General features: G+C 44.0%; 1 long non-coding RNA gene across 1 annotated transcript; it reads right to left on the bottom strand.

Annotated features, from left to right (window-relative positions):
• Positions 1-27,432: 27,432 nt before the first annotated feature.
• LOC308069558 lies at positions 27,433-49,519 on the bottom strand. Its single transcript, XR_013930458.1, has 2 exons — positions 47,576-49,519; positions 27,433-43,499 (listed from the first exon to the last, which is right to left on the bottom strand). It is a non-coding gene; the product is annotated as an uncharacterized lncRNA (long non-coding RNA).
• Positions 49,520-72,089: the final 22,570 nt, after the last annotated feature.

Genomic DNA, 72,089 nt, shown 5'->3' with positions numbered 1-72,089 from the left:
TTTGCTGAAGTAGGAAACAACATCTTTTCCTCAGTAAAAAGGAGTGTGGTTGCCTTTTACAAACTACAAATATGGATCAAATATTGGTTTGTTTTCTAGTGGTTCTCCATTGTCCCATCAGTAAACCACAATTATTTAACAGTAAGGGTGACCTGGAGTAAGAACAATCAGCAAAGGGAATTGGTGGGATCTTGCTGTCTTCTGGTTAAGACAGGAGCAGATCTGGAAGTTCTGCTTTGTTGAAGACATGATCTGCTGGACTCCAATAAGGGGTAATCATAGAAATCCTGTGGTCGATGTTATAAATATCTTAAACGTCAGTTTTGAACTTAAAATCTCACTTGACACCTGTTGTGTTAGCTTGCAAGTTGAACTCATGCTCAAGCTCAAGTCCTAGACCTTTGATTCACATGATGTCTCTAATCTGAAACATGCCAAGTATCTCACCTGAAGCTCACACAAACAGATGAAAGGAATTGGCTTGAACTGAATTTGCCCCCTAACTGGGGTACATGGACAGTACAGAGGATTCAGGTATCATGTTGAAGATAATAGCTTAAGAAACCAAGCAGGTAGGAAAATGTTTGCAAAAAATCTCAGTGCCTGTGCTTTACGATCAGCTCTGCTAAATAAACTGATCAGCTCTAAATAGTCTGTATTGCTAATTTCTATTCTTTATCTCCCATATTAAAGATTTCTATCACCTCACTGAGGAGCAGACTCACTGTCCTATGGGCTAGCTGGCCAGTCACACCCCATAAGTTACAACTGAGACAAAGAATCATAGAATCATTTAGGTTGGAAAAGACCTTTAAGATCATCAAGTCCAACTGTTAACCCAGCACTGCCAAATGCACCAGTAAACCATGTCCCTGGACACCACAGCTATGCATTTTTTAAGTACTTCCAGGGATGGTGATTCCACCACCTCCCTGGGCAGCCTGTTCCAGTGCTTGACCACCCTTTCAGTGAAGAAATTTTTCCTAATATCCAATCTAAACCTCCCCTGGTGTAACCTCCCCTGTTTCCTCTTGTCCTGTTGCTTATTATCTGGGAGAAGAGACCGACCCCCACCTGCCTGCAGCCTCCTGTCAGGGAGCTGTAGAGAGCCACTATTAGCCACCACTATTTCATATTTATTTCTACATTATTATATAATTACATGCAGTGAACAGACATGGAAAACAATCACAGCCTGAGCACGGAGACTTTCTGTACAGACAAAATGACTGCATTTACAAAGTATATTATTACTAGCACCTAATTTAGCCTGTAGAGTAGCACTATGAGGGACTAATTAAAGCAAAAGCAGAACAAATGCTTGCACTCAAGAAAGACACCAGGGAAAATGTAGACAGATTTTACCAATCTGCACATATCTCATGCCTGTCAATGTGAAGTGTTTCTGAGGTGGTACATTTTACCTGTTTAAAAGCAGTCTGTTCCACTAAGATAGCTCTCAATTTCAAGAGTGGATCACTGGCACTCACTAATTGCCCAGATTTGCTTCCTTTACCAAGCTTAAGACTCTGAATTTTGAGCCTCCAGCCACATTTTTTAAGTTTTCTTCTGCTTTTCATGGTCCCAGAAATCTATATTCTAAATATGATGAATCTCCCATGACAAGAAACAAACAAATCAACAAACAACAGGACAGATGAGGAGAAGGAGAAGAAAGAGAGATAGCATGGTATTCTCAGCACAACTGTTGGACCAACTCACTGTCATTTGCTTGCATAAAGTAAGCAAAAACTACCAAGATATTTTGCAGGGGATTGAATTAATCCAGTGTAGGGCTTGGGCAAAGGGAGAGAGGATCCTCTCTGTATTTGCCACTATGAATGTCCTTTTGTAGACACTCTTCATAGTGTCTCTCTTGTCCTTATCCACACACCCCTGTACCACCACCCAGCCTCCATCTCTCAGTGGTGGTGGAGACAGCAGCCAGCCCACAGCACTTCTGCCACACTTCACCTTACTGAGCAAAAGCCCAGCAGCCCCTTCATAGAAGCAGTCTTGTATGCAAGGAAGAGGGTACAAGAATTTGAGTACAAAATTACTCAAGAAGCAAAAATGAGTATTTTTCATGCACTTTTGAGCCCTGCACAAATGTTAATTTTTATCACATGTTCTGGCAGGACAAACGTGGGTCTTAACTGTATTGGTCAGGCCACGCTGATGGGCATACAATGCGGAAAAGTACTTCTGCTGCACATCAAGCAGGAAGATTTCTGTGTTGCTGAGGTTGTTATATGTCAAGCACTGGGTATTGCAGCAAATTAAGATCTTTCTCACCAGAGGCCATTATTCTGAGGATGCCCTGAAAAGGCCTGTTTTAAAACTCACTGAAGCTACAGGATTTCAAGACCACTAGTTACAGAGGGAGTTCATCTAGTAACTGGGCTTCTGTCCACAAATGCATTTCTGATCATCGTCATGCTCATCCTCATCATTTCTGGCTGAAGCCAGGTACTCTTGAATACCTGTTTAGTGTTTGGAGTACATATTCTGAGAATGAGAATTTGCAATTACATATTCTCAGTACCTAAAATTACCTCACTTTTGCTATTAGCAGTTGGGATGTAGAATCTACAAGGCCTTGAAGAAGACATGCTTCTGCTTTATGCTTCTGAGGTTCAGCCAGGCAACAAGCCCGGGAGACAGGACACAAAGCTGCGCATCCCAAAATCTATCACTTTGCTACTGTAGCGTTTTCCATTGAATGGTATTTTCCACAAACACATATACATGCATATTTATAGTATGCCTGCAGAGATCATATTTTTCCTATACTCCCAAATTCTAACTCTTCTTCAGCTCTACTGCATTCTTTCTCATCTGTTCTGTCTGTAGGTTAAAATATATTATCTTTTAAAAGTGTGTCTACTAGATAAAGCAAAAGCATATAAATCTAATGAATCAACCACAAGTCAGCTATGTGATGACATTTGGTGGCAGTTCCCAGCATAGGTTTTGGCCACAGAGTGGTGCAGCGGTGGTGATAGCTCCAGATGAGAAGAGCAGCTGGACTAAGCTTCAGAAGGGATGGCTCCATCCTCTCCTGTGGGCAGACCACTTGAAAATAGGGTGTAGTGTTTCAAGTCAGGGCAATGACAAAGAGGTTTAGTGTTCGCACAGGAAGACTTTCAGAACTGAGGTATGAAAGACATTTCAAAACAGAGAGCTAGGAGCTTAAAGAAGATGGTCACTCCAATGCCAGTTTTCTTTCTCATCTAAGCTGCAGAATATCTTTCAAAGTCCATCCCTTTCAAACAGTTCCTGAAGGCCCACCTGTTTTCTTAAGCAAGGCAAATCTGGTCCCCTCTATTGTTTCATTCACAGAGTCGTTCATAATAATATTATTCCCTGGGCAGTTACTAGATCACATTCTTCCCCCTTGTTTTGTGCTAGAGATGCTCGTAGCAGCCTCTTTGGACAGCTCGATCCATTGCCTAGACCCCAACAACATTGCAGGGGTTGTCCTAAATGAGATTATCTTCCTCGTTCAGAAAGGCAATTCAGTGAAATCAGCCAGCTGTTATAGTAGTCAACAGTCTTGGAAAGGTGCTGCAGCCACTCAGCTGCTCATCAGCTACATGGGCTCTGTAAGAACTGGCCATGCCTTCCTGGTGCAGTTGTCTCAGTGCAGCCCATCTGTACCCAAACCCAATTGACTCCCCTCCCTTCTGGCTCCAAGTCAATGGGGAGAAGAAACTTCTTTAAACCTGGGAAAAACAGAACAGGCTGAGGTGAACGTACATACATTCAATTTTGCCACTGGTTCTGGTGTCTTGGGGGCTTTTGATCCCCTGGGCCTTTCATTTTCAACATGACATGCTGTCAAAGTCTGAAAATGTGGCAAATGACCCAAGCAGTTGGGGAGGTCCCTGGAGGTCGGTACAAGAGGTGGGTATACAGCATATGCATCCAGGCAACATGCCTTTGCTTTCTACAATAACATCCCAGCCTGAAGGGGCAGTGGATGTTTTCCGAACAGTCCAGTTTTTATTCATCTTAGGATTGGTTGTCAGAGAGACAGGAGCTCAGCTGTCTTAGAAAAATAGTCAGAGGTTGGCGTACAATTACACTGTATTACCCTCCCTCAGTCAGATAAATCACTTTTGGGGGAAGAGGTTCATAACAATTCCAGACATGCCTAATAGTTCCACTGTGAGTCTCTGGACAAAGCCTGGGACTGAAAACAAAATGAAATCATTATATAAAATTATTTATATATAGTGCTTGAGAGTCCCAGCTGAAATGAGACCTTCCTTTCTAGTGGGTGCTGTGCAGAGCCAGCCAGAGGCAGCTCCTGCCTGAAGTATTTGCCATCTCAACAGAAAGGAGGGCAGAGAGGCACCTGCTCCTTCTCTTCCCACAGGCATGGGGCTGGAGGAGGTCTGGGGCCGGCCAAGGCTGGTGTGCATGGCAGCAGAGAGCAGAGGTTTTGCAACATTGCATAAACCAGGTAGTCTGCTGAGCCTTATTTTTATTGTTGTTATTATTAAATACATTACCAGAGCCTCCTGAAGCCACATAAACCAAGATAATTTCCTCAAGCTGTGCTCCAAGAGGCATATTACACCCCCCACCAAACTTATTAAGTGAAGTATGCATATTATCTTTGCTTATGGTTTTTAAGGCTCGTCAATGCTATTGTAATTGTGTTTATAACACAGATCAATAAGTACAGTTAAAACAGGCCCTGCCTGCCTCAGGGGAAAGGCATTAAAAGTAGCTGGGTAACAGCTTTTTCAAGAGATCTTTCTGCCCACCAAACAAAGGGAACTCACTTTAAACTCTCATCTTCTCAGGAAAAGATCTTATTTGCAACTCAATCTTTGAATTGGTTTTGAAACAGAAGATGGCAACAGCTTTCACTTGGAATTAAGGAATCAAGTTAACTGGGCAGAGTTTTTTTAAAAAAAGTTCTAAATCTTAAAGCATTTTAAATTAATCCACATTGAAAAGCACACATTCACACCCCATCAGCACTGGCAGGTGTCAGCCGCCACTTGGGTGTAATCAGAGATCAACAAAGATCACGCAGGTAAAGTTTGTGTCCACTTCACTAGTGGACAACATGAAATACAAAAGATACCAAAAGCCAATAAAATAAATGAAAAATACGTTCACTTCTTGCCATGTTGAAGAAATCTTTGAGTGTGTTTGTTACTTGCTCCAAAATGAAATATGCCTTGCTATTTATGCAGCAAAATAGCATATTTCCGAAGACATAAATATATCAAAGGTGAAACACTGAGGAGTTTATTAGCTTAGTTATTAAGAGCTCTTTACACTTAACAACCTAAAGCATACACAGAGCAATTTGTAATCAGCATTTTCTAAGCTCTGAATAATCCATTCCTTAAGCAAGTTTTGCTGCTTCCTTGAAAACAACTTTCATGTCTTCAAACCTTCACTGAAGAAAGCCAAATTCATTAAAGCAACTTCTTAGTTATGCCTTTCTCCCCCTAATTCCATCGTATCTCCCATTCTCAACTGAGTTAATTTGTAATCAGAGCTACAGAGCCTCCTGCCAGGGCAGGGTTCAGCCCTGGGAGAACATCTCGTGGACAGGATTCCAGCTGGGTAAGGGACCAGCACAGTCCAGGGATATGACCACCGGCAGAGCTGTTAGCTGGAGCCTGAGACCTTTCCCCCCCCTTTTCCTGGTCACACCATCTCCTTGAAGCACAGATCTCCTCCCTCCACAGGCATCTCCTCTCCCATCTAGACTGCATTCCATCATTGCTCTATTCCTCCCTGATACACAAACTCCCATCTTCTCCCATCTCCTTCAGCTCTGCCAATCACTGCAGTACTTGAGTACTCCCTCCCTTCACTAGTCACTTTTTTCTTTCATCTTCCTTTTCTCTTTTCCCCTTTTCCTTGTTGGTTTACTCTCTTTTCAACATAATCTGTATTGAAAAAATATTTCTGCTGCTAACTAGCATTTCTGTTGTGCTTATCCAAGCCTTACACACATTACCCAGTTTAGATTAATGTATTCTCTTAATCACATTGCTGCCTAGCTGCAATACATCATCTTAAGCCAAACTAGCAATATGCAGTGTACCTAAAGAGATCTCCGAGGGAGTAAACAAACCTACAGTTTCTTGCAATGACCATGCAAGTGAGACACCTTCTGGCAAGGGTAACATGAAACAGACAGTATCTTAACAAGTAACACCCTTTTTTTTAAGTAATCCTTTAAAACATTCCCAAGACAGAGATGAGTAGGATCAGAGAAGCAAAATTCATGTTCAGACATAAATCCTGAAAATCTGTGCCATTTTTACAGACTTACCTTACACCTGAGAATCATGGCATAGGCACTTCAGCTTCTTGTACCAACCATCCATTTAAACGACACTCCTCTCTTTCTCTGAACTGGAAGGCTTTAGGGATCATCTCATAGCAGTTCTTAAAATTGTCCTCAAAATCAAAAGATGAAGAATATGTAAGTGTCTGTAACACCCACCTGGTAGCTTTCAGTATGGCCACACCACTATCTGGCACAACAAGATGCTCTGTGACCATCCCTGTAGTCTTCACATTCACTTGCTCTTGGTGTTTTTACCATTAATCTCAAATGAATAATATTAGACTGACAGAATATGGTGAATCTAAGAACATTATACGGTCAGTCACTTCAATCACAGTCAGTAGGAGAAGGGGTGGCTTTGCAAGAGGACAATTAAGGAGGGAATCAGTAAATGAATGACAATATTAAGTCTAGCTACCATGGGCCAGGCTAAGGGTCTGTCTCCTACTAACAAGCATAATGCTCTGGGCAGCACCTTTTTTGTCATGGCACAGCAACGTAACATCAACAAGTCATGCTGTAACACACAGTTATTTTGATTGTTTTTCAAACCTATATACTTTCCAGTATTTTACAAACACACATTCTGAGTAAGGGGAAGACAGAGACAGGAGCTTTATTCTGAAACAATACAGTATTTCCCAAATCTGAAATGAGTAAAAATATTTTCGTGAACTAACTTATATACTGAAAGGAAGGTCTTTAAAATATAAAATAATTCCAATTCAAATACCGTAGTAAGGTGCTAATGCAAAAGCTCAGCTCTAAAAGTGGTATCAGTGTAAACTAAAAGGACCGCTAAAACAGGTTCTCATTCTTACATTTCTGTTGCTAACACTGAGATTAAATAGGATCATGCTGGCAGCAACGTAGAGAAAAATAAATTGTTATAAAAAATCCAATCTTAAACAGCTAAAATACAGGATACATTATTCCAATAGAAGCTGACACATACACAGCGGCATCATCAGAATGATTTTATTTTATTTGACAACATCGTGAATTATTAGGAAGAGCTAGTTCAGTGGATAGGAAATTCCAAAACACACATCGGCTTCCTAACCTCTCATAACCTCCTCTGAACCTAATGAACATACTAGACATATATACAAGAAGAGTCTATTCAACAGATTCTAAATAGGAAAAGAACAAATTCTGGCACTGCTCTGTTTCCCGTTTATGGACGTGATTGAAAACAAAACCTCCCTTGCACTGTATTTGGATGATTGAGTCATATAGTCCTTGTTTGTATTCTCAGGGTCTTGGAGACCATTGATTCGGAATGCAGAAAATAATTTTTTCTTTGTTCAGATTCATTGTAATTTAGTGCAGAGGGAAGGACAACATTTACCTTTTTCTGCAGTATGGGACATACTTTCACAAGGATTTTACACCCTTCTTTTCCTCCCACAGTAGTTTTAAAGCATTCTTAGCTTTGATGGCATCTTTTGTCCTAGCTGGTGGTGTCTGCTGGAGATTAATGCCTAGTTAATAGAAGACTACACAAAACCATCAGCAAGCAAATTAAAATGATCTAAGAGCCCTTTCTGGCTTTACACTTTTTGAAACCATTAAAAAGAGAGACAAGCATACCTGTGCCATTGTAAGGAAAAAAAAACCCACTGTAATATTTAATCTGCTCACAGTTTCTGGGAACCTGTCCAATGATGTATGACTGCCAAGGGAAAACTATTGTCTCCCTGGGGGCTCCACTGGAGCAGGGCTCCCTGGTACTTCATCATCCTCCATTGCACAAAGCCCTTCTACCTAAGGTGGCTTCCCTTAAAGGTGATTGCACTGAAGGGCGTTATTTGCAGTCTTAAACTTAGGCAGAGACTTAGGTGTTTTGCAGGAGCAGGAGGAAAGCATAGAGCACTACAGAAGGGAGCAAATATAACCACTATTTTATAAAAGAAAAAGGTGGCTATTTAAACCTTTTCTCCTTTCTTCTTCTCCACTAGCCATTTTTTCCTTTTGTAGCAATGATCACACAGGTCAAAATAAAAAACGTGGGGTGGAACAGACCATTGTGGCTCTAATATTGCCTGAAGGAAGGATGCCTGCATTTCTGGTCTTCAGAGTTTTAGCCTTCAGACAGTTCAACCAAAGATTGGGCTTTTTTCCCTTTACTTTTGAAAAAAAGTAGCTATTTTCCACAGGAAAAAAAAAAAAAAAGAATGGGATTTTTGTAAGAAAAACAATTTTTTATGGGTTTTTTTTTTTCCTTTGGCTGAAATAAGTTCTCAGTGCTTGGGTTTCTGCAAGAAGTCACAATATTGTCTGGAAAATCAACCAATTAATAACAGGTAACACCACGGGAACCGCTCCAGAGTAAATCCTTCCTCCTCCTGGTGTACAGCTCTTCAGAAGTTGTGCAGAATATATTTCCTCCTTCCACAGGCGAGAGGGACTTGGACCATTTCATTCCTCCCATTCTGGCCTTCTAGAAACACCCACAAGCTGAAAACTCCTAAGGGGAGGGGGGAACCCTAAGCCACTCATTTTTCACCCTCCTTGGTCTGGTGAAAGGAAAAGCCTGCTCTCCTGGCTGGCCTGCAGCCCTGCAAACAACACAAGAGGGCTCTGTGGCTGCACACAGCCAGCCCCACCGCATGCCGCACCGCTCGGCCATGGAGTTTTCCTCACCTGGTCCTTCTGGACCGGCCACCACCGCTGAGCGCGGGCTGGTGGCATCCCTCTCCCCAGGCCCAGCGTAGAGAATGAGATGTCCCTTCCCCTGCCCTCCAGCTGCCCCCACCGCTTCACCGGCTTGGCCGGGGGGCTGGGATGCCTCTGGGCAGCGGCGGTGGCGATGTGACCTGGCGTGGGGCAGCAGAGCAGGCGGCAGGCCTGCCCCGGGCGCCATGTGCGGGCAGTCGTGCTGTGCTGGAAGTGCCTGCCCTCCGCTCTGAGTCATATTTATCGCTCTCCAAAGAACTTCAGAGCAGGCAAAGCTCTTAGTTTCATTTTAGCTCTTTCTCTTCTGAGATCATTAACACTTTGGCTGCAGGCAGAGCTGGCCATGTGGCTGGTGTCTGCAGTGTGTGAGCGGGAACAGCTCCCTCTTGGGCCTGAGCCCCATCTCCATCCCCATCTCCCATTCCTGGGGTTTCTCCCAGGTGCCAGTCACTGCTCCTGCCCCAGGAGCCATAGCCTGAGGCTATGAGGTGGATCTTCATCTTTACCCTTTTGCTACTATGGCCCAGCTCGTTTTTCTCAGGAGATATTTCCAGAGAATTTCTCCACCTGTCTCACAAATCTGTGGGATTTGTTCCAGTGAGAAAATCCACCCCTTCTTACTGACAAGCTGTGACATTTGCTGAGGGCCCTACCCAGCCCCAGGAATTTCAGGTGGCTGCTGGCTCCGTCACAGCTTTCACATTGATCGGTTTCTCCCTGTTTCTGCAAAAGCAGACAGATACCCAACACCCTTGTTGTGAACACCCTCCTCAGAAAATTCCCCCGTACCACACAGCCATGTTGTCTCTTATCTTGCTAACTGATCTTGCTGTTGCCAGCTACAATGTGATCAGAATTCATGTATGGCATTTTTTCCAAACTTTCTCCTTTGTTCTTTTGAAACTGACTCCAAAGAAAATATCAACCTACTGGAAAAAAAGACAAACAAACAAAAAAAAACCCCACAAAACCCAAAAAAACAAAACCACCAAACCAAGTAGAAGCCAAAAGTCCCTGGAGTCTCCTCTTGGAGTATGGAGAGTACTATTACAGTAACCGTCCCAGTTTGTCAAACGTTCCTGGCCTACCCAGTGTGAACCTTTCAACTGCCCCATGTCAATGATAGGGTAACCTAAGCACATGCAGCACTACCTGGATTCAGACTACACACATGCATCCATCCATGCACACAGGAGCAGCAGGAGCCTGCAGCAAAGAGCTTTACAACATTCACCCGCATTTGCTTAAAGGACAGATAGGCTGTAACTACATTTCAGTGCAGGACCCTAACCCTTACCCAGAGCTCCCCTGAGCATGTGGCTGAGGCCTGGCTGTCCAAACTCCTACATCTCCCCCTGGTCTCATCTGCACGCAACATACCCAAAGGAAGACCTAAACACCTCTTCTGCAACAGGTTCTCCAAGGACAACAGTTACTCAGTAAAACTGCTTGATGCTATCAGCCTTCTCCCCTAGAAGGGCGGTACATTGCATATAAACATCTCCAGCTGGATGTTCATAACCAAGTTACTAAATGTCGTAGTTGGGGTAGGGCAGGGGATCAGAGCACGCCTGAGCCTTGCCTGCCCACCACCCCATCCTACCCATGCACAAGCCGTTTTCCTGCTTTGCTTCTATGAACACTCTTGAACCTCTGCACTGCAGGTTTTGCAAGATGACTGGAGCCTGCTGCACTGCTAGGACTTGAGCATCCTCTTTACAAATTCCATTACATGCACCAACAGTGTCCAGCAGGTCCCAAAAGACTGGGTCAAGGGGTACTTTTGCCCCCTGCCAGCAGGATGACAAGTGCAGAGACAGCCACAGCCAGGGGGAGCAAAGATCTAGCCTGTTTGCAAACACATATTCCCTGTCAGCCAAGTCTCCAGGTGGCAGATCAGAGGAGCCAGCTGCTCTGATGTAAATTAGACCTGTTTTCTCCCTCTTGCACACAAATACAAGGCACAGATGAAAGAAGTCATGCTGGAAGCTGCTGTTTATGAGGAGCAGTTTAACAGATGACTTACAGAGCAAATGGAAACTAAGGCTCAGACTGAGATCCCAGATAAGAGAGGCAGGGGGAGAGTCGGTGATTTCTAGACATATATCTCAAGGCATAATGATGGTTAAAATGTGGAGGCCAGCTCAGGGCTCCCAGGAGCAGAGGCAGTATGCAGTGCCCGCTGTGGCTGGAGGCAGTCTGCTGTGGAGGCATCAAGGAGAGACATGGGACTGTGATGGGACACTGGGAAGGACAGAATAGGCAGTCTCCTGTGGTGAACCTGACACCAAGAAGTCAAACATTTTTCCAGTGCCTAAACTCCAGCCTAGCCAAGATCCTTATAAATATTTCTAGACTACAGGAACACAGATAGCATCCTTAAACCTGAGGGAAAGAGCCTGGGGGAGGGTGGAGATTTGTTCAAAGCCAAAGAGGCAAAGCAAAGCAAAGCAAAGCAAAGGGAGATCCATCCTCATGAACAGAGTCACTGCTCTGAGCCCATAAGCTGCTCAGTGCCCAGTCCCTGCCACCCCAGACGCAGCAGGGCTCCTCAGGCATGGAGAGGTTTGGAGAGCCAAAGCCTGGAAGAAGCAGCAGTTCCTTGAACATGTTTGGAGAAGAGCAATAAAGTTCCCTTTCCAGAATGACGACACATGGAAAATCAGTGTCCCAGCTAGCTCAGAGCCCCACACCTGCCCTCCTCCTCTCCCAGCCATTCTTGCTCATGCTACTCCGTGTCCGCGACTGAGCTCTGCCTGCAAGAGACAATTCCATTTCAGTGCAACAGATTCAAACTCTAATTAAGTTTTCCCATTTAAATCAAGGCAGGAACAGCTCTGCCAGCCTGCCGTCATGAGAGCTATTTTTGAAGAGAATTGTCAAACTAGCCAGGAAGTCAAACATGACATTTTATACCATTTTTAAGTGTGTGTGTGTGTGTATGCACTCATGCACATGTGTGCATTTCCTTCTGCAAGCAAGAAACAATTGCTCCCTGTGCATGAGAGGAGCTCAGGCTGCTTTAATTGTGTGGCTGCTGAGATGGCTTCTTTGTGGCAGTTGAAAGAGAAGGGAAAAAGTCTTCAGTTTATGTGTGTATTCCTGCTTTACGTGACTCACTACAATGGAAAAACCCATATTGCTTCGTCTCTTCTTTTAGCCCCGACTCATCCCAGACACCATCTATCTTCATGCTACTCCACAGCTCCTTATGCAGTGGTGTTCACTCCTTTATGTTCCTTAATTCAAGTGCACAGTGCAAAGGTTATTTGGAATATAGCTTATCCCCTGCTCTGTATAGCATGAGGAAAGACTGTTTTATGATGAAGACATCAGATTAGGACTCACATCCAGCTTTCATATTCAATACTGATTCAAACTTCTGGTGTAACTCAGTTATTCACCTTCTATTAGTCAAAAGTGCAATAAAACTTTGTTTATCATCCTATTCTCTCTCCAAGCGAAGTCCAAGGCATTTTCTCTCTAGCAGGATTTAATACAATGAGCACCCATTACACTTTCATCACAAATTACATTGTAAACTTGTATTTTCTACCAGTTTCTTATATTCTCTTCTAAGTATGGTATGCTTTTACAGAGCTAAGTGAACTCCTTGGTAGATGCTTTGATCTCTGTTTTAATAGGCCTTTACAGTTAAATCGGTGTTAGGAATGAAAGTCAATACATTCATACTGAGGTAGTTTCAATTTCATTGATTTTTTAGTAAGGAAATAGTCATGAGAGTGATTTTCTAGTTTTACCATCTCACAGATAGAATGATTGGCATGTTTTGAAGGTTCAAATGCTTTAATGAAGATGTTTCTCCTAGGATAAAAACATTTGTAAAAAAGCCTGCATTTTGTTGGAGAACAATCAACATGTGCCCATCACAATTTTGTGTTATAAACACATACTTTCAGTTACAGTGAAGTCTTGCTTTGAATTTCTCTCAAAGTAGTATTCAGGATTTATCAGTTCCTAGCAGCTTTGATGATACCTGACATTATAACACATACTGTTCTCTTCAACATGTCTGGCAAAAATCCTTTGTATACTCCAATCAAAGCATCACAGAGTAGGTGAGGTGGGCAGGCACTTCTGGAAAGCGTCTAGATCCCTACTCAGAGTAGGGTCAGCTGCAGCAGTTTGCTCAGGGCTGTGTCCAGTTGAGTTTTGAACAGTTTTAGGAATAGAGCCTCCACAGCCTTTCCAGGCAGCCTGTGCCAGTGTTCAACCAGCCTCAGTAGAATAATTTTTCTCATGCTTAAATGGAATTTTCTGTATCTCAGTTTCTGCCCTTTGCTTCTCATCTTGTCAATGGACATCACTGAGAAGAGTCCAGCTCCATCTTCTGTAGTTCCCCCCGCCATACACATGGATAGGATCCCCCTCAGCCTTCTCACCTCCAAGCTGAACACCACCAGGTCTCTCAGCCTCTCCTCATATGACAGATGCTCCTGTCCCCTAGTCACCTTCATGGCCCTTTGCTGGACTTGACCCAGTACGTCTTTTGTACTGGGGAGTCCAGAAATGGATCCAGCACTCCATATGTGTCTCATCAGTGTTGAATAAAGGAGAAGGATCACTTCCCTTGACCTGTTGGAAACACACTGTCTAATACAGCCCAGGGCGTTATTGGCCTTATCCGCCTCAAGAGCACTTTGCTGGCTTCATGTTAAACTTGGTGTCAACCAGGACCACCACAGCCTTTTCTGCAGAGCTGATTTCCAGCCAGTCATACCCCAGCCTGTGCTGGTGCATGCAGTTATTCCTCCTGGGGCTCAGGACATTCCCTTTTCCTTTATTGAACTTCATGAGATAGCTGTTGGCTCATTTCTCCACCCATTTCTTCAGTCCCTCTGAACAGCAGCACACTCATCTGGCATATACACTCCTGTCAGTTTTGTGTCATTTGCAAACTTGCCAAGGTTACACTTCGTCCCATCACCTAGGCAATTCATGACATGGTATAGGACCTGGTGTCAACCCCTAGAACACACTACTAGTGCTAACCTCCAGCTGGACTTTGAACTGCCGGTCTCACTCCTCTGGGTCCAGCCATTCAGCCAGTTTCACCTTATGTCATTCCATTTATTGGCCCCATATTCATCAGCTTGTCTCTGAGGACCTAACGGAGAACAGTGTTGAAACTCACTTCATAAAGTTAAGATAAACATCCACTGCTCTCCTCTTATCCACTAAGCCAGTCATCTTGTTGTAGAGGCTATTATCATCCCTCTGTCCAGTGAGGAAGGTCTGAAATCCAAAGTCATGGCCCTGAAAGGCAGCTTCGTTTTCCCACTGCTTGGAATTGTTATTCCTGGGATGAGTCAGTTCTGGCATGAGGAAGGTAGATGTGATTACTTCATTTCTGTTTTCCATTGGTTCACATTGGATCTTGTTTAACCAAGATTTCAGGTATTTAAATGCATTGCAGTATTTTGGGTTTAAAATTGTGCTTTGACCTTTAGAAGAGAAAAGGATCCTGAGGCTAAAATATCAGTTGTGCCATTCCAAAGACAGCTCATTTCCCCATATAGAGCTTTCTGTGTTGCTGACAAGGAGCCTGGTTTTTATGCTGTTCTTCATGAAAACAGAAGCTCATCCTTGGAGTCATCTCTCCTTGAAGTAGCCAAGATGCGAAATTGGCCCATGTTTTATGCCAAGTGCAGTTGATAGCTTAGTTGAAAATTGGATTTTCTTTAGAACAGAAAGCAAAGCAGACAAAAGTCAATGGAAATATTCTTTTTGGCAACCTTGGGCCTTGGAGCAGCTCTTTGAAGATGGGTTTTCGTGAGGAGAGATGCAATGCTGAACTAGGCACTGAAATTACTTCCCTAGTCTAAACTCTTAAATATTTTACAGTCACTTTAAAGAGGAAGACTCTCCCTGCCACACTTAGCCCTTCAAAGCCCGTTCTCTGCAGAGATGTGAAAGAGCAGAGAACAGAGAATATCGATACACACTTACTCAGAGATCTGGGGGAAAAGTACATATGTTTCTGGATCTAGCCAACATTGCTCAGAGCTCGGACGTACCTGGGTGTGTCACCTGAGCTGCAGTAAAAGTCCACGCTCACAGCTGCATGTCTGTGGTACTCACAAGATGTGACATGGTTCACTGACATCTCGGGAAGGGCCCAGCCGAAGGCCATCAGCATGGCTGGGGGGCTGGAGCATACACAGCATGCAGAGAGGCTGAAAACACAGGGGATGTTCAGTCTGGGGGTGAGAGGCTTAAGGAGGAATTTGGTTGCTGTCTTCCACTACCTGAAAGGAGATTATAAAAAAAGAACCAGGCTCCTCTCATAGAAACACAGGGAAAGGGTGAGGGACAATGATCACAAGGACATAAAGAAAAAAATCTTCACTGTGAAAGACATTAACCACTGAAACACAGGACCAGTGAGTCTATGGACTCTCCACCTTTAGCCCAAAGCCCTGAGCAACACGCCCTGCCCTTGCAGCTGGTCCTGCTTTGAGCTGGAGGTTGGGTTGGACAACCTCCAGAGGTCCCTTCCAGCCTGAACCATTCCTTGAGTCAGTGACTTACGAGTGCGTTAGCATAACTCACATTACCTTGGCCTAAAACCAGGTATCCAAACCCTTACCAAGGTTTAGAGATTCACAGGAACATACTAAGCTCAGTAGGAGCCCTTCCCATATCAGAAAAGATACTGAAAAATGTGGCTAAATATCCTTGCAGCAGGTATTGAAGTTTCAGTAACTTTCCTGAATTAACTCCAGAGCTGTTACTAATATATGGGAGTATTCAGATCCTACAAGGATTTTCAAACAAGCAGAAAACTGCAAAATTATGTCTGCTCTTAACTTAGTTTCTCTGACAGCAAAGCTGTTCTTCCTAAATATGCAGAACTTCATTCACAGAAGTGTAGTCTGGATACACTAATATATTTTTCTCTTCAGAGACGTTTTTGACAGATGTGCATACTGGTTATGGATATACTTTGAGAGGAAATGTTAATTTTTTGCAGTAGTTTGTGATATCACATGAAGTATCAAATGCTAGACAGGCATTGATTTATTTCTGATAACAGAATATTAAAAGTATATATATCTGTGATATTGCAAGGATATCTGTTTGAAAAGCCTCTCAGATACAGAGCACTCTTCCTTTGCATCTGCTGCTGCTTTGTCAATAATTTATCTGTAATTAATTATTGAGATACTTTTTTAAAAAATGTAAGTAAAAACTTGATAGCACAAAATACAGAATCAAGAATTCAGTGTTGAACTGCTCTCTACACTTTGCAGAAAGGAAGAAGAATTCTTATTAGCATACAAATAGATGAGATAATGGAAAAGGGAATATATTGCTCAGGAAGCACTTTTACAAATGTTATTTTTCAAATGTTCTACAGGATGGAAGTCCCCATTTAATAACGGCATTTTAAAATTGTCATTAAGGCCTTAAGCCTTTAATGTGCTACATGTGGGTGGCTGCTGTCCAGATGTCGAGTGAGGCTGGGGAGGAGGTGGGCTTCATGAGAAGTGGGAGTTCTTCAGCTAAGCATCACATTGTCCTACAGGCTTACAGATCCTTCCTGCACCAACCCCCAGAGACCCAGAGAAAGTTTTCAGCAAAGTGCAACATGAGGAATTAAAAAAACTGAATGGGGAAAAAACATCTGAAGTGCTGAAATGCATTCCTTTCAGCAACAAACTCAGATTTCCAAGGTTTCTGGATCACTGGTTAGCAAAGGTAGGGTCACAGGTCACAAGCAATCAACAACCCTTTTTTATATTAACATATATCAAATTTTTACTGATACTAATACATATTTAAAGAGCTTACCTACCCTTAGCTGAACTGCAGAAATTGAAAGCTACTGTGCTTCCAACATCTTGCAAAGCAAAATGAAATGGATTATTTTAAACAACCTTTTTCTGGAAATGGTCCGCACAAATGTATGCAAGAAGTTACCTCTTCTCACCTGAGAGATAATAATTTCATTGCTTGCAACTATCTGACCATAATTTTAAGGAATTCTTTGTGGACCGCAAAAAAAAAAGCTTGCATTGCACTTTTATGCCAAGGCAGTGGATAGAATTTGAACAAGGAAAATCCTCATTAAAATACTCATTAGAAGGAAAAGGCTGCAAATGCCACCTAATATCCTATATCCTTGGCCCAGTCTAATCAGTGTGGCCAGTATCTTAATCTCAGGGAATTATAGAGATGTCTGTGGGTGAATGTCACATTGGCAATCACACAAAAGAGCTAACCACTTTGCAAGATATTAGGATAACTTTTGTCTCCACATACAGACTAAGCACTGTAAGTCAAGCCATTGAAATCCTCGTAATGGAGTTCCACAAGCTTTGTTTCAGGCACAGAAAGGTTCAATTATAGCAACTTCCCTTAACAATAGGAAAAAAAAAATAATAAAAAAGCATACCTCAAGGACCTACACTCTTTATAACCTTTGAAGCAGCAAATTTTTGACAACACTTCACACTTCACAGAGTGAGTACTATAAGACAAACAGCTGTCCCAGTACAAGTTATCAGTTAAATTGTCAGATTCCAGCTGACACAAAATTCAAGTCAAGCAAATAACACGAACTTCCAAGAAAAGCCATATGAGTTTCATCCTGAAAGTCACTTAGTCTGATTCGCTCATGGAAGCCCTGATGCCTGATAACTACTTTTCCCAAAAAGAAAGTATTTGTAGCTAGGGTGTTCATTGCTCAGGTTTCTATTAGAAGATTAAAAGAAAATTAGGACTAACGGAAGGCTCAGCAAAATAAACATCACATGTCACTGACCTACATATTTACAGCTGCCCTGTATCTTTGATCTAGTGGGTAAAGCACAGAGAGTCTCAGGAGTCCTTGATCCTACCTCTGATTTTATTAGCACCTTTGTTACAGTCGTCTGGCCACTGCAACCTAGACATGTATGTACCAACAGATGAAATTATTGGTGCTATTTTACATGTCAATATAAGAAATGAAATTTGGTGTAAATAGGCCAAACCACATTAAGAGTGACAGAGGAAGGGGAACTGGGAACCTGCTGAGAACCTGAGGGAGCAGAGGTTCTTTCTGTGTTGCTGGACAATATGATAGCATACAAAGGCATCTCTCCTTGTGATAGAAATTGGGTATTCTAGTTATCTGTGCTCCCTCTGTTGTCAATGGAGAGACATCCTTAGTACCTCTCCCCATGGCAGTTCAGTGGTAAACTGGCAACACAATACTGAAATAATCCATTATCCACAAATGTTCGCCCACATCAGAGGTGTCAGGGGCTGTGCAGTGAACAGATTTGGGGGCTGTAACAAATGAGGCCCCCAGGTACACAGCCCTGATGTCCTGCAAAACATCAATGCTATAAGATGTCCACCATAACCACCTGAAACCAGTGCTGAAAAAGATTAAATGGGAGAAAGTAACAAGGGAAGCAAATGAAAAAGGAAACTAAAAAACAAAAGGAAAGGAACGGAGAAAGAGAAAAGGAACTCAGCAGAAGAACTTCTGAGCAGTCTGAGTCAGACTTTTAATAAAACTTTCTGTAAAGTTCAAAAAACCAACTGCATTTTATCTGTGAGCCTGAAAAGATGAAAGGAGCAAGGAGCAGAAGGTTGTAACTTTCATGTTTATACACAAATACTTCGAAAGAAGCTGCCTCTGCCTAACACCTTCATTCAGCACTTGGAAGTGCAAACACAAATTAAGCAAAGGCTTTGAAGTCCTCAGCTATGCAGAAGCCACAGCAGAACAAGGAGTTCTGAGCTGCAGCAGCAGAAGAAAGGTGCATACAATGTTGGAGGAGTATGAGTGCAAGGAGGCATAGACACTTTAGAGACGTGTACTTCAATCCTCTGAATTTTGCTTGTACCAAGAGTTGCATAGTCTAAATTCCATAGGGGGAATTTGGCTTGGAATGCCAGGAAAGTCCCTATCCTGGCTTGGCAGCATTGTCAGAAGCCTGTCAGCCACTGTTGGCCTCATGCAGCACAAAGGGAGACATCAGGCAGAAGAGGCTCTGCTCTTCCCTGTGCTGCTATGCACAGGAGGAAATGTGGCTGCAACTGAAATATCAGAGGTAGCAGTTTCTCAGCTGGAGGTATCAGACACCCTCCACATCAGCTCTTGCTGAGCAAGGTGCCAGGCACCAGCAACCCTCCACACCTTTAGCAACAGGGACCCATAGCGCCCCCGGAGAGCCCCCCAAGCAACAAAGCTCAAAATACATGGGATTCAATGCACTTTCTCCAGCCTGGACTGTCTCCATGGCCCACCTCCATCCCATCCTCACTTCAGCCCCTCTGACCATATTGCTTTGTCTTCTTCAATTAGATGACTCTACTCTAGCAAATACACAGCAACACTGTTCTAGTCCTGCACTATCTAGACTTTACCAAGAAAGAATGCTACCGAGCTTTCAATGACAGTCAACACAACAAGACAACCAGAGAGGAGAAGTAATTAACATCTGATCAGCAGAGACATGCCATAAATATCCAAGTTGGTAGAAAACACCAAAGAGAAAGTCAAATTCCACTAGTGTTGCTGTGCACACAAGAACCAAAACACTACATACCAGATGAAAAGCTAAAACAAAAACCTGCAGAAAGTGAGTTCTTGTACTTGTTTTTTGGAGCCTGAGGGCTCCTTGTTTTGTGTACAAAAAGGGAATATTGACTTTGGCAGCACAGTGTACACCCTGCAGTGCTCTGAGTCTCTTCCTGCTGCCCCTAGTTCTCTTCTCCCATAAATTCCTCTTAGGAATGAAGGAACTTTATTGAAAAAAAAAAAAAAAAAAGATTCACTTAATGAGTTTTCTCATGTATGGCCAAGAGCAAAAAGTAAATGTTTAACCTCTGACCTCAAGGCTAAATTACAGCATGGTGAATGACGAGGACCCTCTGCTTACTGTTTGCTTTAAGAATAGTAACAACATCACCATTTTCAGTGAGCAATTAGCACTCCTGCTGTGTTTAGCGCTGAAGCGTTTTTTCTTGGTGCAATCAAGTAGTGCAGAGTTTTCCCTCAAGTTTACGGAATATCACTGTACATGCAAATCCTCACATTCCTTCTGAGCACCCAGATGTTGCTGTTGAATACATGGTCATATATCTATATATATATATATGTATGATAGTTCAAATACTTATATATACATGTGCATATATAATCTATATGCATGTAAGTATAAAAGTATAGAAATACATCTATGTGTGTATGAATGTAAGCATGCAATAGAAGAAAATTTGGATCTCAATTTGGAGATATTAAAAAGCCACCTAGACACAGTCCTGGAAAACTGGTTCTAGGTGGCCATGCTTGAGCAATAGGGGTGGGCAATAAGACCTCCAGATGTCCCTTCCCACCTCAACCATTCCGTGACTTTGTAATTCTGTTCGTCTACCCAAAAGCAATTATCTGTGCTTAAGCCGGCTGCCTTCTAATGGTAACCATCTCTAGAGTGTATGAACAATTTAGCACCATGTTTATCTAGTTCCTAAGGTCCCAGAAGAAGTCTTTCCTTGTATTTCTTTGTTTTTCTTTTTGATACCTGTGAAAAGCACATTGTTTTACTGTTAGTAAATAAGCTTAGACAGGAACACTGAGCCCAATGACAAAAGTTAAATACCCCTACAGTCAACAACTTCATGGAAGATTTTAATCTCTAAAGCAAAATGCCTCTGTTGCTTTGCCCAGAATGACAGATTCTGCAAACAAAAATTTTATAAGAAGTTTTTCTTCCACTCAGTGGTGAGTTTCTGGTCCTTACAACTGTCTCTAGGTCAAAATCAGATGGAAGAAAAATCTTTTCTAAGCTTGGCATGAGAAATGTTGTGCCCCAAGTTACCGAGAAATATTAATGAGCATACTAATGGATAGAATAAGGAGCTTTAATGTCTCACATCCAGCTAGCTGGAGCCTTACAATCTATGAAGGACAGAAGGAAAGCTCCCAGAGGGTCTCATGATGTGCTGATTCTCAAATAAATCCTTGGATGGGTTTCCTGGGAGTGCTCACAGACTTAGTAGTTTCAGGCACCAATTCAAGAAAATTCTCTTACTCACTATGTGCCATTGTAAGATATTCAAGCTTTCAGCACCCAGCAACCAAAACAAGGGAAACTCCCAATTCCTAAGAGTTTTGCAACGTGCTTAACTTCAAGAACAGGTTTTACATCCTTGGATTAGATCATATTTTTAACTACTTTCTGTAGTGTGTTTGACCATTTTCTGAACTGGGTTACACAGCTCTAAATCTGGTATGTTATGCTACATAACCAAGTGAAATCCAGGCTATTGCTATTCCAGCTAGGAAGAGATGCTAGGCTGATTTGGGATCCACAAAGTGCTTTATCACACAAACTGTGTTTTGTGCCCATTTAAAGTCAATTTCAGTTTTAGTTGCTTTGTAGACCTCAAATAAGATAAATAGTTGTCATTTTTTGCTCTTGACTTCTTTAGTTTTATTGCCCTCTGGCAGTAAATACATCTGCTTAACCACAACACAAAAAGAAAGTTGCTAGTTTTTTCAAAGCCCCAAAGACTTAAACAATTTCAAAAAGGATGAAGTCCAGTGGACAGAGGAAGGCCCTAAAGAAACAGCTGTGTCACTATTGTGAGGTGATTCCAGCCATTGGTGGTTTTTTACAAATAATTCTGTATGACGACTCAGTTTCACCCCAAATGAGTCATGATATTGCCACAGATTTGCCATTGCATTTTACAGGCAAACACACTTTAATTGTTTTTACTTGTAGCATTCTGCCAGACAATGCAAGATGACATCGTTGCATGAAGTCTCCCAGGTTCTTACTACTGGATAAATGTTATCTTAGGAAAGTATTAGCTGCTGATCCCCTGAGGCAGTCTGGACAGAGATGCAGCAGAGAGCAGCAGAAAGCCTGGTTCTCTCCCTACTGCCTGCTCCAAGCAAAGGCAGAATGGCTCCTGGAGAATGGTGTGACCCTGCTGAGCTGAGATTGCCCTGAGCGTTGCAGCCACCTCTGCTGCAGGACTATTGTTTGTGCATCACCAGAAAACTGCAGGCTTCCTATCTCCAAGGCACCCCTCACAGCAGAGGCTGAAAGTGGCCGCCAGAACATGACACCAACTTAATACAAAGTCACAATGGTGTGAAAATACCTCCTGAAGTACACCTCTCCCTGTAACTCTCTCATGTATGTGAAAGCACACCGAGTATTAAGATACATAAAAGCCTTAGATGAGCCTTACCTCCTTTCTCCTCTCCATTCGTGCCGTTTGCCTGCACTCATCTGGGCCACAATGAACTTCTCTTGTTGGCTGGTGACTGCAGTGTGCCATGACGTCCAGGTGGCTCAGCATGGAAGCAGAATATTTAAATGCCCCATTGCACACAAAGTCCCTATCTCCATGCATCCAGAAGGGCTGCACAGAAGTTTCGTAGTTAAGTCTTCTTACCCTTTTTGTAAAAGTTGGGGGTTTTTTTCCACTAAATCAAAACAGGGCCTAAAAAAGTCAACAGTTTGTGTCTTTAAATTGGGTCAGGGCTCATCCCTTCTTAGGTTGCTTATCTCACTGGATTTCTGTTATTATCTTTTTTTCCTCTCACCTTAGACCTTGACACTTCCTGCCCTTACATGGTGTTAAATATGGTGCACACAGCCGAAGAACAGAGGTGGTTAGTGATTTCAACCTCTCTGCAACGTAGCGTGGGTCACAGCACCTACAGCCCAGCCACCCACCTGGCAGGTGAATGGTGACACATGGCTCCGACCCTCATCTCTGCTGGGCATGGTGACAGCGCAGACTTCACCAAGCAGAATTCACCGCAGCCAGCCAAGGGTCTTATCTAAGAGGCTTCTGGCAAGCCTGCCCAAAGAGAGAGGGACTCCGCTGTGACACAGATCTTTCATGACACACCCCAACACGACAGCTGGCCAAAATGGCCACCCATCACTGGACATCCTCAGGTGGCTGTGCCTCACTGTGCCCACACCACGTGGGTAGGACAGTATGACCAGCAGCTCAGGAAACCTGAGGCACTTTACAGCCACTGGCCCCAGTCTTGACCTCCTCTTCATAACTTTTGAGCTTGAGCATTTTTAAATCATGCTGTCTTTTCTAAGTGTCAAGACCATTTACCTTTAGCAAAGATGGTCACATTCTGTCAGGTTGTTGATCTTCACAATGCCCTCTGAGAGATCACCTGAATGGAGGGCATCTCTCAGCTTATCTGCAGCGTCCTTCTCCTTCTTTGCTAGGCCAGAGGACCCACGGAGTCCCTCAGCAGCCCCCTCCTTCCCTGACTCTGTTTCCACCACAGTGCTGGTGCTGCACCACCCTGATGCATGCAGGCGTTATGGCCTTCACCCAGTCACCCCCTGGAGGTGCAACACCAGCATACAACAAGCAGTGATGTTACTCCAACGTTCCACAGATGCAGGAGGACCAGAGTTCTGCTGCGAGATTCCTGAAACCTGCAGCAAAGAGGAATGTGTGCCCTTGAGGGCCACTGGTTCCCAAGGTACATAGGTGCATAGATGTCTTAATCTTTCTCTGTCCTTATCTCTAAAAGAATGAGTAATGGCAGTCCTTGGCTTCCCAGGGTTCCTGTGAGCACAGACAGAATAAAGACTGCAAGGTGTCCCACCGCCACTGCATTATGGAGGCATGGACCTTCCTTACAGTGAGAGGCACAACCCCATCTTCTTTAGATCTAGAGCAGGGCCCAGCATTACAGTAGAGAAGGAAGAGTGACATTTTACACTTTTGGGAGTTTTTCATGTTTCATCTTGGTCATTTGAACCCCTGCTGTTCATCACCACAAAAAAGGATGTCCTGACTTCCTACAAGAAAGATACTTGAAGGTAGAAAGCCAGATAGTCCCAAATGTATTCTTGCAGCAAGTGACAAGAAACAAATTACATGGCTGAAAGGAAACCGAGATAATCTTTATGTGGTTTAAAGGATCATAAGTCTGGCGCCGACTGCCAGAGGATAGCACAATCAATGGCACTGTTGGCCTATCAAAATGGAGAGATGATTTTCATAATGCTGTATAATGGTAAAAGACTGGCTGATGGCTGGATTTGTCAATGCTTGTGGTTTCTTATACTGGAGAACAAAAGAAATGCCTTAACATTTCCAGCAGCAGCATTCCAGGTCTTGGCAGACAATAACTGAGCTAATTATGAGGAAGGTCTACAAAACAACCCTAGGCCCCCCCTCAGCATGCCACAACTTTTCTCAGTTGGGAGTTCTGTCATCAACTAGGAGGAAGAAGCAAATTCTGCTCCCTCAAGTCCCCCTGCTTGCCTAGTCCCCTTGTGTCCCTCAGCCTGAGTCTGCAGTTCTGTTAGAGGGTCAAGCTAGCTGTCAGTCACACTCCACAGCTTTCCTAAAGAGCTTTCTGTACCAAAATAAAGACATCATTCACAGTGCGAAGCTGCCAGCATCCAGCCGTTATTGCAGGTTTGCTGCAATTTCAGCACCTGGTTTGCTTTTCAGTTCCTAGAGACCAGAGTTTCACAGCCTCTGGGAGGGTCAGTGGATAGCTCAACCCCAGGTTTCCCCCTATTCCTGCTCCATATCTATAGGGAGATCAGGTGAGCCCCTTCCAGCTTCACCCTTTGGTTTGCTTTTAATTCCATGGCTCCTCTGAATTCCACCCATGCTGAAGGAGTTCTCAGTTAAATTTTCAATCAGCAGTTGAAATCTCTCAGTGTCTTTCTCCAAACCCTGAGCTATCTATTTACCAACAAAGAACCAACTCTGAAGGCTTGTACTGAGCTGAAAATCCCTCTGAATTATTCCCTCTTGCCCAAGTTGAGACATTTAATATTTTCCTTTTTCTCCCCGGAGACAGTAAAGATGAGGAAACGGTGACATGTACAGTGAAAAGAAACATACAGCAGAATATCCATGAGGTGGAATCTTTATTTTTTTTCAGATCTGCACAGTGCAGACCAGTGGGATCATCAACAGTGACTGAGCTCCTACACGTACAGGCTATACAAGTAACAAAGACTGGAAAAAAGACTGGAGCTGCTCATTGACCAGCACATCTCCCTGACTGCAATTTAAGGACTGAGGGTATGACTCACCCTGCTTAGGCTGTGCTCCATTTAATTTTAATGTTGCGTAGTGGGGTTTGCTCTATCTGTATTCAGCTTCTGATGTTACAGATATGTCTCCAGCGGAGACCACTCTCCTGCTTTACTCCATGTTTGTGACATTTTACCAGGCAGAATGTAGGCAATGCAGAAAAGCAGAGATTCAAGTCATCTCATGAATAGCATTGCTATACTGTCAAAGCAGTCTAAAGTGACTTTCACCCATACCAGAAAGCTAACACGGCTCTGAGCCTCCAGCATATCAGCTTAAAAGCATTTCCTGTGGTCTCCTCATTTCTTCTGAGAACATCCTGTAAGTGATGTACAACCAACAAGCAAATACAATTTCTTAGTGTGCTTAGTTTTCACTTTGGCACAATCTGTAGTTGCTTTGTTCCAAAAACCTCATGGGAATTGAATTATCCCAAGTCCTACTGTCCTGGACACCTTCATCTGATTTAGCTGAAATTGGCTAATATACTCAGAAGTACAAGACGCACAAACACACAGAGAAAATGAGACTGTACAAACTATACTGAACGAAGCAGCTGTAAGATTTTAAATTTAATCATGCAAACTGATATTTACATTAGCATGAATTCCCAGTCCTACCTGTGATAGTCTTCTGCTAAACCTGCCAAATGGTCTCCTGCACTGATTGTCTCTCAGTCACAGGCTTCAATCCTTTTTATTTTCTCTTTCCTCTCTTTTTTTTTTTCTTTTTTTCATTTTTTTTAGATTTAATTTAATGTAACTGGTCTGTGTCTTCCTGGGATTCCTTTTAGTGGCTAAGATCATCATTGTCAAGAGCCAATCAAAATCACTAGAGAAATTCTTTCTAGAAAAACAGTAACTCCCTCTGTGCTTCCTGAGTGATCCTCAGTGTTTGCTACAACCACTCCATCGGTGAAACATCCTGACACCCTGACTTATGTGATGAACAGATCAGCACGTCCTTTGGATTAAGGCACAATACAAACTAAATGAATTTATTCCAGCTCATAGCACCATTAATCATTAAAGTCTATTAGCATGAATCAACTTCAGCCTTCTTAACCCTTGCCAAAGTGTCACCTTCTACTGGAAGGTCCCTGTATTATCCCTGTAGGAACCACCAGGAGACAAAATATGATATCAAGAGGGTAAAACAACACACACAAAAGAAGTGGAATAACCTTCTGAAAGCTTCTGATGAGGCTGGCAACTGTTTGGGGTTGGTACTGTGACTCAACACTGGAAAAACCTCCACCAATAACCAGCTGTTGCCCTTTCCCTGTCAGTCTGTCTTTTCCCAGGGGTTCTCCCAGATTTGGTAACCACCTGGATATTACAAAATATAATATCTCCACCGGTATTAGTTCAGCTGACATCTTAGTCATTTTTTGTAAAAATTGGCCAATATAAACTTGTTTCTTACTCGTTCACTTCGGTGAATTCTACCATGGAAGTAGAAAACAAATTGAGTCTCGTGCTTAATATCTCTGCAGTTCCCAGAAAGAGGGCGAGATAGAGAAAACACAATTTCATAAAGCACAATTTCCCAGCTTCCTTGCCCAATAAGCATTTTTCCTAGGAGCTAATAGAAAAACTTTTATCTGATAGCTTCCATAGCTGCACAGAATTGACCTAGATTACCATAAAGCCTGAACTCCAGAGGAAACTAGCAGTCCAGATTTTAACCCAAATAACACACACCTGGAGGTACCCTTTGGATTCTGTTTAAACACTACTGTCTGTCTTCATGAATTGAAGGAATAAAGGTGTTAAGTTGACTTTTAACAGTACTGACTGCTCAGGGAAGTGTGGGAGTTTAAATGTTAGATGCTTTTGGTAAGAAGTACATCATCACCATTCATTTCATCAGCTGCAGGAAAAATGAAAAATTTCATAGAAACCCAACAGAGATGATAGTTTAATGGTCTAGTAGGATGTGTACTACAAGAGACTGAAAACACAAGGATTATTTAAACATGGAATGATGAATATGACCTTGTCTTATTCAGGAAGTGTCAGTACAGCTGCATCCTGATGTCAAACATAAATAAAAACAAAGCAAGAGATGCAGTGAAAGATTTGGATTTGCTTCTCTGTATCCAGCAGTGGAAAGTAAAGCACAGCTGAGACTTTAGACAGTGAGGAGTCTCTAATCCTTTCCTAAAACTCTTTTCTTCTCATGACAGTTTTGGATGCACAAAGATTAATAGCTAGTTTTGTGTTGTTCTCTTCCTACTGATTAATTTCAGTACTAGAGTTATAGCATTTGCAATAAATCCAGCCATTGCTAAAGTAACTGCAAATGCTTATCTTAGGAAATTCGTATGCATTTACCTGTCTGACACATTTCTTTTTTTTTTTTTTTTCCCCCTCTTATTCCTTATACAGCAGATATCTACAGGATTTAGTTTTTGGTTAAAAGTTGAGGCAGGGTTTTGTGCAGGTGGCTGTAGTTATTAACATGGTCATTTTGCAACTTGAATATATAGGGGACAATTAGAATCAATCTGATACAATATCTTCTTCAAGAAGTATAGAAAAAATACTCAAAACTCATCTCAGTTTCCCACCTTTCCTATATCTGTCACACAAACATAATAGAGCACAACCCTGTTTAAACAGCAACACAAATAGTTTGAACTTCAAGGAAGCTTAAGAGATATACTGGAGATACTCACAGGGACAGAAAACTTTGGAGGAGCCAATGTGCATTTATGTTAAATTCCACAAAATGTCCAGCTTTACAGCTTCATTCAACACTATTACAACCACAGGAGGGTACAGCTGAGAGGTAGATCCACAGATTTCAAACCCATTATAATTGTCAAGTCCAATCTCTTCATAGCTCCATTCATATAACATTCTTCAGCATATCCAGTACTCTGTCTGAATAACAGCTTTTTTCTTCTTTTTCTTTTTTTTTTAATTTTTTTTTAAGGAAGGTCTTTAATCTTGTAAGGTCTAAAGTGGAAGAGTGACATTAGTATCTCTGGTGACTGGACCATTACCATTACTGACTCTTACCAGGCAAAATATATGCTGATTCTAGACAGGGAGAAGAATGGGATTTGAATGAAAACCTGCTTCAGAGTGAAGTTTTCTTGTGATTTGTGCATGGACAGAAATAAATGAACTGCTTGGATTCTGTCCATCACCTCCCCATTGTTTTTCATGGTGATCTTCCGCATGGTATAGCATAAGGATTGGGCTACAATTCCCATCTTGGAAGAATCCATTCTTGCTAGCACTTGAAAACAATCCTCAAATTCATAGCGATCTGAAATCATCCCAGGATTTCAAAGGGAATGTCATCTGTGATATAGAATGGAACAGGATTAATAGATACATGTAAAATGTTCCCCATAAACCTGCAGAGAATGATTTATTTAGAATGCCTGAGCACTACATGGATATAGATCAGCTTTACCTGTGATGCATTGAGGTCTTCTTCCCTGGTAGGAGATATCACTAATGAACCATGTGTCCATATCAGACCAGGGCTAAACAAGATTAAAGCTTCCAGAGAGAAGGATGCAGGCAGGGAGAAGTCCATCCACTTACTGGCCTCTCTCATCAGTTAAAAGCACTGAGAATTCAAAGCTGTCTTGAATTGTCCTGATCTGGTCTAGTGGAAGGTGTCCCTGCCCATGGCAAAGGGGTTGGAACTTGATGACCTTTAAGGTCCCTTCCAACCCAAACCATTCTATGATTCTATGACCTGGAAGAGAGCTCCCTCAAGAGCAAAAGTTCCGCAATGCCACCCCCACAGTGACTTTTCTAAGAAGTTCTTTTCCTATCACAAGTACAATTAAATTGTCCCCTGTTTTTCTTTTATAATTATTTATGAAAGAGTAAACTGAAAAGAAGGCCAGTGAATTCAGAATTAAATCCAAAGCATTTTAAATATAAGAAGAGCAACAAGAATATAAGCCTTTTTCAGAAGGAGGAAAGCAGAAGGAGGTAAGTTAGATGAATCCGAACATCCTAAGAAATCCTAATGGGAGAAAACAAATCAGAAAGCTCATCAAGGAATATGCTCAGGTATCAAGGAACAAGCAATGTCTTGGGGGGTCTAATATCAGGGCACCAGCTCAGCATGTTTTCAGAGATCTCTGAATCAGGCAACAGACAATAATTGTCATTTGAGACAAGTGCTCTAAAGAGTCTTGAACAGAAGACATTTAGATATTGACAGGAGGTGCACACAGAAATCCTGCCACCAGCAACAGCTCCAAGGCAGGGATATTTCCTAATCAAAATGTTCAGAATACTGCCATAAGCTATGTGAGGGAACAGATTGATAGGCAGCACAGAGCCGAAGATTAATGATGAGTCTCTAACCACCTAATTGCAGCTGAATATCTGAGTGCAGCAAATCACACCAAATATAGTGAATGTAATCAAATGTACTTCCTGGGCCTTGATGTGCAGGGAAAATCTCACTCCAGGGCTCCTGTACATGCCCAGTTCCCAGATGAATCAATGTCAAATGCCCATTTCACACCACTGTCACTCGAGACCCAGCCAAAGATGCTGCCTGTATGAGGGTAATGATTCACAAAACAGCAAAGCCCATTCACCTGAAATGCTCCCACACTGGGGGTTATTAGTGCTCTTGCTGCCATGGCTGACCCCTGGCAGAAGTCCGTGTTTGCAGTGCTATACAGAATCAGAAACTGCAATGTTGGCTTTTTCAGCATAAGTTCTTCCTGCCCTGCCTCTGCACTGTTTTTTTCCAGAAATCTGATCACTACCATGAATCCACCTCTCCACCTGTGCCACCAAACCACAAGAGATAATGGTCCTGGAAATGACCCAGCCTCTATAGATGCTACCCCTTATGCAGGAAGAGTGAACGGCACCATTGGCATAGCCCTGGGGAGACAGCAAAGCTCACACAGCCTGGCAGATGAGCTATACACAGTGTAGCAAATTAAACTTGACGTGGGCTCCTATAAATCCAGCCTGCAGTTCTTGTCTCAGGGCATGCAGCTGGGCAATGGAAGAGCTGGATTCAGAGCTTCTTCAGCAGTATATAGCTTCCTGGGGACCTGGCAGCCCACCTGGAGAAGGAGGAAGGCAGAGCAAGTGCTGTACAGTCTAAGTGCACGTGCACGTCCCCATTCCTTAGGGTCAATACAGAAGTTTCAAGCACATTCCTTGTCCTGCGAAAGGTCCATGGCTGTCTGGGTGCAAACACCTATCACGGCTCGAAGGAAGACTGCATCAGCCCCTGGTCTCTCTGGAAATCATAGAATCATTTAGGTTGGAAAAGACCTTTAAGATCATCAAGTCCAACTGTTCACCCAGCACTGCCAAGTCCATCACTAAACATGCCTATAAGCACCACATCTACATGTTTTTCAAACACCTCCAGGGATGGTGATTCCACTGCCTCCCTGGGCAGCCTGTTCCAATGCTTGACCACCCTTTCAGTGAAGAATTTTTTCCTCATACCCAATCTAAACCTCCCCTGGTGCAACTTGAGACTATTCCCTCTTGCCCTGTCGCTTGTTATCTGGGAGAAAAGACCGACCCCCACCTGCCTGCAACCCCCTGTCAGGGAGCTGTAGAGAGCAACAAGGTCCCCCCGAGCCTCCTCCTGGCCAGGCTGAACAGCCCCAGTTCCCTCGGCCGCTCCTCATCAGCCTTGTGCTCCAGCCCCTTCCCCAGCTCCGTTGCCCGTCTCTGGACACGCTCCAGCCCCTCTGTGTCCCTCTGGCAGTGAGGGGCCCAAAGCTGAACACGGTGTTCCAGGTGCGGCCTCACCAGTGCCCAGTACAGGGGGACAGGCACTGCCCTGGTCCTGCTGGTCACACCGTTTTGGATATCGAGAGATTCTTATCCAGAGGGACCTTTACAGTCTTCGGGCTAAAGGAGAAAAATTGTGGGCTGGTGTAGGGTGGCTGCTACCATCCTCTTCCAAAAAAAGGAAGGAACTTTCACATTGCACAGTTCAAGGAGTATCAGGAGGGTTACAGGCAGCTTTGTCTCCAGGGCAGCCCTTGGCTTTGGGAACAAAACTGCCTAGAAAACATAATTTTATTGCCACAGTTTGCCATATAATGGTAATGCTAAATCATGACTTTTCACATTCAGGTGCTGAGAGAGTGCTTTAGGTACAGTACCTATCAGTTCTTTTCTAGGGACCTAAGTAAAATAGATGTATTGGCAGCTACTTCTTTTAGTGCAAATATTCTCATTTGTGTTTTCCTGACCTTCAAAGCATTTTAGAGCCATGCAATGGTTAGATTTAGCCTAGAGGTATTCTGCCTAGACTGGGTAGACTCCTTGGGTGCTTCAACACATTCTGTCTTGGACTCAGACCTTCAGCTAAGGCTCATTGCATCCTGGATGATCCAGGGTATATTATTTTCTATTTCACAATGCACATCTAAAGAGATTGTTGGCAATAATCCTCACTGTGACCCACGTGTAGCTACAAGGTAGCCCTAATTATTGAAGAACTCTAGCTCCTCTCTTATAAAAATCAAGAAACATTGGATCCATCCCAGTTCCTCCCAATTCACTCTTGTCAATATTTTAGACCACACTCAAGAAAAGTTACTGCAAGACTAATATATACAGATGCAGTGATTTCATTTGCTACTGCACTATTTTATGAGTGTGTACCGCAGAGCCTAACTTCATGGCAAGAAGATTTATGGTGTAATTACTTTAGTATATTATTGTACAATTTGCAACTAATGGAAAAGAAATTTACTGGCTACACTTCAGCTGTCAGAAAGTCTGTCTGCAGAATGTTATGAGAATGGAAGGAATATGTGCTTGCCTCCATGAGTGGGAATGTTAAATGACAGGCATAGCTTAACCTGATCAAACATTTTAAACTTGATCAGCTACCCATATCATAATAACTAAAGTTCCCTGCAAAGAAAATTAATTTTGCCTCATAATGGAAACAGAAGCATTTGATCTTAAGAAGCAAATAAAAAACTGCCCAGCACACCCACTCCCAGGAGAGTCAAGCCCAGTCAATCATCTTTCTAGCCAAGTGTAAGAATTAAGAATTCCACATCCTCTTTTAATTGCTTTAATCGGCAGTGTTTCCCAGTGGACTTTCATGTTTCACTTGGCCTTTTTTTCCCCCAAGTTGAAAAAAATACATCTCATTAATAATCATGTAATTGGATTTCCAGTTCAATGATTAATGTCTAATATCCAGTACTTGAGAAGAGGAAAAGCAGAGACTTGCCTTCACTTTTGACATAAGACCTTTTTGATGGAGAAAACTTCATTCATATTGAATGTTTTGCAACTTGCCAGATCAGTTCAAGTTAGATCCCTGGTAGTAAACATCCCTTTCATTAGAAGCACAAAAATTAGAAGCATCAAATTGAATGGAGGAGGATGGAAGAGTTCAGTAACAGTTTTCAGAGGACCTAATACTCAAACAACTTAATTCAGTGGAAACCCAAACTCAAGTCCTTTGAAAATCAAATTAAAGTTTCCTGTTGCAGTGGAGATGAAAAAGCTGCTACAACCTGATGGGCTTTTAAGCCTGAAGTGAATTTAGCCTATATCAAATTGCAGTGAATGTGAAAAAATTTTGTTTGATCCTTATATTTGGAAGGGACAGGCAGACTGAAGCAGAGGACGTAACTGTGGCTGTATCTGTTCCTTTCCCCTGTTTCTACCCTTTGCTCAATATGTTTGAACAATCCTAGTTAATAACTCTGGACTCCTACCAGCCTGTTGTTATATAAATGGTAATATAACACATCATAAAACTTCTCCTCACACAAATAGAATTAGATCTATTAAAAAAACAAACCAATAAAAATACAGAAATACCTTTGTTCCATATTGAAAATGCAATGAAACCAATGCAAACTTGGAATGCTGATAAGTCAGACTCCCATCCAGGATCATGAACAGTGGTCAGGCCCCCATATCCTCTACTTACATCTTCTTCCTGACCAATTTAGAGTAAATATGAGGGTAGTAGACAAATATTGAAATAAGGCAGGCTATGGAGCCCTGTGACCATGTCCATATCAGAAGGAAACAGCGGCAAAGTTTTCAATCCCAAATATATCCAAAAAACCCTTCAAGTCACTTTAAATAGTCAGCTATCATGTCATCATGTGTTCAGCTAATGGGAGCTGAGAACATGTAAGCGCTACCGTATTTTTATTTGAAGTGTAACGGTGATGATCTGCTCTTTGCTAAGTCCTCACCTTATACAATAGAAAGATTTTCATTGTCTTCTGCTAGTTTTCAGGAAGGACCCTTCAAAAGGCAATAAAATGTTTACCTTGATTTCTTACTGCTTGCTCACCAGTCTCCAGTCTCTTCATATGGGTGGACTATCAAACAGCAATCCTCGTTCCATGCCCTGATTCGATGGACACAACTCCACAGGAACAGAGCCAGTCCAAAAACACTTATTAAGGAATTCAGCCAAAAAAATCCTAGGTAAAATAAAGTAACATTGGGTCATAACCATAATGATTACAATAATAATAATAATAACAACAATAACACGGCTTTTGATTGTGTCTGGGCACAGGTTTGTGTACTCCTTTAGTATATATTGTATATGTATTTTACTGGGATATACAGAAGTGACTGTAATTCTACTACTTCTTGCCTCCTCCCATGGTAAGTGAATACAATTTCATCAATTTCATGGCATTTTTCTGGACCAGGATCATGAATCATACAGAAAAAAACCAAGGCACTTCAAAGCTACATTACCCTACAATCTGAGATGTGGAGAGGTTCAAGCATACTTTAGTGTGCACAGCATACTGCATGCATGGGCAAGCCTGTGACCCTAGACAGTCCAAAGCTGTGTAAAGGACAGCCTGTTCTTTCATGCTTGGTCCTATTCCTCTGCTGCTGAGGGATTCCAGGGTGCCCAGAACATTGGCCTCCAAGGTCACATATGCCAGCATACACTTCTCATCACTACTGTACCAGAAACCAAAATCAATCATTTAGCCTCTTCCTTCTTTGATTTTCCTTTGCATAAAAAAGGTAATGGTATTAGTGTGTCTTCCAGAATAATGAAAAGAACTTCCACTCAAATGTTTATGCAAAACAAGAAATGCGTTTTGAGGCAAAATGGAAAATATTCTGGAGCAAAGGAACTCATGTTCTATATATTTATTGCTGATGATAATTATACAGATTTATTTTTTTTCCTATAAAGGTAACCAAAAATTATATGAGCCTAGTGGCTGAAACCTGAAACAGAAAAGCCAAATAATTTCCTAACTAATTACAGTCTTAACAGTGACTTAGGGAAGGGTATTTACAGATCCATTATAAGTCCCCATGGCTCCATATATTTAACAGTGATGAGCATTGACTAATATATGAAATTCTTGGAAGAGATTGGATTATTAATGTGGGCACCAAGCTAAGACCACATCTTTCAGCTTCCAGGTCTGTGAGACTATTATGTGCTGCTTTTCTCTGAGTTAGCTTTCACCTAAGTACTTAGGTTGGGTTTGGGAGAGGCAGCGAATCTTTTTCATGTTCCACTGAGCTGGAGGCAGAGAAATTATAAATTAAGTTAGACCCTCCCAAAGGGTTAATTTCTTTAAAACTACAGATTGCTGAGAGGCAGCCTTTCATATGTGCAGTCTTCTCTGCTTCCTATGAATTTAAATACAGCTCTTAAAGATAATGTAGGTTTGGGGGTGAGTAGATCTAAATAATCTTGCCCTGTTGAAATTATTCACACAACATTAGTGCATTCCTGAGCATTACACTAACAAGCACTGTGCAAAGATAGGGAGTATCTTTATATGGCATATTGACCTGGATGCCAAATACCTGAGTCTTCTACACTAACAAGCTGATGAGTACTATTATAGCAATTATGTCAAATAAACCAAAGCTGACTTTGAAGGTCTGCCTACAAAATGAGAGCCAAGAACACAATGATTGATGAAGTCTGCTGCTGTGCTAAAGCTTACTCCATATTAAACCCCTGGCATCATTTTCTTTTGGTATGGCTTGTGTGATATCTCCAGTGTCAAAAAAAATCCTGCTCCTTCCATGATGCAGAACACTGGCCAGGTGGGGGTCAGCTCAGGCTGTGGAAATGGGGAGGCAAGCAAGAGGGATCTTTGTTGTGGTCTTCACGCTGGTGTGCCTTCTGACACAGATTTCAGGGGTGCACCATGGTTTCCCCATTTGCCCACACCTATCATTTGTAGGTCTCCACGCCTACACAGTGAAGAGCTCCACAAAGCTTTTTCGTATTTTCTGCCTCCTGGACTAACCTGAGCTGTAAGACTCAGAGAGGGCATTTTCTGTCTCAAGAGGCAAAAGGACTGCCCTGTCTTCTTGAGTTCCTCCATGAGCAGGATGCCTGGGAAGCCAGTGAAGCCCTCGTAAAAGCTCCATGAGATGAAGACTGGAAAGATGAAAAGTTAATATATCTCCTGATCTGAACAGCTATAACTCTTTCGGTTATCTGTACCCACCCAGACAACACCATGCTCCAGGAGGGGCAGCTTTTTCTATCCCATCCCTGATGCAGGCTGACTTACCAGGTACAGAATAGATCCTACGCACATGTACTGGCCTGCTTTCCTGCAGGAATGAGAGATGAAGACAAAGCTTCCCTCAGAAGTGTGTTGGTAGAACTGGAGTAATTCACAAAGAAAAGCAGGGGGTGCCAGAGACAGTTAATATACTTTACCATCCTGCATGCAATTGTATTTTCATTTCCCATCAATTATTTTATCAAGTAACTCCAGGGCAGCATATATATGCTATACAGGAAACTCAGCCTCCCATTAGATGACTGTAGCTCTGCAGTTGAAGTCTGTCAACTAAAAATTATCACTTTAATCCCTTTTTTATTATCTTGTTTTCCAGATTGCAGTACTGAAGTCCCTGCTGTTGCCTTTCTGTTTTATCTGTCCAGAGTGAGTCTGAAGTTGGCAAATGTGATGCCCATCTACAAGAAGGGCCAGAAGGAGGATCTGGGGAACCACAAGCCTGTCAGCCTTACCTCGGTGCTAGGGAGGGTTATGGAACAGATCATCACTGAGAGGTTAGAATTATTCAGTGGGAAACCCTCAAGCAATCCTTTTCCGCTTCCTTTGGGCTAATGCAAATAACCAGGAACATTAATGAGTTCACATTTTTTAAGTGGATTAATAAATTATATTAGCAACTTGCATGAACATTTTTGTTCAGAATCAGTATACTTTTCACACACTGAACTTAAAGTGTTGTTTTGAAAATAGAATAGAGGCATAAGTGAAATTAAATTCAGATCTGCATAACTCTGAATTTTACTGAATTTGTATCTGCAGTTCTTTGTGTCTTCTACAGATCAGATTCTAGATTCCCTTTGCATTATTCTGCTGCTGTGCAAGAGAAATGAAGGCTGCATTATTTTCTGCATTATCTGTATTACACAGGAGAATACGATACACAGAAATGTAATTTAATATCAGGCAGGAGGAATTCTTGACTGGTATTTCATACCTCTTTTTTTGTATGTACATTGCTTCTGCAAGTCTGGATACTGTCCAGTGTTGCCAGGATCCTTGCAGATTTTCTTTACACACTTAATTGACAGAGACCAGATTCCAGCAGAAAACGTATTAGCAGTATGCCATTTTTCACTGGACTCCATGAAGTACTTTGGGAAAGCAAGAGATGTGACTATATTCCCCAATAATTCATCAATACTTCATGATCTGCAACTTTTTCCTCTGTTTCCAAGTCACTCCCTTTCATAACTCCCTTAATAATAAAGAAGAGCTTTGTGATAGCAACAGATGTGATAGAAGATGCTGTATGAAGGGCTGGTAGCTAGTGCATTTAACTAGTTTTTATCTCCAATTTGTTTTCCTTTTTTTTTTTTTAAACACTAGCCTTCCCTTCCCTTTTCCTGATGCTGAGTGATCAATATTAACACCACTGTTAATGAATCCAGAATGATCTGAGATGGTAAACTCATTCACACACACACAACTTTGCTGTTTTCCTATAGCAAAACCGCTGTCAGTCACCGGCTCATTTTCCCACAAAATCCCCAAATCTCTCAACTCTCTCAAAATCCAAGTAGAAATGACATTTCCTAATGAGTTGAACTGTATGACTTAGTTTTGACAAAGTAAAAAATGCCTACAAGTCATCGTCCGTTGCATGTCATCTCTCCCCATATCCCACTAAACCATTCCTTCAAGCTGTTTGAGAAGTCTGTCCCAGGAAAAAAGTATCACAGAGCTGGCAGAGAGGCATTACATTAATTTCTAATGAAAACAATGGCTCCATGACAACTTAGCTGAAGGCCTGCTGTGGTATGTTTGCACAGCACTTTGCACAGCAGAGTCATGACCTATTTTAATACTACATACTAATGTGATCAAAAGGACAGGTAGCAAGACAAAAAAATGTTTCTTGGTTTCCATAAGTTTTACAGCCTAGTAACATCCCTAATACTACAGGAAACCCTTTTTGTTTCTGTTGGTTCCACACATTATATGTATGATTATAATATCATTCATATTGTTCATCATATTGCTATGAAGCATAAAGCAGGTTCTCTGACATGTTACACACTCACCAGAAAACAGGAAAGATAATTTGTCCAATGCCTCTTTGCTCCAGCCTTGTTCAGTTCTTACTGCTTTCTCTGATTTCTTCATTACCTTTCTGTGCTACATCCCAATTGAAATTAAATTGCAGCTCCTTCAAGACAAAAAAAAGGAACTTCTGGCTTTATTTCTGTATTAACTCTACTTTATACTGCTACTACTTTCCTATTCAAAACAGCTCCAAGAAAAGATGCTTCTTCACTTTACCATGCCAATAGCCCCTGTCAACCAAAGTTCTGTCTGCACTGAGTGGCCAGCGCTGGATGCCTCCGGAAAGGTTATGAAATATCCGTAATTGTGTAATAATTCCCCTTAGGGAAGTTTGCTCCTGGTGACAGGATGCTAATGGTCAGCTTAGGCATTCACAAACAGAGATAGTGGAATTAAGGACTACCCACGGTGTTTAGGAGGCAGCGGGCTGTACAGTAAAGAAGGAATCAATGAGATACTTAAAAAGCATTTTGTTCCACAGACATATTTTCTTGGTTTTAAGCATCTATTCTGTTCTTTTCAATAATTCATGCCAAGGTGATCAGGGTCCTCAGAATCTGCATAGCCAGAGGGGAGGAAAGTTGTAGCATGTACAATGTGAACATCATGATCCAAGTAGATATATATATATTTAGGTACTTAATGTCCCCATAAAAGACCATGTTTTTCTCTTCCTGAAGGCATAGTCTTCTTCTGAAGAGTGATTTTCATATTGCCAGCATGGGCCTACCCAGATCCTCTGCTTGGGAAAATGCTCAGCCAGACTAGGACCTGCTTGGGAAAGTGCTCAGCCAGACTATGACCAACCACCCAGCGGTCTGGAGAATCCTGGTGTGTTTGGGCAAAACAGAAGACAGCCAGGCAGGTTCCCTCTTAAACCAGCAATACTTGATGAAATGGAGCCATGGTTGATAGGACAGTATTTTTTCGCACGGGGTGGAGGCTTGTCAGCAAGCCCTCAAACAGCCGAGCTGAGCCTGGAGGGCTCTCCAACTGCCCTATTAAAAGTACAAATCAAAGCTGCCGTATGCTGTCACATGGGCTGGCAGCCACGATACAGCACAAATATAAGTGCAGCCGAACTGGGTTGGACAAATAGTCCATCTAACACAGAAGGCTGCCACCAACTACAGCCACAACATTCCCCCAGCACACTCTCACAGCCTTTAGTAGTTTGTGTCCTGAACGTGCAAAGACTTTCAGCCTTCAACACCACCTTATAGCAGGGAGTCCAACAGCAAAACTCCCCTAAAAGTCATCACCTTCACTTAAGGTGATGATACGCAGCTTAAGGTGATGATAAGTGACTAAGCTAAGACTTCCAAAGGAAATTTGAAAAGCTCAAATTACACACAAACTATAAAGTGAGTAATATGTACTTATGCATCTTAATGGGACTGCCAATGGCCAATTTGGTGCATTTTAGACCTCCATTAATAGCCAGGTCCCACGGGCAGTTGAATAAAACACGCTCCCCTGAAGTAATATAACAGCAAGGGAGGACTGACCAGGGATGAATCCTGTTTGTCTGAGTTGCTCAGTAACATGTAACTACTCTGTAAACATAACCATTGTTGCTGCTTCATCAGTTCCTTCTGGGTTTATCTGTCACACAAAACATTAAGCATATTGACCAGGTGGTGCCTTTTGTGATACGTTTATTTTATTAGCATATGTCCTTGAACTAATGCTGCATTTGATACATACCTGCCAGATAAGCAACTGAAATGCCTCTGGGACTGAGAACTCGGGAGAGGGATGGAGGACAGGAGGAAGACAGGTGCATTTCAGTACAGATAAGAGCTGTAATTATCACGCTTACACAAAAGGCAAGAACAGAAGTTGCTCACCTTGTAGAGGACATATTTACAAAACTTTTACTCTTCAAAACTTACCTTGAAGCACCAGGCTGGAATCAGGTCCCATTTCAACATGTCCCTGTTTTATTCCTAATAATAGTACCATCTACTTTGTCCTGTGATGCTGTCTCTGTTAGGTAAGACATTTGGGGATAAAAAGGCATACCGAGCTATCTCCCAACAGCTTATCCCTAGCCCAGGAGAGGCAGATGGGTAAACCTGAGGAATTTCTCTCTGTGAACTGTCACTGACGTTACTAACCCCAGGCTGGTTCTTTCAGGCCGGCGGGTTGGTTCTGGTGTTCCCTAACGGCTATAGCCATATCGTGACCATTTCTTAAGGCACCCTGGTTTGCAGAAACCCGAAGGGTGTGCAGTCTGCTCACACTGCCTCACACAGATTCATTGCTTCCAGAGGAGCAGCAAGCCTTCGACTGACCTGAGCTCAGGCATGTGACTAGACAAGCTGAGAGATAAAAAGTACTCTAGCACAGCAAAGGGTTAATTCAGTTCTCAGCTGCCAAATTGAAAAGTTACATAAGAGAGACACATTGAAAAGCATGTGATTGGCACTGACCTCTCTGCCCTGTGGTCCCACTTTGGGGGTCTCTGAGGCACTTCTCAGCTGTCAAGCTGCAAGGGGAAGCCAGCATCCTCCAGCAGCTGACTGGCCTGCAGGCTCAAGGCAGCAGCCAAGGGTGAGGTGGGTCCACTCCCACTCCAAGGACCCATGGGGTTCCCTCCGAGTCAGCACCTTCTTCATCTTGTTGCTCAAGACAGACTGCTCCTCTTTCTGTCCTGACTACTCCTGGATCTTTCTTCCTTCAGGAATGCAGCTTCAGCAACCCTATATGGCAACGGAGACTGCAGCTCTCCCAGTCCTCTACTCCCTGCATGTGCATTGCAAACAGAAGCACAGCAAGGCAAACCTCATGTGATCCTCAGAGCTGTCTCTGAACTTACATTGCTGCTTTGTTCCAGAACTAGTAAATGCCTTTTATTTTAAATAGCCTTTTTGTCAAACACATATTTTAGAGGTCACTACAGCACTTTGTATTGTAAATAATTCTCTTTGCATGTGCACAGTTAGCAGCCAGAGTGGTTTTCTCCATCCTACCCCTCCAGCTGCCTGCAGCTAGCAGTCTTACCCACCTTTGCTCCCACCTTTATTAGCATTGAGGACTTGGTTTCACAGCTCTCCAGCAGAAACTAAAATGGAGCTGAGGCAGAGCAGTTCAGTTGGGAACCTCATGATTTCTGGTTTTCCAGCAGCTGGTTTCTGTTAGAAGATGGACACAGAGACCACTAGCTCGTTTGCCACCTATCACTAAATGTTCCCTAACAAGTGTTAAGGAACCTGTTCTTGGCTTATCTGAATGCAGCAGAAGTTGAAGTTTGATGTTTATTATAAACAAAGCACAATTAGCACACTGGCGTCAGGTCTGTAATCCTGCAACATCAGTAACTCCCCAGATTTTCTCTCGCTTCTTTTTTCTCCTCCCAACCCTCTCCAATTTTGTTTTCCTTCCACTTTCCCAAGCCATAAAAGACCTCCTGGCTTTTTTTTTATTTCTACTTTGGTTTTCTTTTTGAGGGATTTGCCCTCCTCCCCTCAATTCTCTGGCTGCTCCCTATTTTCCTCCTGTGAGCCAAAAAATTGCTGACAGCTGCACTTCCCATCTTGTGTTTTGCCCTCATCATCATTTTGTCTGTGTGCATGCAGCCATGTGTGTGAGAGAAAAATCCAGCCAGCCTAGTGACACGGCTTGAATCCTGCACTAATTGGAGATGGAGTGAAACACTCCATCCCTCCTTAGGGCACCTGGTCCCCTAGGACCAATGGCCATAGCGCAGTGGCAAAGCCCAAGTCACAGCCCCGGGAGCACCTGGGAGAACTGAGAGCTCGGTGCTTTGACATGGCCATTTACCATTGGATTTGTTGGAGCCATACAGACACACTTCTCTCTGCATGGTTCTGCTGTTGATCTGTGCAGGCTTTTAACTTTTATAGCAGGCAGCTGCGCTCTGTGACGACATTGGGCAGGATTTAACAATAAATGTTAAAAAATCGTTGATTTTTTCCCTTATTCACTCTCCAGGCATACAGCATATCGTTTCCCCCTACATGCACTGGCTGGTTTTTCGGTCTCTCTCTCTCTCTCTTGCCCTAAGACCTGCACCAGCAGCTCTACAGCTGGTGCTGGTGCTGTGCCAGGGTCAGATTCTGTCCCTTATTGACCAGAAATTGTCACTGACAGTGGTCTTGGACAAGCAAGAATCAATGTTGATTTAAATCACTGATTTGTACAATTTCGTATTTATTCTTACTAAAAACTCTAGCCATATTCCATTACATCTGAAACATCCTGCTCTCTCTTTATGACTCAGCATCTGGTAGACAGTTGAATCTAAACTTCTATAACATTACATTAAACCCTTCTCCAGAATGATCTCATCGTGAATTTCCTACAACTACAAAACCACAAGAGCAGTTGAGTAAAAAAATGCAGTAATTCATGGTGTCATAGCAACAATGGTAAAAAACGTGTTTTCTGCTTATTCATTTTGATTAAGAAAATTATTCACAAGGCATCAGATGTTAGGAAAGAAATCCATCTTGTGGTTTGTTAATCAGAAAAACAATATACTCTACACTACTGAGAGAGGTGCCTTTCAGCCTGCCAGTTATTTTCTATAGGAAGCTGATGAGACCTTACATTTGTTAGCCTGATACTTGATGCTGCCTATTAGTTAACATTCCCATACAGAAAACTCTCAAGCATTCACTTAATTTTAAGCATATGAAGAGCGGCATAAAATTCAAGATGAGTACTTGTGAACTTAAAGTTGAGTTCACGTTTAATACTTTTAATATTTTTAATTGCTGTGTTGGAACACAGCTCAGAGAAGTAACAATGTGCTTAACAGCAGAAGTGGGTTCAGTGCCTTTCCTCTCCCCACCACTTCCTTGCTCTGCATCCCACTCAATCCACCCCTGGGATCACCATCAATTCCTTCTTCCCTTGGGCTGCTTGCCATCCACTTTTCAGGACTTTCAAAGATCCTACCTTCCCATGTTTGCAGTCTCCTCATAGCACTCTGTTCCTTGGGCTTGCTCCCAGCACTGCTTCCTTACCGCTAGACACTGCATACATGCGAAGCCCGGGTGAAATTGCCCGTGTTAGCTTTTCATGCTCTACTCACACCACCACATCAACACTGCACACACCTCACCCAACAGTACACTTACTGAGTGTAAACCTGGGTGCCGTCAAGGAGTGAGTAAAGTGGAAGAGGATTCAGTCGATTCCCACTAAGAGGCATAGAGAACCATGGGCTTACTGACCATGTAGCTGGTGAAGGTTGCCAGGAAACAACTGGAACCCAAATTGGGTGAGTTGTTGATAACTGAAAAAAGCATGATGGCCACCACGCCTCAGAAATCTGGCCGGGAAGTTTTATATTGAGTCCTTTTTTTCTCACCCTCAAACATTATGCTGATACTTCATCTTTACCATAAGCACATGCATGAAACATCCCCAAGCACTACAATGTCTCGCTTGAGGAACGGCTGCATTTCATCTGTCTTTGCATAGCTTATCAGTTTTGCTGTTACTCTGGGGCTCCAGGTAAAGTCGTTCCATAATGGTGTGATCATGTAAATAATCCATTATAAATTATTCTTTGCACACAGGTAAACAAGTGCCTCACACATTGCAGATGTTAGCTGTGCTGAAAAAAAAGCTAGCTGTTGATTTTAGCAGAACAATCGGTACAAAGCATCAAAAGGTGGATATGTCTCCGTCCTACCGTGTGGCTTGATCAGCATGAGGCAGATGCAATTTTTTAGGTATGTCCTTTGCTTTGCAAAACAAGACAGTTGAGGACAGGATGCAGTCCTAGAGGCATAGTGAGCAGATCAGATCTTTCTTGTTCATCAGTTCTTCTTCCAGTTTCTGGGAGATCCACTGGAACACAGTATCACCAAGACACATGTTTTATAAAAAAGCAGTGCCAGACAAAAAGCAATTGAATTAGATCCCCAAAGCTTTACCAAGATAGATAATCCTTGAAAGTACAGCTAGGATATTAAACATAGTGAAAGTATAATTCTGAATTTCTAGGCATCTGTGAGAATAATTACCATCCTTTGGGGACCATTGTAGTACTGTAGCTGGTAGATCTCTGAATGAGACAATATTTCCTTTTGATATCGCATCATTAAGATAACTGATTCCTATACCCAGCCAAACATTTCATATAACTCTTCTTTCTCTTTTCTTAATGGGTGCAATTGTGAGAGAGCAGCACTGTATGGATTTAGTGGTTGTATCTCTTTATGAGTCTGAACTGTCACATGGAGGACTCCATGAGTTTATTGATTTTAATTTCTTATATTTGAGATTTATCTTCTCAGCTTTTATTTAACAGCTGGGAATACTCACAGTGTTGATCTAGAAGGCTGGCTAACCAAGGGCAAATTTCAGATCTTCATTTCTTCACCTGTGCATCGATTTGTTTGTTTCTGGATGGATACCAGCTGCCAGGCTTAGACCAAGAGTGGCTAAAGGGTGCCCACTGCGAGACAGCGTTCCTCCCAGCCTCCATAGCCAGAGATGAGAGTAGCAGGGGCCTTAAGTGGACCTCCATGAACATCAGAGGGACAGACCAAGCAGGCATCCCCTTTGAAGATCCTTTGTCACTGAAACCTAGATTCTGATCCCTGAGTTGATCTGGAAACCCTGAACCACAAAACACACAGTAGGGTCTTCTACAGGGTAAAGGGATCTGAAAGACAGAGGTTGCTATCTGTGGGTGGCAGGAGATTTTCTTTTCTTTTCCAGGAAGGGAGCTGGAATGGCCATGAAAAAAAGGGAGAGAAAACTCAGTGAGACAAATCCCCTTTTCAGGCTCTTACTTTACATAAGTACCACCATCCTGCCTTGCAGTAGCAAGGAAAAGCTTCAAGAGTTGTTGGTTTCAACCAGCCTCAGCAATTCTTGGGCCATTTCAGTATAGGAAGAGTTGTTCAGCCAGGTTGATTTCCTTCCTGGAGCATTTAAGGACTAAGCTAATAAAGTGCTTTATGACCAAAAATTCATGTGGAAACAGGGAAGATGAAGAGCTATGAAACAATAGATGGAGAGTATCTGTCATCCTTTGAAGAGATGTTTTCTCCTGTGGATGCACTACTGAACTTTGGTGCCAGGAGTAACCCCTGTCAATGATTTGCTGTTCACCTTTCTCACTTAACTGCTGTTTCCCAGGGCATTGTTTTTATCTTCTTCAACTTCCTGCACATTTATAGGGCAAGTATTTCTAACCTACTGTGTCTCTACATTGCAGTACACAGATGCCCAGCCACAGGCTGGACATTGCTGCAACCTTAGGTATTGCTGCCGGAGAGAATTAACGGCTGCAGGCTGCGAGGGGTAATGAACTCTAATCGTAGCTTCTCCCTTGAGGGTCTTGGTTCAGTAACACAGGGATTGATGTAAGCCTTTCTTTAAAGAGTGTGTTTCTTGCATCCTTCCTTGCCTCCTTTTGTCTGTCCCACCCTCCCTTCCTTTCAATTCTCTCTTCCAGTACTGCCAAGCCTGGAAGGTTGTTACAGTTTTCTCCATCTTCTATTCTGAGAAAGGATCAACACCAGCCAGCTGCAGGGCAAGGCTATGTCCAAAGCCATTTTCAGCTCCCCGCTCCATGCAAACAGCCAGCACACATTCATGCCCATTATGGGTACTACAGTGGACTCATTCATGGACTCGCTTCTTTCTGTTGTGATATTCCCTCGCCCCAGTGCTGTGTTTTCCTTGGCGTAGCATGTAAGACAAGAAGGAATCTCTACATGGAAATCTCTCCATCTATGGGAAACATTTCCCCATGCACAAGTCCTAGCAAGAGATCTACTGCATCCATAATTGCACTCAGCACTTGGAATGTGGTGACGACTCCACGTTTCATGACCAAACATAGTCTTTGCCATTGCTCAAGGGTAGAAAAGGCTCTAACAGCATTAACCTATGGTCCCTTATCTACTGCTTTCGGCACGCTGTTCATTTCTATCTATTTGGAGAAAAGGTGTGTTGTCTGCTGTTCATGATGCCAAGCTGTCTAGCAAAGGAGATTTGTTGTATTTGTGATATTTCTGCTCTTCTCCTTTCAGCTGCTTAGGCAACAGCGAGTCAGTCTTTTGCTTTGTTGTTCTCTCCTTCCCGACCCTTCCGGTCTTGCACAAGCCTTTCCTAAAATCCATGAATGCTCATTGCAAGCTGATCAATAAGATGCACAGTGCTTCAGCTTTGCTTTCTTCCAGGGACCATTTAAATGAGGACAAGTCACTGTTTTATCTGATGAGAGGATAACACACAGGGGTGCAGTTCTAACATGTTGTCCTCCAGCCCAGATGTCACACCTACCTGAGACCAGTGTCACAGTATACCTATTGTCAGAGGTGCCAGAATGCACTCTTTATACAGCAGCTTCAGATTAATCCTGGTATTAATGAGTCCTGAAAACAACCACAGCATGTCTTAATCAAAGCACAATTCTCACTTAGACTGGGAGGGGAAATGATGAGGGTGATTTCATCCCTCCACATCTAATGCAGACTATGACAGATGTAGGAACCATAGGGAATACTAATAAAATGGGATAGGAAGAGATCAGAGCCTTCACTGCAGGGAATTCCTGACCACTCAGTTATCCTTCACCCCAGGTACCTCTCGGACTATTGAACAGGAGTCGCTTGCTTTTGCAGTCATGTTCACATACAGCTCCTCCCACAATCTGGTCGTGCACTGACTTCTGCCCAGCTGGGTGCTTCTCACACACATATGCCTTTTCTTGGGTAAAGCTGCTTCAGACATCCCCTCCCTTAAAAGCAAGATTCCTATTTCCAATATTAGACTGGACACATTCACTGGTGATGGCTCTAACTATTACATCTGTGTGCCCACAGTGAGCAGTGCCTCCTGATTAAACACAGATGCAAAGTATGATTTTAGCACTGAGATTAATAAAATTGAAAGTATGAAACAAGAGCCTTCACCCTTTTCTTTTTTTTTCCCTACTCTGGATTTACTCAGGATGGCTTTTTTGGTTGCTTCCAGAAAGTGTAGCTCAGCTTGAGTTTTTGATGAACATCTTAATTGCACCCACCAGGTTAAGATTTGTCTCTGCTGATCTTCTAGAGGGGGTAAATTAGCCCTTTAGTAGCCCCATGGTAACTTGGCTAAACTGCTTACTGTGCCGACTAAATTCATTTAAAGTTAGTTTGATAGCTCTCCACTACATCGTGAAATATAAATATCTTTCAAGACAATGGAGCATCATTAGTCTTTAATGATTGCACTTGAATCAGATCATAGGTGGGTTCATGGGCTGCAGTCCAAGGGAAACAGTTTCCTTGAGGCATCTCTGCAGAGACATAGAGGCTGAATATAGGAAAAGGGGCATATAATTCTGGGAGGGTTTTCGGAGGGGCTTCAGGCAGGGGAAAGAAAAAGGTTTGGTGGCAGAGAAGTGGCACAGCTGAGGGCTGAGCAAAGAGAAAGCAACCACTGTCAGGAACATTTCCACAGCCCAGATGTCAGGCATCGTTCTAGAATACAGCCCCAGTCCCTTTTGCCATGATCTCAAGACACTTGAGAGAAGCACTTATTGCTGTGCACCAACAGAGTCATTTCCCTGCTTGGATCCTGCTTGCGCACGCCAAGCCCTGAACCCTCCACAGGAGCTAAGCCCTGCAATAAGCCTGGGGCAGCCCAGAGGATGGAGCAGAGGATCTGCCCTACAGGGAAGGCTTTTCCCTGCACCACTAGACCAGACCAGCGCTCATGCAGGAGGCATATTTAAAACATTGTGCATTAACAAATAGATGCTTAAAGAAAAAGTTAACAAACCAGCTCTGGGAGATACAAATCTAAGAAAAATCAAACAACCCAGTGGTGCCCAGCTTGACAGACAGCCAGTCCCTTGCTATCAGACGCACACAAAAATTATGTCTGTATTTAACCACTGTTTTGCCCTTCCCAATACTTACCCTGCTGTGAATTTCTTCCACTTTCCAAGCAGCTTGCCTCCCTGAAGCCCAGCTCCATATGGTGCTGGGGAGGAAAGGTTCAGTCCTGGCTCCACCTGCAGCAACAAAAAAAACCCCAAAATTTCCAGGCAAAGGAGGCAAAAAGCATGAGGTCTATTTTGCAAGTTACCCATCTGCATCAAAAGGAAATCTAGAAGAGAATGATGCAGGAGATGAGCTAAAATTGGAGAATTAGCCCCACCCCACTACGGTAGGAGATTTCCAGCTCGCCTTTGCAAACAAAGCCAGGGGTGAGTTCAAGTCACTAGCTCAGCATAAAACGAACCACTTTTTTCATGATGTACTAATTTTTCTACCAGATCAGTGACTTGAAGCAGCATAGAAAGAGTCCTACAGATGCCAGTGCTTGCACAGATAAATGGTAGGTTCTCAAAGGCTGGATTGAAGAGGAAAGAAGCTTAGTGAACAGTATTCAGCAAGGATATGATCTTACTCCATCTTATGGTACTCTTAGTCCATAAAACTGGTGAGGCAGGGATTGTACTTCAGCATTTCCGTGCACTTCTTGATTTGTACCTACACCTTTTATCAACATCTACAAATATCTTAATGGTGAGTGCCAAGAGGATGGAGCTGGGCTTTTTCCAGTGGTGCCAGCAACAGGGTAAGGGGCAACGGGCAAAAACTGCCACACAAGAATTTCCATCTAAACATGAGGAAGAACTTAACTTACCTTGAGGGTGACAGAGCACTGGCACAGGCTGCCCAGAGGGGCTGTGGGGTCTCCTTCTCTGGAGACATTCAAAACCTGCCTGGACACAACTCTGAGCAACCTGCTTTGGAAGGGTTTGGGCTAGATGAGCTGCAGAGGTGCCTTCCAACCCTGACCGTTCTGTGATTATGTGATCTGCAGAATACATAATTTATAATACAGCTGGGATAAAGTCTGGTTTATGATCTATACAATACAGTCTCAGTACAATACATAGGCATATAATACAATTTCTACAATGGGGGGGGGAGGGGGGGCAGCCATGTAAAAATTGGTGATCAAAGATATATACAGGAGTTCCTGCAGGATCAGTGACCCTTGTTGTGGATTGCACATGGCTTCTCCCAGAAGTCCAACGCCTGGTGGGTTGTCTCTACCTGAAGGACAAGCTATTGACATTTTCTGCTCCTTTGGTTACAGCCAGGTCTGCTGGACATGGAGCTCCTCCAGCCTTCACAGAGGACACCTGGCCTCTCTGCGACCTGCTTAGCACCTGACTGCACCGTACTAAGCCTTGTCTCCTGCCTGCCAAGGAGGCTGGCTGGCAGAGTCCTCTGCAAATGTTCTCCCGTACTTAATGTACTTACTGTCAGTGGGAGAAAGCTCCTTCAAAGATGCACGTAGGAGAAAAGGCTGGGTCTTCAAAACCTGCTTGAGACACTCATGCTGCCAAGGAGGCTCTCTGGCGGTGCCAGGCTGGCCTGGGGTGGATGCCACAGCCACGTGGCCCGTCGCATCGTGAAACCCAGCCAGCAGCTTCCTCGGTGCCATTTAGCCTTGCTCATCCAGGAATGAGTCACAGCCTTGGCCATGGCTTTCCCATCTTCCAGACAGCCACAGCATGCACATTTGTCACTTTCTGACCATATGCTTAGAGATTTTCTTGCTTTCCCCCACCTCTTTTTTTACTAGACAGCAAAGCATGTGATGCATCACTCTCTGATTACCTAACAGCTTCCTGGTGCCTGTGGGAATCACTGTATCCAATGCTTTTAGAGCAGGTATTTCTACTACTTTTACCTGCCATTCTCCACACTGATCAATTCCTGCTTTCGGGATTTTATTTCTACCAGATTACGAAGATCACCTTGCTTTAAATCCACTCTGTCTCCTGGATATATGTCAGCAGGAGAAGTATGGGTTGTATTGTGTTTCCTTTGACTATTATTACATATTAATTATTATTATTATGTATATTAATTATACATATTATTAATACATTAATATTAATTATACATATTATAATGACTCTACTTAAAATGTCATGGTGCAGTGAGAGGGCTTTCAGTTGCCTTAATTTAAGATACTTCAGGCTACTCCTCCTGTTGTGTCCTGTGTTTGCATTATTATTTTTTTTTTCCTTAAGTATTTTTTCCTTCTGGTGAAGTGTTCTGGGTGACAGCCCTGTAGCCTGTAGGCTCACATCTGCAGACAAGCTCTCCCTCAATTAGTACTCTGCAAGTGTCCCCTAGGCAGGGCGACTGCCAAAGGGTGTAGCCCCCAGAAAGAAGGCAAGGTGCTTCCTCCAGGTCCAGGACTGGGTCCCAACAGTGCCAGGCTTGGGCAGAGACACATGGGCAATTCAAGACAGGCAGGGAAATTCAAAGTGAGCCCTCTGTCAGGTAAAAAAATATACAGAACAAGGAATAAATAATCCTCTCTCAAATACAAGACTGAAGAATACCTGTGTATAATCTTGTCTAGTACTGAAATGATACAATAGAAAGTCTTATAGGCATGATACATAGGATATTTCAATGGGATTTCAGTGTCTGGAAATGAAACTTCAACAGAAGGAGAACAGTTTTGCAGTTCTTCCCATTAAGGCACATTCTTGCCCCTACAAGGTTCCCACACCTAGCATCCTAAGACGTGATCAAAAGAATGGTGACCACTTCAAACCTTTTGCTTCTCAATACATTCTAATATTGAAATTTGCAAGCTTCTGTTCATCTTTAAAAAAAAACTAATAAAAATTTGAAAGTTGCCTAAGCACAACCATTATTGCTTGGCTGTGTGCCACTTTAGACAGAAAGCTGTACAGAAGGGAAGATTTGAGCATTGCCAGCCACACTAACAGGAGATATTTGTCCAAGGTGTAGTTCTCCCTGAAGACAACAGCAATAAATCACTGGCAAATTTAATCCATTGCATCACTAGATTGACATTCCTAGCAGCCGCTGAAAGAGAGTACCCAAGGACTCAGTGCTGACCCAATTTTTCTCCTGTCCACATCCGTGGTAGCATGCCAACAAAGGATGAAGTGGGAAGGAAAGCTTTGGAAAACAACAGAAAATTCCTACCTTGGGTTCATTTCAGAAGTTGTCCAAAATTCTAGTGTCAGCAAGCTTCCAGTTTCTGATAAAAAGCAAAAAAATTATTCCTAGCTCATGGGAAAAGACTGTGTGTGTGCTCATGGAAAAATGTGTGCGTGTATATATATATATATATATATGTTTATATAGGTATATAGATATAGATATTAAAAAAACTGGGAAGTCACAGAGATATAGTAGCTTCCAAGTCAGTTACTGCCAATAAAGCTAGTGCTGTTGACTGCAGAGTACCCAGGATATGTTATTTTATTTGCTGATATTAAAGAAGGAAAAAAAGTCCTACAAATTAGGGGAGCATGGTGCAGAGAGAAACTTCCTGGTTCATAAAGTCCAGACTTCTAGTATCCCAGGCACCACATAATTGACTCCTTTTCATCTGAGTTATCTCCGGTCTTCTAGACTGATGTGGAAAAAATGTAGCACAGGAGAAGCAATGCTAGCAATCAGAAAGTAAAAAATTACTTCTCCTGTATCATACACGAAGCCACATTAGCAGTGGGAGCAGCTGTAAACACAGCAACCTGTAAGGCTCCAATAGATAAGGCAAAGACTGAAGTGTAGTGACAGGTCTGAACAGTTTTTGAAGAAACGTGTTGTATTCTTAATACACCTATATCACAGGAATGGTGGGAAGTCTCCCGGTCAGAGGCGCTGAAGGAGAACGCCATGGGCTGGGGGGCTGTTTGGTGACTCACTTCTGCTGTGCTCCGGGGTTTTCTCCCACTTCTGCCTGATGGGATGTGAACACCCTCCACTTATGGAAGAAATATCTTGGGTTGAGCCCATGGTGATGAAATGCTAAGCTTACTGTAACCAGAGTTACATGGACAAGACGGGAACACAGCTGTATCCTGCAGGATTAAATCACGTCTCTGGCAGAAGCTGCTCATTCACTGCTTTTATCGCGTGGTTTAACATACCTCATAGCAAGCATCTGCATTCGTCCTCTATTCCTTGTCTTGCAGTGTCCACTAAGTTGCAGGGTTCTGTTTCCATTCAGTCTTCCTGCCTCCATCACCTTTAATTATTCTGTGCAAACCCAGATTTGGTCTCCTTGGGCAGAGGCAGAAATCAAAATCTGGGTCTCTCTCAACAATGAGCTGTTGGGTGTAAAAGGAAGCACTGATTATACTGTTATATGGGAAGAAGAGTCCAGTATCCTACACCAGAAGAAGGTTTAAAGCTCTGAAACCCAAAGAAGAAGAGTTTCCAAACCAGAGAAGGCAGACAGGTTCTATACTTCACCCTTTGTCATGGTTACAATAGCTTGGGCAATTTCCTGGGGAGTTTCCCAAGACTGGGTGCCTGAGTCTCCAGATATATATTAAATGAACTCTAAACAGTGCTTAAGTGATGCTTATAAATAAAGTGCTGCAAAATTAAATATAAATATTGTGGGATGGTGGTGAAAGCAAAAAACAGGTCTCTTAGGATTAACCCCCAGATCACATTGTCACTCAAGAAACACCAAGAAAAGTCTTTCCAAAAATGGCCCCTGGATTTTTCTGTGAATCTGCTACTCAACAGTAATGAGGACTTGATGCAGCAAAACATAGAAATATATATCTGGCCCCAAGGTGTAGATCAGTCCTGCCCACACTCAAGATCTCCCCTCCCCACTAACAGCTGGGGAGGTGCCGGGCAGCTCCTGGGACCGTGCCTGTCCTCAGCCACGCCAGCCAGTCCCACGCCTGCTCTCCACCCCTCTTTCTGCTCCCTCAAACAAGACCAGCAGGCTCTTGACCACTTGATCACTGGTGTCTTGAATAACGGCCTTGATTTTCCAAAAGGACCTGCTAATGATAATATCAGCCTCTGCACCTGATAATAAGGATTTGTCTTGGATATTGCTTGACATGTTTAGAGGCAGAGAATGAAAAAGCTGATGAGTATATTAATAAACTTGATCTCTTCATCAGGAAGGAAGATGTTTATATGAAGCTTTCTGCTTCATAAAGCCTTTCCAAACCTATGCTCAGGAAAAAAGAAAAGGCCATTTTTAAATATATCATATTCTCAAAGAGGCATTTTCTCGGAATAGGCTGAGCTTTAGAAATCATTCTTTAACTGCAGTTTAACAGATAAAGCATCGCTTTAGGCTTTACGAAAACTGGAGTTCAGTCTCTCTGCAACAAACTTTGCACTGCTTGGGGCTTTTGATGAGAATTCATTTCCATGAATTGTTCCTGTTAAGCTGATGGGCCCGTGTGGGAGCTGGCAGTGTCTCCATTCCAGCCCATGGGAGAGATGAGAAGCAGCCCAGCATCTTATACAGGAAGAGAAGGAAAAGGAGAAGCAATAGCAAACTACATGAGGCAGAGGGAATTGATTGCAACCAGCCAGATATAATTACATTGTGGAGGACATTTAATATTTCATCTTGATCTTTGCTGCATCAGGAGAGCAAAGAAAATCACCATATGAGGGAGAGAGGCTGCAGCTTCTCTTGATTTGAATTGTAAATTCCCACAAGCAGAACCATGAGGTACTTCCAGACAATCTGTACTGCTGTTGCCTGAATGTATGTGACCCAGATTGCAGGGAGAACCAGAAAGCCACTCCACCTGCTTGGAGACAACAGTGGCACCAAGCCATCATGGCAGGTCCCCAGCACAGCACATATTTAATCCAATTGTACTAATGAATTTCTCTCCCCCCCTTCACTCCTGGGTAGCTACAGACATACTGGCACAGGGCACTCTGGTTAACCACTGCAAGGAGGAAAGAGCTTTACATCCTACAATATTAAACAGCTCCATCCTCAAAGCCAGACCTTTTAAACAGCACAGCATGGGTTTCGGATATGACTGGCTTAAGTAATGCACACACATGGGAAGAGACGCTTACTGCTCAAGAAAGTTTATGGTGTTGAAAGAAAAAGATGGGAAGGTAAACAGAGGCTCCAGACCAAGGTCAAACAGAAAAGCAAGAGGTACACTGGAAACAAGTATGCCTGCTAGACTAAGGGTGTATACATACTCAAGGCATGCCCATCCCATGCATATCCTCCAAGAATGCACACCAAATCCCAGTAAATCCACCCAGCCTGCACTACTTCTTACTTCTGGTGTCTGGCCCCAAAAAATGGACCATATGTTTGCCGTGATGGGAGAAAGTCAGAAGCAGCACCTAGCAGGAACCTGAAGAAGGAGAGAGAGGACAAGGCATTACTGAGCATCCCTACACACGAAAATATCTCCTTATAACTCTGGCTGGACCAACTTGTCTTTAGCTGTTTGGCCACCTACCACTGAAATGCAGCTCCCTGAGGTGGATCAGGGCTGACTCAAACCAGAGCTCATATCACAGAGGGAATAATTGCCCCAAGAGCTCCACGTGTTTATCCTTCCTGCAGCCTAAAGAAGCCGAACACCTCTCCATCTGCCTTGATCACTTCCACGCTCACTCAGCCAACTGCAATCCAGCTTTACATATTAATTTTATCATAAAAGAGGGGGAGATTTACTCATTGCTTCGGATGATTAATCAGCTAGTCAGGCATAACACCACCCATGCTATTGAAACTGCAGTCATATAATAATGTTATATGCACTACAATCATTACTATCATCAAACACCAGAGGAGTCTGGTAACACAAGCAATGTCATCTCTTCACAGCCTCCCCTGCCCGAAATTATCTACAATCTGGAATAAGTTCTTAAAGACAGCTGAAGAGATCGAGGTCTCAGTACAGAGAAAAACTGGAAATAGACCAGCGATAGACTTCAAAACAAAAGAGGTTTTATGGACAGCATGTGGTGACAAGGATGTAAATCACTTTCATTTGTGCTTTTTCTGACCCAGTGCTGCATGTGTGTAGACAGAAGATGGTCTTGAGGCCGGCGCACTGTAATATGCCCTCATAAGCATTATCCCACTCCCTGCTGCCGGGACGCATCCCCTGGCCCTGAGCACCCTGTTTGCCTTGGGGTGCAAGAGGGAAAGCTGCCCCTTACCACCCAACGGAGAACAGGGAGGGAGGGCAGGGCCACGCTCATCAGCACTCCCTGTACCCAAAATCTGCTCTCGAGACCGACCACTGCAAAGGGCTGGAACAGTGATCTGGAGAGAGCAGACAGATTTCCTGACCAATGGCTCTCTTAAAATAACATCTTACCATTCCTTTTGTTATCTGCTCTGGTTTTGGAGCAGCCTGTGACAAGTCAAGACAAAAAATTTGTTTAACAGAATTTACCAGCTTTGCATTCTTCTTCATAGTTCTTCTGGTTAGCCGAGCATGTGCCCTAACCCCTAGATAACCTTCTCAGTAATTCTCCATGCACTGGCCCTCTTATCTCACTAACCCTGTCATAACTTACCGCAGTGAAATGTCTCTGCTAAATTTCCAATAGCCTTATTCAGATCTCAAACCAAAAAATGAAGAAGATGACTATTTACTCCCTGATTGTACTCCCCAGCATCCACAATGTGCATTTTTTCCCCCGCTCTCCATTTCATACAAGAGCAATTTCTCCTCCAACAACTAGCAAACTTCTGACAAAGGACTGGAATCCTGGATCCTGAAGCTGTGCTGCAGCCACCAGCAATTTTCCCTAGATATGTATTCATATGAGTAGTCAAATTATGTATTTACTGGGGAAGGCAGGTGAGAATGCCCCCAATACAGATCTTGCACAACCACAGTGACTGATAGTGCTGTCCCCAAGGTCATACACATAGACATGGTAAGCAAACGCACCCAACAGCCTCCACCCCTCAACCCCTCTCAGACTTCAAAGCTGCTTTAAAACATTTGTGCACTCGTGGAAATGTCTTAAACTCATCACAAATTTAGGCCAAGCACCTGAGCTCCATCTCACCACTTGAGACATGCTAGACAAAGAATATTTGGCTATCAATCAGCCTCCTAGTACTAAATCTCACATCCTAGCACTGAAACGAAAAAGCGTAATGATGGAGCCAGAGCCCAAAAGAAAGGATATAATGTAGAAACAGCATGAGAACTTACAGTCATTACAGCAGCTGTAAAAAGGGTGTATTTCATGTTGTTGGGTTTTTTCCCAGTGCATATTTTGCCCAAGGCTGGTGGTGTTCATTTGTTGAGCAGCTCTTTGGTGGTCTGCAGAAAGCTGATCGGTCTTCTCAGTGGGGCGGTTTTAGTTCAGAATGAGTGATTTAGGGCAAAGGCTATCAGCCTGTTGTCTGGCTTATGACAAGTGGCTGAGCCTGCTCAGGGGCTGCCTTCCAGTGGAATGAGTAGCTGCTTGACACAGGGATCTTTTCTCAGCCAAGTAATGAGCTGTATTGATTTTCCTCAAAAAGAAAATTGGACTTTTACAAACAATGCAACAAGCTGCTTGAGTCAGGGTGCTGCTGAAGTGTCTTGTGATCACCACAGCCTCTTGTGTTTATCATAAAATAGTAAAAAAAAAAAAAGTCAGTGGGCTTATTCTGCAAGAGCAGGTTACACCAGTAAAAAACAAATCTCCTTATACGTTGGGCAAGTACCAGCCTAACATGCCCTGCAGGCACAGCTGATATTCACCCATTTGGAAAACAGCTGCACAAACAACCCTTGCGTTTGTTCCTGTGTGTCGAGGCCCAAAGCCTGCATCAGGAGCCTGTGTCCCTCTCCACGCGGTCTCTTTGCAGGGATCACGTGAATGCTCCCACTGCTGGCTGGACACCTCCCCAGCAAGGAGCCCTGAGCTACTACATTTGGGCCACTGAAGGCCCACCTAGTAGCTCATCACTGTCGGTCTGGGCAAAACAACTCCAAAGGAAGAATCCCTGAAAATCTCTCTCCTCTTTCCCAAGCTGTTGAGCATTTTTGACCTCCAAAGGAAATCTCACCACATAGCAGAGTCTGTGGGATTGTCCTGTTCAGTTAGAACACACTATTCAGGTCTGGCCAGCATAGGTTTAGTTCTTACGTCCTAAAGCTTAAAATGATTAGCTATAATCCCCGTTGCAATTCCCATACCTACAGCATATTCTTCAAATTGACTTGACAGGAGTAAACTATTCAGCCAATTTCTAAACTGTCAGTGGAGTACAATTCCTGCCCTGGTACCTCCCCAAAGGTCCTGGTGGCCTTGCAGCTCTTTCAACCTTTCTGCAGGACACAGAGGATACAGGTCACCAGCACCGAGGTTTTAGGGTGGCTGGGAACTGTCTCTGTTTCCTTCAGCATACAGAGAAATCCTGCCTCCACTATTGCAGTCACTGAGGTAGGACTCGAGGCGATCCCTAACGTGATGCCCCCACAAGGTGCTGAGCAAAGCCTTGCCTGGTGCTGAGCCCCCCACTGCCGCAGCTCACAGGGGCTCTCACTTGAGCTGCTCAGGTACAGGTGAAGACAGCATCATCTGGGGCATGGGGGTGTGTGCAGGTCCCTCTCTCACTCTCTCTTTCTCACTCCCTCCTTCTCCCCACCTTCCTCCATCCACTCACTGTGGGTACTTTTGGCTGGTCTTTGCACGGTCACCTCACCGAGGGGCAGGGTCTCCCCAGTGCAGCATGCTCAAGCTGCAGGGCATTGCCTTTACAGAGCTGAACCCTGAAACTCATCCCCTGAAATGGGAACAGGCCCATGGGAATGAGATAGGAGAGCCCCAGGCCAGTTCCTACTGCTAAGCAAGGAGGTGACACAGCTACTGCCTTCTCCTTAGCTTCCTGCAATGAGGGAACAAGCGCAGGGACAGCAGCTCGGGGAGGACCTGCTCCTCAGGTAAGCACCACAGAGCTGCATGCTCACACCTTGGCTGTGTGCACCAGCACATCCAGACTTGTCCAGAGCCCTCCATGCCCTTGCTCTATTCCCCACTTGTTGGGGCAGAGCATCCATCACTCTCGCAGTAGGTGCCGCTCTCTGTGTATCCTTCTAGCCAAGCCTGGGCACCCTGATTAGCAAGGATGGGTTAATAGCAAAGTAAAATTTTCCACCCTCTACTCAGAAGGGTTCATTGCAGAACATCTGAAAGAAGAAACCTAACCAAGATGTGACAGATGGTTTCACGTGGTCAGGCTGCCCCCAGAAACACAAGCCCCAGCAGGGTTTGCATCATGCCCCAGCCCCACCAGGTCTGTCACATCCCCAGGCAGCAACTTCAGTGCCACCTCCAATTCCTAGCTACATGCTCACAGTCCCCGAAGAGTCACCACCAGCACCACAGCAGGCAGGAAGGCAGTGGGGGGTATTCCCCCCGACATCCCACTCCCAAGGCTTTGCCATGCACTGCAGTTTCATGCACCCGCTATTTCCAATGGCCCCCAAGGCAGCAGGACACCCACGCAACCACCAGCTTCCCAGCAAAGCAGGAGGCATCTTGCGCTCAGCTGTGATAAGGCAATATCCAAGAGCCTGACTATTAAATGCCATGGCATCCAAGTACTCTCTACGGTTTGATTCAGAGATCAAAAGATTCCTGTCTCTGTCTTAAATGATACCTGTAGACACTGAAATTAAGCACTCCTGGGCAATAATTTCTCTGATCAGGCGTGGACACCTGTAGCAACCTACTAGGTAAAAAAATCCTAGTCGATGTTTGCAAAATTAGAAAACTAAAGAAAAAAACAACAGCAGTAAGCTCAGCAGGGACGAGGAGTGTTAATTTAGTGTTGGTAAATGGGGATTACAAGAAAATGAAAAATAAATAAAAATGCAAATTCAAAGTAATAAAAAAGCACAATTAAAAGAAGTAACTGACATACTTTCCTATGCCAGAAAGGAATGCAATTATAATCACAAAATAGGCTTTTCTAATATTTTTCATACCATGCATTTTTGTGTTTTATTTAATGCATTATAAAAACTGGATAAATATTGCAATCTCTCCATTAAACTGATGTCTTATTTTTTAGTTTTACGGCATGAGTGGAAGAAAGTTTTACAAAACCTCCTGCTTATAAAGCAAGATAATATTTCCCGTTCAAACGGGATAAAGAAAGATCGTGCCAGTAAGTAGTGAACTTGCCAGCACCAGGAATGGTCAGCAAGATGCTCTTACTGAACATGTGGACACACTCTAAGTAGCTATATCTGACCTAAGTTTAAATAAAATAGCTTGGTGATGTGTGTAAGGAAGAGGGGCACCGAATCGTTGCAATGCACTCAGCTCCCCACTGTTCACTGACCCAGCTTCTGCACGACGCCTTTTCCCCAGAAACCAGCAGCAGTTTGCTGTGCCTGTCCCCATCGACATTAGTGGCTGAACAGCACATGGAAAGGGGGGGCGAAGGCCTGAGAGGCAACCACCACCACAGGCTAAGGAATAATAATCCTATTTTCCAAAGATTTCCCATCCCTCTTCCCTTTAATACACACTCTGCTGGCTTAATGATGAATGAGCTTCTTTTGATCCTGTTCAGGGAAGTAACAGGAGATCTCCAAAGCTCAGACTAAGACTGCCTTTTCCAAGAAAAAGAAAAAAAAGACAAACTTTGCTCTCTGCCTTAAACATAAGATGCCTGATGTCACCTGACCATGTTTACACAACACCTGCCCTCCTCCCTAAAAACAGAATAAAGGCAACAAAATACCTCTTCACCCCTTGCTATCATCCCTTCAATAATTGTGCAGAATTAGGCTGAATGTGCTGATTATTTTCCATGTGCATTAATCATGGCCAAATCATGCTAGAGGAGGAAAATGCATAGCCTGCTGTTCCCTCTCAGCACCCTCCTCTCACCCTGCTCTCAGAATAGTCTCAGCCTGGAGGGCATCCTGCCAGTGTGATTAACAGTGTGAAGTGGGGAAGGGAAGGAGATGGTGAGGTGAAGGAAAAAGACCTTTCCTTAAAACTCAGACATGACTTTTGGCTTATAAAGCAAGTCAGCAAAAACTTGAGAGCATCCTGCACTTGCAGCCATGAACTTCATTAGTTCATAAAATCCAGAAAATGCATGATCAAGTGCTGTCACCATCTGAGGTCTTATTCCAGTCCCTGTCCAGAGCTGCACTCCAAACTTACATATCCAAATGTTAGGCACATGAGAAATGCCTGCCAAGCTCTTCTCTTTTTCTGTTGTGGATGTGCTTATTAAAATATTCAGTAAAGGCTTAATTATGAACAGCTGCAAATGGTCAGCCCATTGCAGTAGATTTAGGTGTAGCCCACCAGGACAAAAGGAAAGAGGAAAGCATGTTATTCCCTCCTTGACCAGACCTCTCTCTCCCAACTTTGCAGCTCTACGCAGCAAGCATTCCCCTAAGGGAATATTCCCTTCACCACCAACCAAGAGAAACTGAGTGCTCAGGGTGATTCAACTTGCCTTAATGCAGGTGTATAAACCAGGCTGAATCCACCGAGTCCTGGATCAGCTAGTCACAGCATCAAGGAGGTTCCTAGACCACCTTTTGGGAAGCCTTGGAAAACCATCACTTGCTTGGCCTGGATTCTGGAGACAAAATGAAATTGCATATGTCTAATTTAAAGCTGTGAATGTCACATTTCAGGCTTGATTTGGCCATCACGGCTCTCTGCAGGGAGGCAGCTTGTGCTACCAAGCAAGGAGAGAAGCACAAGCTCTGATCCTCAGCCTGTAAACTCCTCCAAAGAGGATCCCTGCTGCTGGCTCTCCTCCACAGCAGCTGCTGCTGTGTCAGAAGAATTGGTTCTGCCAGGAAGACTTTTCCATTTTCCTTTGCTTTTGCCAAAATCCTTGAGGGCACTGTCATTTAAAAAAAAAAAAAAATACATCCAAAAGAAAGCAGATACGAAGTGGAGACGACCTGGCAGAAGGACTGGGTGACAAGGCCAGCAAGCAAGCAGTTAGTGCTGGGCTGTTTCCAGATGTGTTGCGGTCATGCCACACATTACCAAGCTGCAACAGCCAAAAAGATGGGCAAACATTTGCCTACAAAGCCAGCTGCTTCATACACAGATAGTCACCGAGAAGCCCAGGGAACACTCCTAGTCCCTGTCTTTGCAGAGCAAAGCTAGACAGCAGGGATCCAGAAGAGGGGAAACCCCAGGGTTCAAATGAAAAGCCTTCAAAGGGTCTTCATGCCTCTGACCATGCAGGAACACACATCTTTCATGTACCATGGCAAAAGAGTTAAGAAGTCAGTGCATGTTGGAGCACTTAGTGCATAGTGCTCCAGTTCTTCCCAGCCACGTGCAAAAGTCTCTCCTCCTGCTGACAGTGCCTGAGAGAGACAAAAGCAAGGCTGTGCAGAAGGGTTTTTGCTGAAGGATGCTCCTTTTCCTCCAACCTGGAAATCCAGATCTTCATGTCTTTCTACAGGAGGTTCACATTCTATATTATAGGTATAAGGATTGCAGCCAAAACCTGCCAAACATTTTGTGCTCCGAGGTGGATCACCAGCAGCAGGTACACAACATGGCCCGAAATCTCAGGCTTGTAATGGTTTTGTTCTCTGGGAATAGAGAGACACGCAGCAATCTGCTGTGACAGCAGGTGGCTTGAGGAGTATTTACTGAAAGATGGATTTTCCTCCCCATCACGCCCAGAGCAACACAGTCAGGTAAAACAAAGTCATCACAAAAATCACACACAGTGACAGAACCAAAACATGCCACAAGAAAAATGCCTTCTGGTGTTGTTTTGTTGTTTTTGTGCGGGGCATCTCAGTTGGGTTCTGAAAAGCTCCCAGCACTCCTATCAGTTATTTGATGAGTTTAAAACAGCTCAAAGAAATCTTGCAGCTTTCTCCTTATGATAGTGATCAGGCATGGTTTTGGCTGAAATAGCTCTTCTCTTTAGTAATAAGGACTTCTCTTGGAGTCATCTAGCTTGCAGGACATGTGATGTTCCACCTTACAGAGTCCTTTTAAATCCCATGAAGGGTAATGTGTTCCTGGGCAAGTCGTCTTGGAGACAAGCCTGCCAGGCAAAGGCAAAGAGGATGCTCTGAGCTTGCAAGGTGAAGAACTTGCTCATCATCCTCAACCTAAGGGACTTGGTAGACTTGACTGCCTGGCCCTCCCTGTACCACCTTACAGTTCTCTTGGTCTTAGGCATTGTACCAAAGGATTCGTGCAATGGGCTAACAAAGGTCATAACAGTTGAGGTCCCTAGAAACCCCCTGGGGAAATGCAGCTGACACCTACTGACCTTCTCCGTTAGATCACACATTGCTGGCTCCTGATGCTATCTTGACTTCTCAGTCCCACCATGACATCATCTATGTTTTCACACAGGCAGAGGCAGATGAACTGAATCCCATCAAGCAGATTCAAGAGAAAATTTTCCCTCCAGAGACATACTCTGTTTCATACTTAGAAAAGCCTCCATTGCTACCCAATATAAATGTTTTGCAGGTTTGTGGCCTCAGTGCCTTCTTGTCACTGTGTTCTCCACAGGCTGTGGTCACAAAGGTAACAGGCAAGCCTTTCCCTGACGTACATTGCACAGATGAGGTGAAACCTTCAGGCAGGGACAGAGAAGTGGGCACTCTGCAGGGTGCATCTTCCCATACCACCCCCCAGTACATTTCAAACAAAACACACTCATGTTCATGAACTCCAAAGGAAAAAAAAATCCTCCCATAAGCTTTTAGAAGGAGGGCCAGAGGACTGACGGATCACTGTTTGGAAAGGGTAAAGTTGGAGTAGAGCTTAATATTAGATTAGTGAGAAGTTTAGATGGAAAACACTCCAAAACCACTTGTATGCTGCCTGAGTTACTACCAAAGGGTAGCCTGAAGGTTTTCAATCATTTGCAGAGCTTTGGCACCGGCATCGATGTTTGCAACCTGAATTCGCTTTGAACACAGTGTTCCCAGCAGCCATTGCAACTGTTGGCTTAAGAAAGAAACCGTTCGAGAGGATGAGGCAAAGACACATGTGAAAAGGAGAGAAACCTACCTCATTGCTGCTGTGAAATTCTCGGGAACAGTGCACCCGATAGGCAAAGACAGCAAAAAACAGGCCTTCAATAGTTGAACAGAAAGATAGCTCTGATATAGCCTCTCTTGCAAGGACCTTTCCTTATTTGCCCCCATCCCTTGATACTGTTCCTGCTTCTGCTTAAAAAATAAAATAATGAAACTAGAAGTTTGCAGTGTGTGGCTCCTTTTCTTGCGTATGAAAATACCATTGCTTATGGGAAACCATGGCCATCCGCATGCCATTCTCCTGATTCTTAGAAACTCTTACATACTCTGAAAAATCTTCCCAGAATTATGCCTGAAGACAGTTGCCAGCACAGCAAAGCGTGAACCTGCAATTCAGCAGCCCGTGGGCAAATGATGCTAGCTTGCATCCACATTTCCCTCCAAAGCTTTGGAATCTGCACAGACTGGTCCTGCCATGCCACCGAGAGCCTGCAAGCACACCTCCTGCCTCCAGAGAGAGGTCCCCATCCCTCCTCCTCTGAAATGACAGGCCGCGTTAGACTGTTCAGAATCACATTTGGTTCTCATTTTCTAACTGACATCTAAGATAATATTTTTAGAAGAAGCTATATTGGTATTTGCAAAAAATAGACGCCTTTGATTTTATCCCAAATGGGGTCTTTTCCAAGTTTCTTTTCCTACTTTAGTCATATCTCTAAAGCTGTTGGCATTAAACAATCTGATTCTAGAAGCGCATTAATCAGACCCTCTTTGGGCTCCTATCGCACATGCCTTTCTCTGTGTCACAAGGCAAAAATACAATCAGCTCCGCCACAACCTAATTCTCTTCCCCAGCAGAGGAAGCCCCAACCTGAGGGGCATATATGGGTGACAGCAGGTTCATTCAGCATTTGCATGGTGATGTCCCTGCATCAGGAGGAGCAGCTTCTCAAGACCTGCCCACCACCATGGGGAGCCTGCCCTTACGGTCCCTCATAGCTAAAAATCGTGGACCAGCATCCTGGTGCAATGCATCAAATGGAAAGGAGAGCCACCAGCGTGGGCTGGCTTTTCCAGGTGCTGACCTGCCCACCTCACAGCATTACTGCGGGGTGCGGCTCAGAAATCCGCTTTGGGAATGGTTCTGTGTGCTTGGCTGTTTTCAGCTCTGTTGAAAGCCTGACAGGGCAAAAGAAAAGACATCCCTGACGGCCACGAGGGCTCTGTTGCCTGCTGGCAATGAAGCTTGAGGCAATTCAGCAGCACAGAGGTGAGCCAGAGAAACAGAGACAGGTTCGTCTAGGGTTTTCTAGCAGATCCCTAGAAAAAGGACCTGGGTTTAATGAGGTGTTGCAGCAACTTCCAGAGGCAAGGCGAGCTCGAGGTGCTGGTGTCTGCAAATGGGCTGGTGCTGAGCTGTGAGCAATCTGCAGCCACGGGAACAGGAGAGCAGTATAAGACAGGGAGACCTAGGGTCTGGCCCCTTCCCCAGGCGTCTATACGTGCCCCTATGGCAATGCCGCGAGCATTGGAGATGCACCTACCCCCAGCAGGGACTGTCACTGTGGGCCCCTGTGAGCCTCGAGCCAGGGCTCCCTTCCCCGCCGCCAGCGGGGTGCAGACCTGCCTGTCCCGGGCAGCCACGGACAGCGTGGCCCCCACAAGCCCACCCAGACCAGGGGTGCCCTTCCCCAGCAGCAGGGCTGTGTTCCTGCTGGCAGGAACCAAAGGGAAGGGCAGAAAACCAAAAGGAAAACTATTCCTGACCCTAAAAATACCAGAAGACAGAGAGATCATTGCCACCACACCAAATCCACAGGCAGGCAGCAAAACCCTCAGCCCCAGCCAGTCCCTGAGAACTACAGCAGGATTAGCACATAGGTGGGCAAACACGCCTATGGAGCACAGGACCTCCCAAGAGGTCCTCAACACAGGTCTGGTTTACTCTCTGCCAAAAAGCTGGCCAGGCACTGCTTTATGCCAGGCTGAATGAGATCAGCTTTCTGGTCCTCTTAAGCTTCATCAACTGGCCCATGCTGAATTATTTAAAACCATCTTTTATTAATCTACCATGGCTTTTTTTTTTTTTCAATCGACCTCTAGCAAGTCACTTAACCACTCTGAATGGACTGCACTAGCTTCATCCCCATGCAACGATGCTGGAGGTGATAAGAGGTACAAGCCACTACCTTGCTACTGCTTCTGAAATATTTCAGACGCCAGTAGACCAAAGTGGTCTGCTGGATAACTAGAGCACTGAATTTACCTGCATGCTTAATGGGAGGTCTCGTCTAAACGTACAGATGATATTGCTGGGTTATGACAATAATTTATTCAGAAAACTCCTGCTAGGATATTGTATACTTTTAAAACAAGCCCAGCATACCCCAAAACAAGCAAACACTGGCTAAAATACTGCCAGTGCCAGCACAGAGGCCAACCACCAGCACTAAAAAATGGGACTGAAGGGAACATATCCCCAGCCCAGCCCCTTCCAGTGTCCATCATCACCCATCACCAGCCCTCTGGGTACATGACCAGGGTTACCTACAGCACCACGCTGCCAGGAGAGGAGAGGTCTGCTCAGGAGACCCCAGGTCACCCAGACACAGCGCCAGCTGCTCTGAAGTCCTGTTCCACTGACAAGGGAGGTGGCAGAAAGCCCCTACATGGGTGCCAGGACAGTGATCTGTGCCCAGCCAGAAGCAGCGGTGCCAGGAGAGGTGAGATTATGGCCCTGGGCCTCAGGCAGATCTGGGACCAAGTTGTGAGCATTTACATTTGAGACATGAACACCTAAATGAGGTTTATGCCATCAAAATTCCCTCCACACATACAGAGGATCAAAAACCTCAGGCTGAGAAGGTCTGGAAAATAATCTAATCCAGGCTTTTGCCCCAACAGTCCAGCCCTAAATCTCTGCTATCCCACCTCTGCAAAGTGTGGTCCAACATGGGTGCTGGGCTTAAAGATCAGAGACTTCAGCAGGGCTTCATCAACTTACTCCTGCCGAGGAACCGGCCCCAGACATCCAAAGTCCTCTTAAGAGCTCGCACAACTTTCACAAGGTATGCACTTCCTATTACTTTTATTCCTCAATCACCTTTTGAACACCCATCTGTGCTGATCACCTGCTGTGGCACGCAAGATCTTCAGAGCAGGGACATTTCTGTCTGATATGTGATGATTTATGAGACCTCACAGACCTGGTGCTACCCAGCGTCAGTCATATGGAGGCGGCATGGCCGCGAGCATGGTGCAAGCATGGCTGGACACGCCACCTAGCAAAAGAAGGAGCAGACCCTTGGGACAATAAACCTATATATCGCCCTCATGCTTTAAGTGGCTGGAGAGAGCCCACAACTGGCCATGCCTGCAAATCCAACATGCTTTAACTTGCATGAAAAATTCTAAATAATTTAAGTAAGTAACCTTGTGCTAGCAAATGAAACCATATATACTCCTGCAGAAACAGAGTGAATTTATTTGTCACTCTAAGTTATAAAGCAATGTCAGGGTCTTATAGATAAAGCAAGACATTGTAATATTGATAAGCTATCTGATTTGGTTTATAAATGCAACATGAACTCTGTTCTACAGGGAACTGGACCAAACCTTGCCAGCACACAGGCAGGCAGGGCTGCAGCTCCAAGCAGATCGTTGGTTTGACCAAACCAAGGGTCATTTTATCAGTCTCTACTCACTGGCAGGTGGATTTTGGCAATAAGACTACTTGTAGTTAAGTATCTATCTCCAAGGCCAAGCAGCTGATCTCTGACCGCCACATACAGTGGTTTGTCCAGGGGGAAGGGTTGGTTGGTAAAGGCAGAGAGCAAGGTCTTAATACTTCCAAAGATGATAAACCAGCTACCAAACAAGTCAAACCCTGTCCAAAGGAGAGTTGTAGAGAACCATAGAGGGAGAGGCAAAGCTCATTTTCACAGCAGAAGAGTAGACAATAAATAATCCAACCAGCCCAAACTGACCAGAATGATAAGTGCTAGGGCAGGCTCCAAGTGGGCCATGTTTAATTTACAAGACCGTACTTGAAGTTCATAATGAAATTCTAGATATTCTGTTTTATCTGGGATATTTAAAAGACATGTAGATGTGTCACTTAGGGACATGGTTCAGTGGTGGACTTGGCAGTGCCGGGTTAACAGTTGGATCAATGATCCTAAAGGCCTTTTCCAACCTAAATGATTACGCATTCTATAATTCTGTCTCCGACCTATTCAAACCGTGGTGCAAGTGATCAGCTGAGGGCTGAGAGCTTGGTTTTGCTGCGGCTTTTATTATCTGTTTCCTTCCCCAGTTAAGCCACCACCACCCATGAAGGGCAGAAGCCCAGCAAAGGCTCACAGGCAGATTGCTTCCTCCCTGTCAAAGCCAAGAGAGGATCTCGCCTGCTTATTGCAACAGCACCTGCCCCTGCCCTGGCCAGCAGCACCGCGGTGCTGTACGGACCAGCCGAGCATCCCTGCCCCCCTCGCAGCACTGCCCCAGCACAGCTGGCAGGAGCTGTTGCCCCTCGGTGTTGCTAACACCAGTGAGCACCCAACTCAGCACATGCATAGTGTACATCTGCTACACACAGAGACCATATTTTCTCATGTCTTTAGCTACCTGTGACTGTATTGCCATGTTCCACATGTCACCACTGATTGCATCGCCTTTCTCCTCTTGCTGCTCCTCTCACAGCCCAAAGCTGTCCACTTTTTCCCAGGGAAGTCAGGGTTGCCTCCCAGCAGCTCCAATTCACGGCTGCTCTTTGCGGCTGACAAAATCCTTCACCTCTCTGCACAGTGTGCTCCATGTGTGGGGGCTTCAGCCGTGGGACGCACCGAGCCAGGTGCAGACCTCCCCTCCTCACTGCAAAGGCAAATGCTTCATGACAGAGGCAGAGGTGGAAAGACACACTAACATAAAAAGATTTAAGTCCTAAACGATCAAAATGGTCTGGTTTTAATGAGTGGGACAAACATGGAATTCCAAGCACAGGACAAACCCCGTGCCCTTCCCCACCACTCAAATCACACAAATTACAGCGAACATTCAGCAAACGGGACTCACCTGCCAGCAGGGCTTGGGGACAGCGGTGTCACACCAGCTCTGGTGGAGGATGCATGTGAGCACCAGCTTGCACAAGTGGCTTGGAATTAGCTGCCCTCCTGCAGGCAAGATGCCATTTTTCTACAAGTTTTCTTCTTCTTCAGGAGGCAGGATGTAACGACTTTGTATAAAGCAACACTGTTTGCTTCCCAGTTTGTGTTTGCCTGCCTACAGCCCTGAGAAATGAGAAGTGTGGGAGAAAACCATTCCCCATGAAGCCTCTTTCCCAGTTGAAGTTGAACATAGCAGGAGAGCAGGGGTGACAACTCACACTGAAGTGGTACCTGAAGTCCCAGTGGATCGTGGCTGAATAAACCCAACTGAAGGATAAGCACGTTCCCATGTGCACTGACAAAGGCAAGGGTCCAGAGTAATTTAATTCCTATCCGCAGAGGATGCTCCCATGTAGCTCTGGTCTTTGAATGCTTCAGAAGATGTTCTAGCTTTACTGCCCACATAAACATCCACTGGGGCTGGTACCTGAGGGGAAGAGGGAGCTAAATATTTCATTTCAGTCTATTTCATCAAATATTTAATCTATTTAATATTAATTAAATCTTGGTCTGAATAAACAACAGCTAAAAATTCACCTCTTCCTCCAAACACGTGGTAACTTGAAAGGAGGTTGTAGCAAGGTGGGTGTCAGCCTCTTCTCCCGAGTAACAAGCAATAGGACAAGAGGGAATGGCCTCAAGTTATACCAGGGTAGGTTTAGATTGGATAGTAGGAAAAATCTCTACACCAAAAGAGTTGTCAAGCATTGGAACAGGCTGCCCAGGGAAGCAGTTGAGTCACCATCCCTGGAAGTGTTTTAAAAAAATGTAGATGCAGTGCTTGGGGACACGGTTTAGTGGTGACTTGTCAGTCCTGGGTGAATGGTTGGACTTGATGATCTTAAAGGTCTTTTCCAACCAAAATGATTATGTAATTCTGTGCCAGCTTATGCCATCACAACTGAGATGGCAGTTAGTAAGGGGGACAGGTCTTATCTTTATATTCCTGGTTGCTGGCATTGCTGTGGTGGGCTGTTAGCCTCCTGTAGCCTTTTAGGCTGAATCTTCTTGCAACTGGATGTACAGTGGCATCAACCATTTCCACACCCTGCTTCACTGTCTCTCATTTCCCACAGACTTAATGTGTAGCCCCACAAGTGCATGTCCTCATCCCACTCCCAGACACTGTTACATCCTCAGCAGTAGGAATCCATGAAGCTAAGGTGATGAGAAAAGCTGCTTGACTAAGGGGAAATAAAACCCGAGTGCCCCATGGGTGGATGTGGCCGGCATGAATTGTCTTCCATGGCCTGGACCACCTTCCTGACACAGCTGCACATCTCGGACATCACCCAGCAGCACAGCCAGGAACAGGCATTTCTGGAGACAATGAGCAACAGCTACAATAGGAGCAGATCATTTCCACTGCAAAGGATTTAAGCCATTTAACACTGGCTATAAAGGCAGCAGCCACCATTGCATCTGCTGCTACAACTGTCTTATTTTACTACAGGAAACCATATTTGGACCAAACCCCATTCATACCAGCCTTACTAGCCAGAACACATTTTCTAATTAGCCCCAGTAGAGCCAACAGTAATGAAAGATTGTCCCACATACAGCACCACTTACCTTGCTTTCCTCAGTGCGTGCCCAATTTAGCATTTAGCTTTCCTTTTCCTCTCTGCTGCACTGCTTTAAAGCCATCTCACCCAAACGCTGACTGGTGTTGACGAAAGTAATTATACCACGGTTCAAAATATATCGGATGCATCTTCATTATCCTGAGAGAGCAGCACCAAAAGCCCTATGATGGCAAATCTTGCAATGTAAACAAGTCAGATTATTCCATTTAAACTGGCCATTTTAACTCTTCTGGCCCCATAAAATGTTGAGGCTGGCTTAGAAGCCACAAGATGTTTTGAAAATAATGAACATAGGATTAGTTTTAATTAATGTCTCTGAAGTTTAAACATTTGGGTTGTGCTTAGGTTACAGATCAAATCCATAACCAAGAGAAACAGGGGGACCCTGCTCCCTTTTCACATTGGCTACTTGGTTGATCTGGGTCATGTCACCGCTCTGTATTTTGGGTACCCTCCTGGGGAACAGAAGGACTTAATAATGCGTTTGGAGTCCCCTGGAGAAACGTGTCCCATCTGAGTGACAGCACCGCAGACCCCACCAACTCAGAGCGCCGCGTTTGTGCCGCAGAAAGGCTGCACAGCACCAGGCACAGCATTAGCAGGAAGCTCGTTCTGGCAAAACTTGTTCAAGGAGCCATTTCAGGTCAAATATCTGCATCACAAAACCAAGAACAAACTCAGCTTTATGCAGAGGTCTTATCACTCAATTACCCAGGGATCAGGATCGTGGGGATAACTGCTAGGAGAGGGGGAGCTCTGGCACAGGGTGTAAATCAGCATCGCAGCAGCCAAGCTGCACGGGTCTGCCACGCTCGGGATCTAACCCTACAGGTTTTGGTCTGCAATAGGAATAGTTTGTCCAAATTTTCCTGGTGGCAAAAATTATCCTGGTAGTAAAAGGCCAGGACTTAGCATTTCACCCTTGAAAAAAAGTTTAATCAATTCAGAAAAGCAGAATATCGGATGTGGCTTAAATATTTATCTATACAATTTTAAATTTATTTTTTTTTTACTCAGGGAATTTTTCAGTAACACCTTAACATTTCAATCTTCAGATTAATGCTTTGAGTCAACTCCACAGATGCAGATGAAGGCAAAGAAGCCTTCAGCAGGAATTACTTCATCAGGGATGTCCAGTGGTGGGAAGCTCATGCCTTTTTTCTGTGGAAAGCAATGAAAAGCAAACAGGGAAAAGGCTGTAAAGTCACAGTCCAGCAAGACACAACTGTTTCAATCTGCAAAGGAGAAATCAATTATTTCATGCAGCAGCTGATTTAAAACAAATGTTTCTCATCTCTGGGAGTGAACCCTACAGCAGGTCATATACCTCTGGAGGACCTCAAGGCTGCTCCTGCGAATGCAATGCCCTGGGCTGTGCCCAATCAATATGGGCCAAAAGCTGCAAGCACCGCACACAGGAAAGCAGGGATGCTAGGAGCAGCTTGTCTCACCTCCTGATAAAACCCATTCACCCTGTTACTCTCACACAGAGCCAGTGGCTGGTTTTTGACTCAAACGCATTTTTGAAAGCCGTCCAGACCTCCTGCTGCAGAGCATCACTGAAGAGAAACACATGTCAGTGGAATTTCTCCATTAATGCAAAAGGCACCGCTGGCCCCAGGAAATCCCCAAGTACCTAATGACCCCAAATCCTCCTGGGAAGGGTCCTTCCTCCCTCTATTCCCTAAAATCTGCTATAGGCCACTCTCAGAGCCACAGAGGGAGAGCAGGACCTTAGGTCCAAGCCAGCATGGATGGTCTCTCCTGACTTAGGACAGGCTGAGAGATTTGGGGTTCAGCCTGGAGAAAGGAGGGCTCTGGGGGGACCTTATAGTGGCCTTCCAGTACTTAAAGAGAGCTTACAGGAAAGATGGGGGCAGACTTGTTAGTAGGGCTGGTAGTGATAGGACAAGGGGTGATGGTTTTAAACTAAAAGAGGGTAGATTTAGATTAGACATAAGGAAGAAATTCTTAACTGGGGGGGTGATGAGGCACTGGCCCAGGCTGCCCAGAGAAGCTGTGGGTGCCCCATCCCTGGCAGTGTTCAAGGCCAGGCTGGATGGGGCTCTGAGCAACCTGGTCTGGTGAAAGGTGTCCCTGCCCGTGGCAGGGGCTTGAAACTAGATGGCCTTAAAGGTCCCTTCCAACTGAAACTATTCTATGATTCTATGAATACGGAGTTTACAATCACACTAACAGACTAAACTGGAGCCAGGTTAAACAGTTTTAAGCCAGCGTAAGCCCACAAGTTTACATATTTACTGATGGACACCTATGATTAAGTGAGGGATATGCCTTCCTACTCCCTTTTATCATTTGTCCTCATGCCTCTTTGCTGGATTTGGGTGCTGGGACCCATCTCACATCCTTATACATCTGAGCATGAGATGTTGTCCTCACACACTGGGGGTTCTCTTTGGGAAATGAACAGTCCTAAGGGACAATTCAAATGGTCAAGAAGGTCCCCTGAGAAGGAAGGGATGTTGAATAACCAGCTCAAGCATCAGCATCTCCATTCAACACCTCCCAATGTCCCCTACCCCATGGCAGCAGGTGTCCTTTGCTTACGACAAACCTCCCTCCTAGGAAGGCACATATTTTGGTGCCCCCCCTCCCAGTCCTGTTCACCACCCCCTCTGCTCAGCCTTGAGGACATTTGGGAGTATGTTGTAACCTTGTGCAGCATTACTGCAGCGTGACTCCTAGCTGGAATTTCACCTGGATTTCCCAGGGCTCAGACTACAATCTATTCTGCTCAGAGGGGTCAGGATCTGGTCCCGGAGCATTTGTGAGCTGAGTACTAGTGGCTAATGCAGGGGGTGGGCTCCCTGCTAACCTTGTTCTCTCTTCATCCTGTTTCTACAGCTTGGGATAAGGCACAGCAATTGCAGCT

This window comes from Falco punctatus (genome assembly GCF_963210335.1).
Source record: "Falco punctatus genome assembly, chromosome: 9".
NCBI lineage: Eukaryota > Metazoa > Chordata > Aves > Falconiformes > Falconidae > Falco > Falco punctatus.
Note: the sequence above shows the minus strand (reverse complement) of the source record. Positions and strands in the feature narration are given on the sequence as shown.